Source organism: Manacus candei, unplaced genomic scaffold (genome assembly GCF_025592945.1).
Source record: "Manacus candei isolate 608988 ecotype Guabito, Panama unplaced genomic scaffold, ASM2559294v1 h1tg000104l, whole genome shotgun sequence".
NCBI lineage: Eukaryota > Metazoa > Chordata > Aves > Passeriformes > Pipridae > Manacus > Manacus candei.
In genome coordinates this window covers 347921-420009 of record NW_026138152.1, presented here as the reverse complement: position 1 = coordinate 420009, position 72089 = coordinate 347921, and the positions used below count along the sequence as shown (strand labels likewise).

General features: G+C 35.7%; 2 long non-coding RNA genes across 2 annotated transcripts; both read right to left on the bottom strand.

Moving 5' to 3' along the window:
- Positions 1-29786: 29786 nt before the first annotated feature.
- On the bottom strand, positions 29787-37885 carry LOC127461397 (uncharacterized). The gene is made up of 4 exons (XR_007900057.1): positions 37821-37885; positions 36093-36151; positions 34040-34163; positions 29787-29944 (listed from the first exon to the last, which is right to left on the bottom strand). It is a non-coding gene; the product is annotated as an uncharacterized LOC127461397 (long non-coding RNA).
- Positions 37886-39153: 1268 nt separating this feature from the next.
- LOC127461396 (uncharacterized) lies at positions 39154-53977 on the bottom strand. The gene is made up of 4 exons (XR_007900056.1): positions 53895-53977; positions 52916-53079; positions 44453-44512; positions 39154-39314 (listed from the first exon to the last, which is right to left on the bottom strand). It is a non-coding gene; the product is annotated as an uncharacterized LOC127461396 (long non-coding RNA).
- Positions 53978-72089: the final 18112 nt, after the last annotated feature.

Sequence of the window (72089 nt, the reverse complement as noted above, 5' to 3'; positions counted from 1 at the left end):
AAAGAAAATGAACTGGAAGAAATTTTGGATTGCAAATTCAGAAGCAGATAATTTTACTGCTACATAGAAATTTTTAAATATCTTTTATTTTTGACTGAAAACTTAGGTTGTTAAATACTGAAAATTTATGCCAAAAAATGTACTTTGCTAAGATTTTTTTCTTTAAGTTGAAGTACTTAGTTTAATTTTTCTGATCTTAATCTATAATCGATTGGAAACAATACCTAATCACATGAATGGTAAAAACAATGGCCCAGGAAGGCTTAGATTACTGCTGTACCATTTTGTCCCTCTACTTGTAGTATTTCAGTCAAATAGTCTCAGATGACCAAACAGAAAATCCAGGTTGACTTCGTAGCTACATAACATTTGCATTTCACGTTTCCCCTGTTTGAACTTTCTCCTGCATTTCGAACAGGGCAAGCTCTGTCCTTTTTGAACTGACAGACACATGAACATCTAAAGTAATAGTGACTATAAGCTTCATTTATCGTGGCAATAGTTTATATTAACTGTTATAAAACCCTTTTAAAAATTAAAACAACCTTTTTGTTTTGAATTTCCATACCTTTTTGTCCCTTATCTTTTATTTTCAAATTCATCAGACTTGAAGAAATAAATCTTATGGTCCACCACAGATAAATTGGCTGAAAAAGATCAGAGATACAGATCCATTATTGATATAACCGGTTGAGTAGACACAACTGTATTTTCTGTTTCTAGAGGAACAAACTTTATTTTATATTCTTCTAGTCAAAATATTTTACTTCCTTTGCTCCTGGCTATATAGACTTTTCCTAAGGAAACAACCATGGGTGGAGGTGCTGAAGAAATTTTCGGTTGGGCATATTCCTTTCACTTTCTAAAACACAGACACTTTATTTTGTCCCTGTCTCTGTTCTTCCCAACAACAAAAAAATACTAGTTCTGTCCCTTGCAATCATTGGTATTAATGAATGACCTTCTTTGTATCAGAAACATTTCCCTTCTTATAGAGCACACAGCTGTGAAATCAAAACACTGGCATTTAAAAGATGTTAATGTAGGGTGGAGTGAAGCATGGTTTTATCCTAAACCACTAATGTCCAATTTTAATCTGATTTAGAGTATTGGATGTGATTAAAACTGATTATAAATGAGAAGCTTCTACTTCATTCAATCCAAAATTTTAACCTCTAATGCATGGGATTTGTACTTTTCAACAGTTCCTCATTTTAAATCACCTTGCACATGTTTGGTTGAGCAGAGAAGAAAAAAGAGGACAAAAGAACCTTAGATTCAGAGATGTCATATGCTCATTTTGCATATAGCCACATATATATTTATGTGACTTAATCTTCCTCTTTTATTTTCCCTTTGTCATAGGAGAAAACAAAAGCCAAGGGAAAAAGGGATAAAACAGCCAGCTATTTTTAGCAGTTTGTAAATGGTTTAGAAACAGGTTGTCCTTTCTGTGCTCAGGGCCAGAGAAGAGAGGGCAACACATATGTTTGGGGCTTGTTCTAAGGGCTATCCTATGAAGAATGAGAGCTGACTACGCCTTGGTGGACTACCAGAAAAGCAGAACACAAGTCTGGCTTGACTTTCTCTGTCGTTTATTTTCTTTCATAAAATGCAATGACAATGCACTGAATCCCTCATTTGCAGATAATCAAAGATGACTTAACTGCAAAAAATGAATTCACAAGTCACTCAGATTCTTTATTTTCTATTTAATAAATAGCAGATATAATCAGTTTTGACCCCCATGAAATACATTGTCTTCTAAAAGAAAGTACCTCAAAATTCAGAATCCCAACCTCATTTGTTAAGAGAAAGCATGATATTTCTTTTGGATTTTCTGCCATGTCCGCTTTCAGTCGTTGATCCTCTGACTTTATCCTTTATGTCATGGTTGTTACGGACTCTTAGATCTCTGCTATCTACTCTCAGCATTCCCAAACCAAAACTCAGGCTGTGACTCAGAATAAATTTTATTATAGGCAATAGGGTTTGTACACTGTAATGCAATGTTTGCTCAGGGTTTTTTTTTTCACAGTCTTATCTATTGACCAGAATCCAGATTTTTCTGAAGACTCAGGTGCATCTTTGTTCCAGCCTTGGAGCTGGTAAATATTTCACTAGTATCATCTTACAGTCTTTGAGGGTCAAAGTGTAAAGGATCAACAAAATAAAAGGAATTATATGGGGGCTTGGATATGAAAATTAATGTCTGTATATATATGCACTAGAACTATTTTAATATATATAAAAGTCTAGCAAAAAAAAATTCTGTGTTTAGAAACACAATAGGTTAATCAGAAATGAGTTGTCAGGTGCGTGGTATGCCTGGGGGATATAGTTGTTATAAATGTCTCCAGTAATTGCCTTGACCCCCATAAGGGACATATTCTTTGTATGTGTTGACTCTTAGAGAGATTCACATGTTCATACCTGCTGGAAGCTACAGGCATCATCCATGGCTGACTACTTCTCAGGTATAATAAATATCTGTTCAATTTTCAGCCCGTGCAAAGCAGGTGCATCTCAAACAGATATCGGGTACACGTGTTTGGAGGCAGGTGAATCAATAAGACAGTGTCTCTTGGGCAGGTAATTATTGTGACCTGCTTGAAAAGGAGGTCACTGTCAAGGGTGCCTCCAAGGCATAATCTGTTCAGCCAGCATGCACACCAGCTTCAGAAGCTGATGGCATGGCAGGTTTGTTTTAGAATGAACTACTAGGCATGTAACTGGACTCAGGACTGCAGGGTGGAAACTTGTTCAGGCAACCAGTCAAGTCAGTCTGTCTTAAAGGTCACAGAGGCTCTATAATAACAAAGACCTCATTACCAAACTGTGTATTTCCTTTCCATTTTGTTCTCTTATTTATTTTGTCTGCTTTAGCTTTTCTTCTCACTGTTTTTCCCCACAGTGAATTACAGCCTGAGCTTAGATAACCTCAAATAGATCCCCTGTGAGGAAGTTACAGTTTTCCATGGTCTAAATCTACTCTTTCTTCAGTGCACAGTGCAGAAGGGATCCCAGCCCCAGTGCCACTGGGACAACCTCCAAGCTGATTGCTCAGTGCTGGGGTTCCCTGCACTCGGGTCTCCAGCAGAGGAACACAGGACACTTAAACTCATGGCGTTTCTCTCTCTCCTCTATACAGTTAAGTGGTGTGTCTGGGGACAGCAGGTTGACAGAGGGTTATATAAATTGGTCTTGTGACTTTTATATATATATATATATATATATACACACACACACACACATATATATATATATATACACTTTTATATATATATGTGTAAAATTATTCCTGGGAAAAAAAATACATAAAATTTCATGGCAAAAGTGCTTGACAACTCTGTGTTGGAAAATGTTCCTTATGATGTAAATGTCCTTAAAGTGGAAATTGTCAAAGGAAAAGATCATTTTCACATAATAACAAAGAAAAGCAAATTATAGGGTTACTGAGATTCTGTTTGAATTCATAGAATCAAAGACTGGTTTTCAAACTACTTTTCAGCAAAAATTAAGTGTCTTTACCTTTAAATAGAAAAATGAAAGAAAATATTTTAAAATTATTTCTACTAAAGATTTAAAATGCTTCAATCTGAACTTTTGGGTTGAATGGCCCATTCATGGAATTTGATGAAAAATTAGAATGGCAAACTTTAGATGCTGATCAAGGACAGAAAAACCATCTCTTCTTCAACTCTCATGTTTGGTTTTCCCAGATTTCTTCCATGAGTTGCCATAGTTACCACTCAATGGAGGAAGTTACTTGAGAGGCAAGTGAGCAGCATGTTGCTCTGTCTACCCTTCATGTGTTGCTATGTCTGCTCTGTTGGTACCAGGACACCTTCAAGTTTGGTGCTCTGCTCCCGGTACGACACCAGGTCACCTGATTGATAAGGCAAAACTGGTTGTGTCTTTGGTAGTTTCTACATGACAGCTTTATTTTGACAAACTGGTGCTTCACAAGTAAAACACTATTATAATATGGTGGAGTACAGAGTAGACTTACTCTGTACTCCACATATAACCTACATATAGAAATGTAGGTACCAAAACGTGTCCATCTGCAGTTTGTTGGCTGTTCACTGTTTTTTCTTATGCTTTCAGTTACTCTTTGTCCAAATATTGGCCTGAATACAAACACATTTTTCAATTCCAGTGGGTTGTAAGTGTTCAGAGAGACTAGCAACTCTAAATTCTTATGACACACTGACTTGAAAATGTTAAGATACCATTGCCTGACAGAAAACTATTTGGATTGATTCCTTGCCGTGTATGATTTTATCATGTTTGTTTATTGTATAACCCAGGCATTTGAGTTTAAAAGTTCTTCCAAAAGAAGCAGCTAACCTGGTATTTATTTTCATCTTTTTCAACCCCCAGAAGCTAGAAAATAAAAGGTATGTATTGTACAGTTAATGGTAAGGGTATCCAACCTGCTGAAAATTTCCTTACACAAAAATTCCTGTAAATAAAAATTCCTTCAAATAAAATCCTGATACAATTTAATTCAGCAATCTCATGATTTTATTCATACCTATTGTGGTATACCACATGCCATTTGTAAAAATCAGCTTGAAACTTTCAGAGCAGATGATTACACATGCCACTTTTAGACCTCAGCTGCAAAAACTTTGTATACAATTCTCCCACATGCTTGTATTCCGCATGACAGAATTAATGAATACAAGAATAATAGGCCTCCAAGGTGATTTACATGCATTGATTAAATGTCAGCATTGAAATGCAGTAGGTTCTATTGCTACAGATGCTGTGAACAAAGATGGGAGATTGTAACTGTTGGTTAAACAAGTTGCTTATCAATTCTTTTTAGCAAAGAATTAAATTTTCTTGTTTTTACCGAAAGGATACTCAAGTAATAACACATTTTGAAAGCTATACATAAAGTTATTTAGTTTTGAAAATTCAAGACATATTATTAATTATTTTACTGTATACTAATATGTACAGTACAGTAAAGCTGGGGAAAATACTAACCTTTGCAACATAAGAAGAATTCAAGATGTTCATGCAATAGTGATTGATATTAGAGGAAATTAAATTAAAACCTTGCCTCAGTATAGCTTAATAGACAGACTTTAAAAGTGATTATGGCATGAAGAGAGATTGTTCAATTAAGTCTCAGTGAAAAAAGTTAATTTTCTGTCATTATCAGTATACATTAAATATCCATCCTGACCACAACAACAACACATCGAAGAACAAAATCTCCTAGGAGACTACATAACCCATGAGTGAAAAGAACCCCTTCACAATAAATTAAAAAAAAAATCAATGAAAAAAAATGTCAAAATTACTTCAGTATGGTACTCTCTCCAAGTTTCAGTTCCAGCCTATAAACAGTGTTGTATTGTCCACATGTGATGTGTTAAGTAAAGGTTAAGTAGGTCTACACTATAACAGTCAAACCAACCCTGCTTGATTAGTGGTAGCAGTTAATAATGATGGGACGCTATTATGTTCATCTAAATCATTTATGCAAATTCAAAATGATGATTAATTCAAGTATATCTGAAAGAATGAAGCTTTGGAATCTATATAGATATACATATAAATACACTATTATTGTTTTTCCCTAACTGGTATAATTTAGCATGTACTGACTCAGTAAGGTATTTTTCCAGTCTCTCCATCTTGACTAAATCAGACATTGAGGAACTGTAACAGATTCTTCCTGGTGCTACAATTACCTTATTTTGATCACAGACAAAAAGACAGTATGTCACATCACAAGTAGTAATAACACAGAATAATTAAGACATACAAGGAACTGAGCTAGACAAGTAACAAATATAGAAGGAGTCTGATACCAGAGATCTCTGAACCAGCAGAGAAACAGGTGGTAAAACTCTAAGTTTGCTTGTAGGCAAGAAAAGTAACATATTTGCTCTGAAAAAAAAAATCAGCTAGAATTTAAGATTTAGATAGCAGACATGCACATTTTAAAAAGGGAATGTACACACCGCCATTAAAAAAGTTAAGAATTTGCATATTGGTAAAGATTTGGTCTCTGGCTTCATACACAATTATTAAAGCTCTCTAAGAAGGTATTACGTAGCTGTGTGTACGTACAACTGCAAATTACAGCAGTATAACAACACTTGGGAAGGGGGAGCTGAAATACGTTCTCATGTATTGGTATTACATGACCAACTTCAGGTCCCCTGTTCTGTCCCTTGTTCTCTTCCAGCTCCTGACATTTCTGAATGATTTTTCTGTTGTTAGAACAATAGACTGGGTAGTCACACCTGTGATATTTGGTCATTACTTCCTTCTGGACCAGGAAGAGGCCATGATTCCCAGTTCTGAGAGCATAACTGAATGGAGAAGCAAATATTACCAAATCTGCCATTTATTTTTAGTGTCATAAAAATTTTGGGGGGGAAGGGGGAGGAGTAGAGTTGATGGGAAAAAGACAGATGGCTTATAAAGACATCAAATAGTTAATTTCCAGTTGTTCAGAAAAAAAAGAGGCTCCCCGAGGCTTATACTACAACTTGGTATTTATTGAACTTTAAGCTACAACCAACAGGCTGCTTAATAACAATTCATGCAGCTGTCAATCTTTTTGACCAATGTCATCAATATTTCATGCTGCCAAATAACAACAATTAAGAACCAGGGCTGGAAGAAGCACTCAGGGCAAAAGTGTTTCCAACACTATAATGAAATCGACGGTGTAAGACAGACATTTCCAGCGGGCATTCAAAGAAAGGCTTTTCTATGTTTTTCTTTTCAAAACAGTGTGAATCAGTGTTCTTTATTACATGCTCAAAGTAGTCATGCACTGGATAGATTTCATAATCTCAACTCATAAAAAAACAAAGAAACATATTTTTTTGGAATGCACATTATTAGATAAACTAGAATATTAACCTGAAAGTAATACCTAGAATTTTATAAAGAGTACATTTTTTCAAGTGTTAATTGAGCATTTACATCTTAGTAGATGTTTACATTCAGCATTAGCTGAGGTATCTGTCCTCCAGACCAAGTGAGTAAAAGCAACCAGTTCTTATAAATTATTTTTTAAAAACTTAATTTAAATGTTCGTATTTCGCATTAAACAGACCACAAAAATAGTTCTCCTTCCCATCATAAACATAATCGCAGACAAATGCCATCAGTCCAATTGCTCCTTCTTCCTCCAGCTGTTACTGCTGAGCATGATGCCATATAGTTGTGGGACATCCCTTAGGTCAGTTGGGGTTAGCTGTCCTGGCTGTATCCCCTTCCAGCCTCTTGTGCACCCCCAGCCTCCTCACTGGTGGGGTGGGGTGAGAAGCAGAAAAGGTCTTGGTGTTGTGTCAGCACTGCTCAGCAGTAGCTAAAATATCAGCTTGTTATCAGCACTTTTTTGGTCACGAATCCAAAACACACCATCCTACAAGTAACTACAAAGAAAATGAACTCTATCCCAGTCCAAACCAGAAGAGAACAGAAATTTTTCCTGGTTATGAAAGTATGGGTCGTGACCGTTGAAAGTTTCTCTCCTATCCTTCAAATTTCAACTACAAAAAAGAAGGTTTTCCTATTATTTCCCAGTTCTCTTTGTGTTCCTGTATGTGGATGGCACAACACCACTTCAAATATTGTGTTAAGCTTCCAGTTAATAAATACTTGCTAGATGATTTTATCTCCTAGGAAAGTAAAACAAAAAAAAAGTTATTAGGTGCCCCAGGGTGCTCCCTGATACTGAATCCCTGTGTTCATGCGGAAATGAGTTAAGACAATCCAATCTTCCCAAGGACAGGTATGTTCCAAATTTATATCACTGGATGTCATAGCTTTTATTGAACAAGCAGATGGAGAAAGAACACATATGGTAGGCTAGCGTACAGTTTAGGCTACAAAGCCAAACTTTTTCACTAATAGCACTATGAACATTTTGTCAAGTGTGTTATTTGCACTTCTCTTCTGTCTACAGAATATACCAGCAGTTCAGGACCTCTTTTGGACTATCTTGCATCAAGAAAAGGCACATTGCATGGCACATAAAATCAACCTATTGATACGTTGGGTCAGCAAAGTATATGGATTTGCTCTCTGGAGCTGAAGACTAAAAGCTAAAACTTACTAACTAGCATTGCATAGAACATGTTTCAGACTAAATATTCTTTTATTGGTTGTGGGGCAGAAAAAGGTTTGTCTGTATGTGCAGAATTTGTTAGACGATTAAAGGTGATTTGTCTGCTCACACAGACCTGCAATTCAATGAAAATTGCACCTTATCTTCTCATAGTGGGTGAGCCAGATCTAGAGGAAGGTAACCTCAACAAATCAGTTTTCTGATATAGTATAATAGAATGAACTTAACACCTTCAGAGAGTATATTTGAAATATATATTCATAGTACACTTACAGTTTGAAAAGGTTTGGAAAAAACATTTGGTTTGAAATGCCATTATTTGCATGGTCCAAACAATATATATATTTCTGAACAGAAAATCTGCAAAAATAAAATCATGGATTTATAATAATAAAATGGGACTGAGAGTTTTCATCTCCTTGAGTTTTATAAAAGCAATCTGGTAAGGATAATTTCTTTGTTACATGCGAAATAAAGGTTGGTTATGTTTTCTTGGATTGGCTTAAATTTATAAATTATGCCCAGAGCAAAGTCCCTTATAAAAGCTAAAATGACAATTTCTGGAAGACTAAGAAAAAACAAAAACATTAAGTATTCCCCTAATCTAGGAAATACAGCCTATGATATTTTAGAGGAACATAGGTTTTTAATCCCTTTACCTTTTATCTGATTCTCCCAAACTTTTTTTCTGATCAGTATGCAATACTGTTCTCCTTGAAAAGTTTAGAAGACAGACACTAGTTATTCAGATTTTCAAGGGCTCAACTCTTCTATAATTAAGATCTGACATTACAATTACTGAAATGATACTACCCTTAGTAGAAGCTCAATCATATCAGGAATGATGTAATTTTGTTCAAGTGTCATTGTTTTTATTACTTTTCCTATTTGTTTGTGGAAGAACTGGGAGTTATTTAGCTGACAGATCTTAGTTCTCTACATTTCACATCCATGTCAGGCCCCATCTCTCTAGTGCTGAAAAAGTGAACAAAGAAATTCTTATAATTAAAAACAAACGCAAAGACTGATTCTGGAATGTGCAATTTGCGAAATAACAGCCCCAGGTATTAGTGCTTAGGTTACCACAATTTTCTTGCACCTTCTATCTTCACCTATTTTTGTTATTTTCTCCCACATCTTCCTTTTTCTGGGCTACACCCTGGATCTGGACAATTTCTTAGAGCCAAAGAATGGCCTGAGACCTTGATAACACATGGAAATATATTTCAGGAGTTATTTCTTTTTCAGTTGATGTAAGCAATATCTTCCACTGCCAATGTACCTAACAAATGTAAAGCAAAATGGTTCTTTTCCTAGAAAGGACATTATCATAATAAACCAATTCTTGCTAATTTATATTTTTACAAAGTCATCTCTTCTAGATGACCCTTTGGCTGCTGAATATTACAGTTAAGTTGGTACATGCTGTTAAAAATATTGCTCTATTTTGCCTTTAGCAATCAGGCAGCAAAACATTTCTCAGCATGAAAACGAAATGATAAAGATAAGGCAGTTAATAATTGCAAGATATGCCACTGTATCTCCTGTTATTAAAATGAGTAACATGAGAGGATTCGGCATACATATCCTTAATTATTTTGTCCGTCTGTTGAGGAAATAGAGGACCAATGTAAAAGAAAAAAAAATCACAAAATCACAAAATCAGTTTTTATTTTATGGAATCTTTTCTTTTTATTCAGGGCTTTTTCCCTGCACTAAGGATCTATAATTTCAATTCATTTTTTAGTACTTTTATCAATTATTTAGACAAAGTTAGCATATGCCATTGCAAATATTGGGAAAGTTAATGTAATTACATCTGGATTTTTCATAGGCACCCCCCAAAAACTGGGTTTTTTTAATACATAAAGACTTGTATTGTACCCTGTGTGACATCAGCACCGCTGTCTACCCCTCCCATAGTTTCTGTTCCCATGAAATCTTGAGATACTGGTGAATAAAGTACACAAATCAGAGAAGAAAATAAAATCCTTCAGAAAACAACTGCTTGATTTAAGAATAAGATTATTGTACCCACTCATTTAGTAAAAGTAACCCAGCCCAGATAGAATTAGGTAACGTATCAAATGCTCATGAATAAAATTAAAAGCCCTTGTTCATTTCTCCATCTAATCATAAAACTTGATTGCATAAAAGAACTTGATAATTCATAGCATTAATAAATAATGGAAACATAGAATCATAGAATGGCTTGGGTTGGAAGGAACCTTAAAGACCCTCTAGTAATAATAAAAAAATAAAAGTTCTCTGGAAATCTTTATTTTCTCCTTCTTTAAGCCAAAACCTTTTTGTTAATTTTTACTTTTAAAATACGGTTACGGTTGCTAAATCACTGAAATTGTATAAAATGTCTGAGTTCCTGTCGGTTTGCTTAATGAAATACATCACTGAGGCCTCAGCTGACAGCTCCAGTGATTCTGGGATACCTGTTCTATAGCTTGCCATAAGTAACTTGGGAAGACTTATGTATTGTCCTGCTCTCATTTCATGTTCTGAGGACTTTCAGATTTTAAACATCATAAAGCTTTAAACAAAAGAAACATTGGAGACCTTTTTTTAACATGAAAAACCTTAAATTGATAAGAAAAAAAATCCTTGCCTTACAGAAAAATAGATCCGTTCCTCTGAAGGCTTTAGCAAACAGTAATAGGACATTGTAAATTTATGTACCATAAATACAGTTTCAGTATATATAACTCTTCTTGTCATCTATTATCTTCTAGCAGAGAGGGCCTGTTGTTTAATTATGTTATCAAATTTTAGTAGCTAATTTCTTTAGCTTACAACATAGGTTGTATAGCAATATATTTCTTTTATTATTAGTGAAAGAAAAACCTGCAGTAGTGGGCAAACCTTTTCAGCAAACACCTTTCCACTTATTTTAAGATGGTTTAGCATCTAGGTTTAAAGTGTAAAGGTCTTTCCTCTGCAGTGAACAATAACTGGTTAGTCAGTAAATTCAGAGTAGTAAAAAAGTACTGCTGGAAGGGACTATTTTTCTATCTCTGCCTTTAGGCAGGATCTATATTATTGCCAAGAGATGTTTGCCCAATCTAATCCTAAAATACTTCAGTTCTGAAAATTCCAAAATACCTAATTAGGCAGATTAAAATTTAAAGAAAATTTTATTTAGTATGTAACTCCTTTTTTTTGCAAAGTATGACCATTGCAGCACATATTTTACAGTGTTTGTAATTTCTCTCAGCTCTTTTTCTCAGATTTTTCAACTGTTTCTAACTTTGATAGGAAAAGGAATCAACCGCTCATCAGGTCTACATCGGTAAGGAAGTGGGTAGACTTTTAGAATTACTTGAGATTGTTTCATAGTCCAATGTAAAGTAGGAACAAAAGAAAGTATTGAAGAAATTAATGTCTTCACAAAGGTAGTCAGATGTTCTTTCTTCTGGAATCTTCTATGATAGAATATCCCGAGTTGGAAGGGACCCGCAAGGATTACCAAGTCTACATCGAATAGTTGGCTGAAGATGATAAACCACAAAACTGGTTAGTACTTACCTTCTTTTTTCTGAATTTATCATTGTAGTTTACAGTCCAGCCACAATCCAGACTAAGTTATTACTTTAGTTTCCAGGACTCAGTTTCTTCACGGGTTTTTGGTTTGGTTTTTTTTTTTTTTTTTTTTTTTGTTGCTGTTGTTGTTGTTTTGGTTTTGTTGTTGGTTTTTTTTTCTGAATAATTTTTTTCTCTCACAGTAAAGGTCTATATTACAAGTAACCTAGCAAAATATCACTTTTTTTTTAAAAACAAATTTTAGAAAATTCATCTGGAAAGGAACTGGGAAAGTTAATTAATTCTCCTTGCTGAAGGAGGATCAGGTGTTCCTGTGTAAATTCTGACAGGTTTTCCTACTTTACTTTAGAAAGTACCTATGTTAGAAAGTTCACAGCCTCCTGCTTCAACCTGTCCCAAGTATAGGTTTGGGAGTCTGTTTTCCTGCTTAACTTAAATCCTCTTTTCTATGGTTTAAGTCAATTTAAATATGGTAAGCTTATACTCTTGCCATTAGTGTGGAATGAATGTCTTTTGTGTTGGGAAATCCCTCAGGCTTGTGGTATGAGAGGGTTAAGGAGAGCACAGCCTCTTTTTGGCTGCTCAAATTAAAAATAAAGAGGTTTGTTGTTCATTGATGAAGATGAACACTTCTTTTCATGAAGTCTGATAATTTATAGTGTTCTTTTGCTCTCCTTCACAATAAACCATGCAAAAATATGTGAGAGATTTTGTGGATGAGTAGGTTAATTAGTTTTCTATAGATCAACATTGTATAGCTGTCACTTATGGTCCTTGCAAAGAACAAAAATGGAATCATTATAATAAACTGACTCATGTTTTTAAAACTAATTCTCATAGTAATAACTTTATTTTTGCCAACATAGTTCAGTCTTTATCACTGTCTTTTCTTTTTGGTGTGTGGGAAAACTTCCATTTTCTGCACTAGGTGATTTCTCTTTGGGTCTTTCTGGAATGTACACACCCTTATGTGCAGGGGGAGAGGGAGGGTGTTACAGAAAATTGCAGAAGAGCCTTTGGACAACCTGCCTGGCCATGCAAGTGGTGGATCAAATAGTCCAATCCCAAACCGTCTCTTAGTAACACCTCTCAAATCTGCATCTGCATCTTGGACAGTGTACAGTCCCATGCCAAACGGTTCCTCCTTTTTTTAGGCAAGAGGGGGGAGCAAGGAGGATGGTTGCTGTATTCTTGGATCCAAATCTCCCACTAAGTATATCAATGAGGATCTTACCCCCGTCTTTGGTTCACAAGTAAAGTGACTGGTGTTTGACAGTGAATCTAAACAGTTTCTACTGCTTGTCTTACAGGACAGAACATCTGTCTTGCCATGAGGGGACAACTTAAGGAAGGAGGAATTTAAAAAGGAATTGGTCTCAAATAGGAGGTTTTTGAGCCTAAAGTTTCAGATCCACTCAATTAACAAAACATCACATTTGCCATAGGATGTTGTACAAAAACGCAATTGAATCTTAAGAAAAATAAAATGGAAAATCTAGGTCCTTCTTTGGCACTTCCTTATAACAGGAATAGTCAATAGAAATTCTCAAATCAGAAGTCACTCAAAGGATCATAATGAGTGTCAGCAATGTTCTCTTTCCCAAAGAGTCCAGACCTGAAGATTATGGCTTTCAGACCCATCGTTTAACCACAGCCCAGACTGTGTGAGGACTACACTCAGCAGCACAGAGATGATTAATTAAGCAACTACAATTAAAGCTCATACTTTAAGTTTTCACTTGTTTACCAAGCTTAGGCAGTTCCACTTTGTGTCAAGCCACCAAGGAATCATCAAAACCAGACAAAATCTAGAACGCAAACTCTATTTAGCACTACTTAAGTGGGAAGCAGGGAATTATCTCCTCCCCTCACACCATGCTGTCCTTATTTTTTATTTTTTTTTCTGTCCTTTTATTGCGAGAGCATTTGCTCTCCATTAGGAAAGGATCTGACTACACACTCGTGGGTGTCTTCAGCAACTCCGGCTTTAATCCTTTTGGAATAAGATTTCCTGGCCATTCATGACTCGTAAAATAGGATCCCTGTGGGGTTAATGGAAAAATAATTCAATATATTAAGAAACACATGAGGTAGAAGCAATTAGTGTCAGCTTCTCAAAATTTCTTCTATCTATCTCAGTGCTCCACTTAACACAAAGCGTGTCAGTCTGTTAAGTATCATTGTCTAAGTTATTTACCAGTGAAAAAATAACAATATCATGCAGAACAGACCACAATAAATATAATTTATTTCAGTGATTCTGCAGAGACATCTAAAGGACAAACAAAAAGGTTAGGTGACATAAATAAAAATTTGGCTGTCATTTCCTTGTCCTACATTCCCATGCTTTATTAATTGGGATAAACTCTAGGCTCATCTAAATCATGGCCCTACCAGTGGCCACAGAAGAAAGGATGAGGTGAGTGCTGCAGTGTATTGGCTCAGCCCAGGAAGAAAGCACAAATGCTACTGAGGACAAAACCAAGGGGAGAACATGAGAGACTCCCCTTAAGCCCTACAGTTTGTCAGTAAAAATACAGGAAGGAATTTCTGCTGACAACTTAGGATGGAATTTCTTTATTATCCTATTGTGTACCAGTGATTATCTGTTATTTTGGGTATGGTCAGATCAGAATATATGAGTGCTTCCCAATCCAACTCAGGGCAATGAAGTTATCCTAAATTGCCTCTCTGGGCAGTTCAAGCTGAAACGTATGAATTTTCAGACTGGGAGCATAATGTGCTGTGCAGACCAGCAATGGCATCCAGTTAATCTCTTAAATTATTCCACTTAGACCCACCAGAGGTGATCAAGCTGTACTATCATTGTTAATCTTGCCATGCAAGGCCAGAAATTGATGTCCAGAGTAAGCCAGGCAGCTTGCTATCCATCCTCTTCAACATGCTTCTTTTACAGTAGGATTGACATGTTTCTCTTATTGTTTTAGGTCCTGACAAACCTCCATAAGCTTTCAGAGTTTTCCATGAACATTTCCATGAAAGGTTATCTATCCTCTTCTGAAATATTTTGTGTGATTCTATTAATTCAATTAATTTAAATATCAGTTTCTTTGTAAACTAATTTACTAATTTCTGGTCAAGAATAAAAAAAAATCCATATTTTGAAACATCATGCACTACATTATTACTTGAATGTATTTAAAATTCTTTGTTTGAATTATCTCTGCATGGCTTGTTTTTATTTTTAAATGTTTCATGTAGACTTTCACTATCTGTTGCACATTGCTGATGAATTTTATTTTAGATAAGAAAAGTTTGCTAAGTGTTCTGTCTAATTGTGCTGCTGTGGTATGATTTTGGGTTTTCAAATCAGTATTAATTTTCTGTTATATTTGAGTATGTACCTTTTGTGGCAAATGTTAACTGGAAATGTCAGAGTTCTCTTTAAGTTTAACCAGCAGACAAAAAAAGAGTGGAAATCTCTTTTGATTTAAATAATATTTATTAACACTGCCCAGACTATCATTGTTGTAGAAGTTTTCTAGGTTAAGAATTTTAACAGTCAAATTACAGAATGGTTTGACATCTGAAAATTTCTGCAAAGTTACAACATTGTAGAAGGGGTGCCATTCAGCTCCTCGATTTACTCCACTTTTACCTCTCCTACAAAAAACATTAAAACACCTGCTTTTCAGAATTTTCTTCTTTGATTGCTTCATGTTTCTGTCTTTTTGGCTGTGTGCTTTTTGGGGACAAAAAGTCTCTTTTGGGAAACATGGTCCCTGATCCACTAGGCCCACAGAGAAAGGGAACCAGTTGCCTCTGTGTTGACAGCAGAGATGACGGTAAGTGGGCGTAGCTGCTGGGCAGATTTCTAGTTTTATCAAGTAGATCTGTCAGTGGAGTTTGCTCCCATCAAAAATGTAGGATCCAAGGAAAGCAGTTGGTACCGGTATTTTCTGGCATGTGTATGAGTCAAGAATGGGTAAGTTGGTCTTCAGCAATGACGTGAGGTAGGTTGTGAAACTCAGCTACAGATAGATCTATGAGACAACCCTTTTGCTCTGTGGCATGCATTCTGCAGACTCCCTAAATGTTCCCCTTTTCTATTCTGCCAAATTCCCTCGCTCATGGCATTCAGATAGAAAGTCACAGGAATGTACAAGAGGAAAGTATTATTTGAGTTACCATGGAGAGGCCTCAAAACCTCATTTCCTAGGTAGCATTTACCTATTAGAAATTCAGATCCACAATAAAATATCCAAAACCACACATGAACTGTCAGAAGGCTTCTGCAATATTTCTGAAATTCATACAGGCAGTTAATATGACCACAAGAACCAGAAAATGATCATTCTAAAACTTAAAAAATGTTCTGAAGGGGCATTTTTCATGGATTTTTAAACTATTCCTTGACAAAAGCATAAAAAGAATAAACTCCTTATGTGTGTGAGGGTATTTATGAATGGACACAGTCATGGGGAAGGTTGATGAAAATTATACAAGGATTAAACCACAATAAGAACTCAATACTCATTTTAGAGTAAAAATGTCTTTGGAGAGACTTTAAAAAAACGAACCATATAAAGTTTACAGGTGTTTAATTTGGATTTTTTTAAAACGAATTTCCATACTTAAAGCTTTCATAGAAATTACTAGAACACATTAAAATTTCTATCTAAATGATTTTTTTTTACTATGAGAACAAATGAATCAAACACTGAAATAACTTTTCTATGTAAAATATGAAAAATAGGTTTTTACTTGTTTTAATTGAGGGGAAGCTCTCAGAATTTTTCTTAAAAAAAAAAGGGGTTTTCAGCAAAAAACTCTCCCTTCTTTTAATAAAGAGAAAAATAAAAAAAATAAAAAAGAGAGGTAACATCCAATAGCTTTAACAGCGCATGTCTAAGCATTTGATAAAATTAGGTCTGTTGTTTGGTTTGTTGAGTACTATTAAAGACCACAGTCAGAACTCCTAGAGCAATGTGTTGTAATGGTATTCAGAGATGTCCTTCAGGCTGATACAGGAAGCAAGTCACAGTTCATCTTTCTTTCTCCATTTGCAACATACTAATCTCCTTTAAAAGCGCTTTTAGATAAGCTTATAGAAGCTGATATAATTTCATTCACGCTACCATATGAATTGTAATAAAAATAATACCTCTTTAGAAAGACCTGGAAATGGTACATTCCATTATCTTATTAACATGAGTATTACCACAGAAAATATTACAAGTCATGCTATGAAATTTCTAGAAAACTCACCCTATGCTTTGTGCTAAATAGGGTACTGTGTGGAACAACCGTGTTAGATGGGTTGTGTGACTGTCTTTGTTTTTTTCCTAAAGCTAATGAATTACTATCTTGAGTGGAAGTTAATTATAGAATAATTGAGTTTAATTCCGTTCAGATAACACACTGGAGCCTTATTGCAAAGACAGCCTATTCCTCAGTGTCAGTGCTGAGATGATTGCTGAGCTTTGTGCAAGAAGGAATACTTCCAGGAGCAATCTCTGGGCTACACAGTGCCTGTGGCAAGGGTTCGTTTTCCTCACCATTTGTAATTTAATGGCACAGGTGGAGTACACGTTAAGTGTGATAGAAATGAAACAGTGCTCAAAGAATGTTTGAACTTTAACATCTGTTTTCACAGACATCTTAAATAATTTGTAAAACCCCACTTTTAATAAAAAGGTTCACACTGCATAGTCTTTTCTCATAATGTCGTAATAATAGAGGGAAATCCCCTTCAACAGTAGTGTATCTGAAGGGAAGTTGATTTACAACTCTTTCATTTGCTGCTCTAGTTGAGGAGGGCAGACTGAATGGTTGCTACTGGTGTGACAGAGATGGAAAGAGAAATTAAACCTTAGACTAAAGCTGGGTTAGCAAGCTCTAGGGTCTTATTTCATTTCAGCAAAATCACTTGGGTTTTCTGCACTGTGGCTACATGGCTGCTAGGATAAGCCTTTGGGCTGTAAATGGGGCTTGGACACACTGTATGGTTCAGTCCTCCTTGTGAATCCATAACGACTTTGTGGGCTACACAAATCATTTACACCCTTCTGGTGTGGTGGCTGTCAAGATCAGATAGCCTTTTATGTAGCCAAGTGAAACAGACTTTTGCAGCCTTGGAAAAAAACTAAATAAAATATGTAAGGCAACACAGAAACTCTTTGAACACTCTGTGTCCTGCAGAATAGATTAAATCTTGAAAACTCCTAGACTGATAGGACATGTTTGCAGTGGTTTTTTTGGACCTTTTCCACCTCAGTATCCACATTTCAGACAATATCTGGCTAAGCATGGCACTAACCCTGTTCCCACAATCTGTTTGTTGTCAGTGATGCTGTCTCCCTGCTCATCAGATTCTGAAATTATTCCTGTTTCTGTATTCAAAACTTCATTTTCCCCTGAGCAGAAAAAAATGCTAGTGATAAAATAAAATATTATTGAAAAGCTGTATCTGAACTGAAGGAGTTGGTCTGAAAAGGATCAGGACTCTGTCCCATGTGAAGAAGAGAGAAGTTCGGTAGAATCAGGAAAAGTAGTTTACTGAGCTAGTGGTGATAACTGGGGCAGTGGGAGTGGGACCAGTGAGGATGGATAAACACTTGCTCTGTGTGGGAAGTAGTCAGCTGATCTATTAGCATCCTCAATACAACATATTCAGGAAAAAAATAGTTGCCAACACTTATTTATCATTGAATAATCCTGGTTGGAAGGGACATCAAAATCTTTAGTCCAACCTCCTGCTCAAAGCACAGCCATCTTTGACATTGAAAAAGAAAAGAAACAAAATGCAGGCATTAGAGTAAAGAAAAAGTCTAAACCAACACTTTACTAATTTCTTTCATTAAAATCATAAATTTTGGGAAATTTGCTGCAAATACCAGATTTCTTTTCCTCTAAATTATCTCTCCTTGTGTCATTTTGTCTAGCTTCTTTTCTTTTGAAATTATATGAAATATACTGCAGTGACTCCTCTCATTGAGGGAAAATAAATGCTGTATCTACCTCCACTTATAGCTGTCCCAAAGGTTTTTCACATACACAGCACCTCATATTAAGTTCAGTGTAGTGGTGCAAATCATATTTCCAATTTGCCTCCTGTGCTATACCTGCTACATTGTGCTGCAAGAAGTGATACAAGGGAGAAGTCTTCTGCACTACCTGCTGTATTTTCATACCCAGCCCCTTGATAGTCACCATCTCAAAGTGTGACTAGAAATTGAATAAAAGGACATGAAAGCATAAGTAGGGGTGTGGAACTTCAGTAAGTTCCCTGGTATTTCTGACCATTTAGATCTAAGAACAATGCTGTCATTTTCAAAGGAGTCATGAAGAGCTGGAATCACCAGAAAGCAGAGAAATACTAATCAGCAACTTAGTGCATCCCAGCATAGAGAAAATGCTGTGTAATGGCTGCTTTCATCCAGTTTCCACCACCATTGCCTCGTTTATGAGCACTGCTGCTCCCTCACCCGCTTCCTCTCAGGCTGTTGCTTCTCAACCATAGAGAATGTTTAATTTGTTTCCAGGTCGTTTATCCTCTCAAGTTTCTGTAAGCACTTTCAGCAACCTTCTCACTCCTGGCAGCTGTGGTCAGCTTGTGCTCCCAAGACAGAGCTCAGCCCTGACCCTCATGTGAGACGAAGCTGTTTGCATAAAATTTTCATTTACAGCCTTTGGCACCCACAGTTATGCCAGACCCCGAATATACCATCAGTCTGAAAAGCCTTGGTGGCCTCTCCCTTCTCCTAAGCCATTCAGAAATTCAGTAAGCAGTGGGATGTAGTGGAGAAATGTGCTAGCTAAGCAGAACTTTGTTTCATCTCTGATGACTAGAGAATGATGAACAGGGTATGGTTGGTGTGTCAGGTGATGGTATGGTTTTCTAAATTATGATACTCAAGAGGCTCAAAACCTGTAATCTTCTTGGCAACTGTCATTCACACATGGAACAATAGAGATGGGCAGGAAATTACATATTTTCTTTGGGAACTTATGAAACAGAAGAGGAAAGAATCAAATTCTGTCATTTGATGCACGAGTGCTGATGAACAAGTATCCACAAAGTAGATGAAAAACCATGTAAAAATCTTTCTCTAGATGACCTAAAAGTACTACCAAATTACTTTAGTCAGTGACTTTGGTTTTATACTGTATCAATTTCCATTTTTTGGAAATGAGCATTTAATTTTTGGTTATTTGTCTTGTCTGTTCATCAGGTCTTTATTTGAGGGTGAAAAAAAGGGGTTTAATGGCATAACACATAAAAATTCATTTTATCTTTCTTTTCCATTTTCTTTAACCTATTTCTGGGAAGACTTTCTAACTAGGAGCTCTTGATTTGCTGAGCTCTTCTGTGAAAACTTCTGCCATTGTAGCTTACAGAAGGCAGTTTCATCTACCTTTTGGTATTAAGCTGCTATAGTGGGTCCCTTTAAAGTTCCTTTCTTACTTTAGTTACTACTGAAGGAAAATTACCGATAATAATATTGAGCTCATGCAAGTTTTTCACTTTGAATATTTCTCATTAATGAACCACAACTTTTATAACCCCTTCTGTGCTGGACTGTGGGGTGGAGGGTGGCTGGAGTGAAGCTGTACCTTGGCATCTTTCTAGGAGTCCAGTGACAGATGTATTTCAGGCAGCTGGCTGATTGCTCTGATTCTGGTTCGTGGGTTGCATTTTTTGTTTCTTGTTTGCTTCTAACCATCAGCGTCTTATTCTACATGAAAGAACTGCCGTTTTGTCACTCTCAACTTTAAAACTTTGGTGGCTTTGACTTTACTTTAGAGTCCTACTTTATAATGAGGATTTCCCAGGAGAAAAGAAAAGGATCACAGTCTCTCAGCATTAACCAAAATAGGAAGTAATATCTGTAGCTAGGGTATAAGCATCCTCTGACAATTCAGGTTAATGAAGTTTTCTCTGTGAATTGCCACAGAGGCTTTTATGACAGAAAAGAGACCAGTAGTTCCACCACTAAAGTCCTCAAGTAAAAAAATGAGCTTTCTTTAACAGTCTAAAATCAGACCTTATTTAAATGATAGAATCATCACAAGATCTGAACATGTCTTCATAACTTAATAACTGAGTGAAAATCACTTCCAAAAACTTCAAGATTTAGTGAATAAAACATAAGTCATGTAACTCTCTTCTCTCAGCACACTCTTTGGTATTGAGACATAAACACTGGCTGCAAAGAGGAGTTTGAACAAGACTTTGCATCTTGTACTGCCAAACTTTAAACAACATCAGTACCCAAAAGCTATCACAAGCTAGGCTAGGAGAAACACAATTCTTTCAGTAAAATGCATTCAGATATTTCCTTTTGAGGATTTGGTCTTAGCTTCTCAATTTCATTATGAGGAAAAAACTTCTCATGTAAGTGAGAATTAGAGATTCTTCATTTTCATGAATTTGTTCTTTAACTTAAATAAAAATTTCAGTGTGGGGATGCAGGAAGGAGGGGGACGGGATGGACATGACAGCACAACATGAAAGAGAGGGTGAAGGACGGCAACTCAGCTCTTCTTTGTTTCTAATTCTGAGATCACTTAAATCAGTATAAGTTGGTCATCCTCTACAATTCTGTGCAGATAGGCCACTTTTACAGTAGTCTGGGAAAACTAGGTACTAATTTGCCTAAAGAAGCATATCAACTGCAATAAGACTTTGGGACTTGTTACAGCCGTGAAAAACTGAATATCATTAGCTTCCCCTCATTTATTTTACTGTTAGGCTTGCAGCGTTTGTGTTCAAGTGGCATGCAAGAAAATAAAACCAGTCTGCTTCTCTTATGCTTGTATTTCTCCATGACATTATTAGCAAAAAATTAAGATATAGATTACCATGGTAAGAGGTAAACTGCCATCTGCATTTTTCTACAGAAGAGAAAAATGTCTTTTTGCCCATTTATTTCTGTGAATATATTTATTGTAAGGTGAAAGGTACGGCTGGCTTATGAAAAAAGAGAATGGAAATGGCATTATGAGGCACTTTTACATAGGCTTTTAAATAGCAATTATCCTAACTTTTCATATGGAGCTCACCATCGTCCCTGTTTCTTAGGACCACAGGCTAGGTGTCATCTTTAACCTCTATTTCCTCTCATGTGGGTCTTCTCACTAAGATTTCTACAAAGTTATAACCAGTATTCAGCCAGTATATAGCAAGCCTTTGGAAAATAGTTATTTATATTTTTCCATTATCTACCATTTTTCTTGTGCCCATTATTTTTGCCTATAGCTCACAAGTTTCTTGACATTGCCTATGAATTGCTGCTGAGTGACTGGAATTGAGACTAAAACTTCGCTTATAGCACCAAGTTTGAATGTTGTCCAGGAGCACTGGGTACCTTGCAGACAGATACATTCAACCATTAGATAGCAAATCCTCCTCTCTTAGCAATAACAAAAGCAAACAGTAGTTGTAAAGACTGCTGTAATGAATACAGCAAGAGGAGTTTTGAATCCCAGATCTAACGAGAGTGGATTGCCTCAGTGGTTGTCCTCAGTCTTACAACTTGCTCATTTGTATATACATAGCAATAAAAGATGGCACTTTTCCTTCACAGAATACTATGGTAGGGCAACAAACACAGCACAGTGTTTTCCATCATATTAGTGTCAGGGTCTGGCGCAAAGGAGTGACATGTAACATCACCTAAAAATCCTAGTGAAGCAGCTGCTGTGTCCAGTGTTTCTTGTGGGGAATTCAGGGAGAAAGAGCAAATGTGGTGGGGGAAAATGGGAATTTTAAATGTTGGTAAAGTGAACATGATCTGTGGAAAATATTTCTATTTTTTTCAGACTTTTGTATAATTTCCATGCTAAATTTAGTCTATATTTATGCAACAATATATAATCCACGTTTTAGTAACAAAATTTAAGATCATGTATTTTTAATCCTTATCTCCAACTATTCCTTGTTCTTAAAGTTGCATTTGAGCAGAGTCTACAGGTTTTATGGAATACAATTTCTGTTAAATAGATAAGGATATTCATTTTAATTGTGCAGAAATAAGGTACCAACGTTCTGATTCTCTCCACACAAACACAAGTCTATGATTTGCCCTATAGAGCTCAAACTCTATAGATCTCCCCATCTATACTAAATCTCAAGATGACCTCAAACTAATATTGTTTTTGTAGAAGACCATTTCCTGCAATCAATCACAGCACCTTTCATGAACCTACTTTGCCATTTATTAAGCACTAAACAATAACTGTCTGAAGCAGGTAAATGGCTGTTTCTGAGGCCAGTACAGATAATTCAAAGCAAGATAATAAACTAAGTTTGCATCCTCTTATTATGTACATTATAATTAAGAGAATAACTATGTATTAAGCAGGGTAAGTATAAAAAATGAATGAAAAGGTCAAAGCAGATAAACTTGGCTAACAGTGCTGCAAACGTGATCAGTGACTATCAAGTTATGTCCTTTTACTTGCTTTAAGGAGATTTCTGTAAAGGACTTTGGTCACCTTCTGTCTCATTTTGTCTTTCATACATATGGCCACTGACAGAGCTTTTGCAAAGACTAAAAGGCAGACTGGCATTTCTGAAAAGCTTGTAATTAGCTGTACATTAGTGAGCTTCCAGATATCAGCTGGAGCAGCTTTGTTTTCATAAGCATTTGAGAGAAGTTGGCCACTGTCATGAGTATCAGCTTCCTTTGCTGCAGCCGATCATCAAGTGGTTATGGGTACCACACAGTTATATTTAACTGCAAGTCTGCCATGTATTTGTGGTGACAGGTGGCAAGGGTCAATCTGCAGGCTTTAAATAAACAGCTATGGAGAGAACGTTCAGGCCAGAAGAACGTACCATGCAAAGGTCTTTTTTTTTTTTTTTTTTAATTAAATACAGAGGAGCACTCTAGCTGTGGTAACACCTTCTTGGATCTCCTCTCCCACAGTGCAACATCTGAATGTCAGGGAATCTCTGAGAGTAGAGACACTGAATACATTGGGAGAGTGTTATTCAGAAAAGGTTCTTCACTGAGAGAGTGGTTATTAGCTGAAACAGGCTCCCCAAGGAAGTGGTAACAATACCAAGCCTGCCAGAGTTCGAGGAACGTCTGCACGATGGTCATAGTCATATGGTTTATTTTTAGGTAGTCCTGAGAGGAGCAGGGAGTTGGACATGATGATCCTTATAGGCCCTTTGAAACTCAAGATATTCTATGATTCTATTATTCTATGATAATAAAAGGACATATTTTCAAAGGTTATTGCATACCAGTTGTACATTATCAATGGTAGTTGTATTTATAATCACTTTTTTTACTTTGTTTTTTAATTTGTGACACAGATGAACCATATGATTTTCATTTCACATGAATGGACATAAAATCAGTTGAGCTTTTTTGAGGAATTGTTTGTATGATTTATATAATTCTCTCCAAGAACAGAGTAAAATCAGACCTAGGAATTTTTTGTGATGCTTTCAGGTATTGTCTCAATAGAGATGTGCAAAATGGCCCTGTGTAATTTCTACTTTACATTTTCATGGCAAACTCAAATATCAGGCCAGTTTTTTCAAGGAATTTGATATGGATGATGAATCTTTGAAGTGAACTGACAAATTTATAGGCCAGAATCAAAATAATTTGATAGGCTGGTGACATTTAGCCATTCAACAGTGCTTTAGGTTATTGGAACATGAAGTGAAAATCATGGGGTTTAGGCCTTGAAAAGATCAGGGTGAGAAAGAAATGTTTTATAATTGAGAAAATTATGTCATTTTGATACATTTTGATCTGTCAGCTTTTTTAATAAGTGAAAATCTTCCATATTGTCCATAAAATGAGCAGTGGACAGCATATTTAATAACAGAGCCGTGGGATCCATTGAAGAGGAATATATTTACTTGGTAAAATGAGTGGCATATGCCACCATGAAGCTTACACCCTAATACTACCACTATAGATATTTTCTATAAATGGTTCACAATGACCAACAATATTTTGAATACAGAGTTAGGAAAACATTTGTTTAACATGTCCACAAATAGAACACAAAGAAAAAATTTATTTCCCTTTGTCAGTTTTTGCATGTCACATCCCAAAATCATTTACAGAATAATCCTGGCAGTATCATATAAGCCATCCACCTTCCCTCTAAAGGATCCTCAGCTTCCCATAAAAAATTTCTGGCAGACATTTCTCTAACCTGTTTACAGGTATCCCCAGTGAGAGACCTTGCACAGTTATGCACACAATGAATTCCAACACTCATCTGTCCTTAGAGCTAGAAATTATTTCCCAATGCCTAACCTAAATCCAATCTCTCATCTACTTTATTCATACACTTGAGATGTCTTATTTGCTATTTCTCAGAATACTGCAACCCCAAAGCATTTTGGGTGGCCTGCAATATATGTAATAAATCTTGTCTCTGGGACACTGAGTGAAGGATTACTGTTCTTTATGTGCCAAAATGAAAATGCAAAGCTTGACATTTATGTCTGTTTCGGCTGTTATCTGCTGTTTCTGCATGGCTTCTAGCACTGTTACCCAGTCACAGTTATCAGTCTAAATGTGACTGTGACTACAATAAGGCTCCTTATTCCTTCATGTAGCCACATAACTCGAAAGACCAGAACTTCTGTTATTACTGACATAGAGAATACTGTTTGGAAAAAGGCATAGCAGGTATGTCATACAGAAACCTCCAGTATTTCTTACACTGTTGTGATCCTATTTCAAGGTTCATGTAATTTCTGCTTGTATCTCTTCTATTATGTTTTGTTTGACACTTACCTCTGAAGGTATGTGATGCAGCAAGCGTTCCCTGTCACCTCTTATTAGCAGGAGAAAGCCACCTTTTATGATGGTTCATAGGTACAATCCTAATACACATAATAGTAATTATATCTGGAGAAACTTGCTCCTTAAGTTTTTGTGTTCTTAGTGTAACTAAAATTTGCCATGTTTGTCTTGTTTTGCATACTTCTATACAAGAAACTGTAGTTAGGCAATTTGCCATTTGGAAGTGGTAGAGAATGAACTTAGCACAAAGTTTTATATTGTGAATTATTAGGAATTCCAGTTGTCACAAAACTATTGTGACCGTGTCTCACAGCACCTATTCTGCAAGTTTCAAATACTGCCTTACCCTGAGAGGCACCATGGAGTCATCAGCTTTTTAGGAAATTCACAGAACCTGGGAAGATGCCTCTCTGAATCCCTTGATCTCCAAAACCCACATAAACAACAGAAGTTTGATAAAGTCAAACATTATATTCAGGTTAATTTTTATTTGTTAATTTAAAGCATTATCATTGAAATAATAAAATACGATTCAAAAATATGTAAAACTTTCAAAACCTTTGCTTCTTTGAAGTTCCTAAGTATGAAATGATGAAATGGAAAAAAAATGTGTTTGTTAGTATGTTCCAGCTCATCAATGAAATTTCTAGCATAGCCTAGGCCTTTTGCAGTCCTAAGCATTGTCACAAATAAGAAATTCTGTGCAATGCAAAGCAAAAGAAAAAAGAAAATGTCTTGAGATACTTTTTTTATGCTTCAACAGCATGGTATTCCAGCTGATATACTCATGGTATTAAAGCATTTGTGCCTCGAGAAATGGCCTGACTTTCATCAAGTATCTCATTACCACAATTAAACAGACTTTGCCTTACAGTACTTAGAATAATTCCAGGACTTAGCTTCATTAACCAGTCTATTTTAGCAAATTTGTGTTTTATGTACATGGAAAAAAACTTTCAGTTGGTAAATCTCTACTCATAGCTGCTAAGTAGCCTATAAACAAACACAGATTCTAAGATGAGACTCTGAGTCTAATTTGTCTTAAATTCCTGAAGTCCTGCAGTACATGTCAGATGCCCAGTGGGCGATTCACAGCTTGCTGACTAAAATGAGAGCCCCTGGGTTACTGGAGCTAATAAATAACATTGCATATTTCTGCCGTTAAAGGCTGTTGAAGTGCTATAAGGTAAGAAGGACAGAATCAGCTTTTTTGTTCTTTAATACTGATGCACAGATTTAATGATTTAGCACTGACAACTCTCACATAAGAAGTCATTGTTCATTCCTGAAGACCCTCATCGCTGACTGAACTGATTTGCCATAGATCTGTCACTAACCAGGCCTGGGTTGAGTGACATCACTGTTTTGAGAATAAGATGGTCTTCAGTGCAAAAAGTGAAAACAGGATTATTCTCCCCCAGGTGAATATATGGGGGAAGGGGAGCACATGGGGACAGAACTTGCTAAATAGTACATAGAAATTAGGAGCTAAGGCCTCAATTGTTCCAAAAATTGTTTGATAGGACCGTTGGAAAAGAGGAAATGGATACCTTGCAGAGTGAACTCCAGGTATAGTGAAGCATGAGATGAAATCAGAAAGAGACCAGCAGCAGCATTAGACATACACATTCTTCAGCCATTATACACAATTATTTCTTATTATAGAAAATAAAGGAGTACTTTTTAAAAGGCACACAAGGCATTTGTTATTTTGTACATTCTGAAAGACAAGGAAGACCAATGATTTCTAGAAATCTTTCTAATGCTAACAAATTTGCAAAAAAAATTTGCAAGACTGACTGATCATATGCACTTCGTAATTTTTGCAAATATGTAAAGAAACCTGATGACACTTTATTTCTTTATTGCATAGAAAAATATCACCCCAATTCTTTTAAGAAAGACTTTATCTTCTCATTAATGTTGGTGTTGTTGATTTTTTTTATGAAGATGCAGATGAGAAATGTACTGCTAGGTATATCAAGATATTTATATCATTAGATTGTAGACTGAAGTCTCAGAATTTGTTTCTTTCATCTACTACCATCTTTTTATCATCTTAAGGAAACACTCCCTGTATTAAACATTTTGCTAATCTCTTATTTTGCTGAGACTCAGAATAGTAGCTGCTAATGCATCTCACATCCAGCTATTGGAGTTCTTGTGCATTTTATTGTAATAAGAGGTACATCACAAAGAAATATTCTAGTTGTAGGAAACAAGAGTTATGCAGTAGATGTGCTCCCTCTGAAAGAATCAAAGACACAGCTGTATCAGTCTACAAGTTGTCTTTCCATTGGTTAGAAAAGCAAAAGCCCAGATGTTTTTTACATGACAGTAAAATTTGCCACCAGCACATCCCCAAGGAATGGAGTTTCCATATTCTTAATATCTTAGACCATATATTGTCATTAGGATTCCTTTAGGCTTTAAAATAATACAACAGTGAAATGAGAACTCTTTCATCTTAAGACAACTTTGATGATGATAGCTAATAACAAAGAGCTCACTTCTTCCCATAGAGGGTAGAATTATTCTCCAAAACCTCAACAGCACCTCTTCCCACTTGGCATAGAGATGGAAGCTCTGTTGTTGCTATTGCTATAATCATATTGTTTACAGACTGTTTATAGATGAAGCAGCATTGTGGGTGTGCTTCCTATTTCAGCTGGAAGTAGAAGGCACTAGCTCAATATATCTGGCTGACTTGGATGTGTGATTGAACCACATGAACCCATTGACTCATCTGAATTTGATAAACTGAAAGCTGAAGCACAGAAAATCCAGAAAAGGCCAGGAGGAAAATGTGCAGCTTTCAAATGCCAGTCCTTCCATGTGTGTCCCTCAGAACATGACTGACAGAGAGGGTGCTTTTCCCCCTCCTTCACAGCCTTTTCTCCACCACGCTTCCTACCTCTTCCACGATGTTCATCCACCCATGAGCTTCCTTGACTCTCCTCACTAAAGGCATTGCTAACTACATCCATCAACTTCACTCTTTTCATCACAGGAGGCTGTCTGCCATGATTCCTTACTATTTTGCAGTCCTAAATTTGTCTAAGCAATCCTCTCAGACTACAGATTCAATCCTGCTTTCCAAGCACATTCTTGCTATACTTGACTGCTTTTCAGCTGCTTCTGTTCCTCTTTGAGCTGGTTGAGACCTCCTGAGGTGATTAACACAGACACTACAATTATTCCAAGCTTAGGTACAAACTGACTGGATGGTCCCCACCTGAGGTCAGAGATAAACTGATCATCTGGAAGTGTCTACCACTGAAACAATTTCTTGTCAGCTGGAAAGACGATCTCAGCATCTTGTTTCTCAAAAAGTTGCAAATGTCACCGAGAGCAGGAAATTAGCTTGCTGCATTGCATTTTTCTACTCTTACCTTTTACAAGTTTTTATAGACCTACAGCTTGTATTATGTCAAATCAATATTTTTCTTGTGAACCACAGAACAAATGCACTAAATCATTAGTGATTTTTAAAAAAAGCTTAATTCCATTTATTATATCAGTACTTGTATCTTGCATTACTGACAATTCCACAAGACAATTCACTAGGATAGAATGTCGACTGCAAGAGGAAAGAATTTTATCTTACAGAGCTACTGACAAAGGACTTAGAAAAGCAGCAAATATTTTGACAATATCCTACTTCCTAACAAAGCTTTAAAGAATGCCATTTAACTGAGGGATAGTCTCCTGTGATATAGTGGAGTTATATGCAACTTTTAGGGCTTAATCCATCACTACAGATTCTGGACAATTACTCAGGCGTTGTGGACTAAGTCTTTCTGTAAATAATGTTCAAGTAAATATGAGATAGTTCCTCTGTCGTCACTGTTGGAAATGTAACAGTAGCCACAAGCACAGGGCAGTTTTTCTTTTCCATGGAATAAACAATAGAAAAAGTTATGGTAACTGTGGAATTAGACATTTCTAAATGCTTGGTGGATATATGTGCAAATTACTTTCCACTGTGGTATCATGAAAAGACATTACTAAAGGCATACATAACTGTGAATTTTGTAATTCCCATTAAGCTGTGAGGGAATTACCTAATTTTTGCTTGAAAACACAGACCTTGGTGATATGTCACAGTCTCAGCTCTAGTGTTGACCCTGTATAAAAAGAGAGCAAAGAAGTCTAGGTCTGAAAGAGTTGAGTAACACCAAGGGGAACTGCACCTTATGTGTTCTGAAAGACGGGCATGAGCAGACAGGGAGGACTTTGCTCCTCCCAGCAGAGGTCCATTCACCTCCTGCAGAAAGCAGTCCCTCTACTCCTGCACACAACCCTACTGCAGCCAGACGGACCTGGAAAGCCACAGTTGGATTTTTAATCTGCGTTAATTCCACCTTTCCAAAGGTCTCCTCTAGCTGACTACAGCGCCAAGCAATTTCCTTTGCTGATGCTTCTCCGCAGGGTTGCCTGGATACTCGTCTCCTTGAGGATCTTGCTGATTAGAGTGCGGCTGCAATTTGGTGATTTGAAGACTCTGATCTGTCATCTAGATACAGAAATCCTTAGCAAAAAACAGTAATCTGTCAAAACCCTGCTTTAGCCAAGTTACTTACACACAGTTATCCACAAAGTAAACATGCTACATAAATGCAAAATGAAATTTAGTGACTTTGTGCTATTGTGCAGTGATTTTGTGTTATTGTGCAGTGGTTTCATGTTATTGTGCAAAGCAACACATTTCTGGGCACAATCCAGTCCCATGCTATGTCTCACTCTTCTTTAATATCCAACTTGATGGCTGCTTCCAGAAGCAGGTACAAACCTTTCTCAACGTGAGAACATCACAGTTTAATCAGTATGTTGGGACCCTGTTTTTTCAGGGCTATCACAAGTTCCACTTTTGATATAATGCTTGGAAAGAAGCCACAATAAACACAACAAATCATAGCCAGATAAGAGAGGCACTGGGTTTGAGTCTGTCCACACTCAGAGTTCAGAAATATCACAATTTCCTTCTTGTTGGTCAGTGTTTATTGGTTGCTTTGCTCTTCTCAAGAATTACAACATATTTAGTAGTAAAAATGACCAGAATTGGAATCAATACACTAATAGAGAGTATGCTATGAATTTATCCAAACCCTGCAGGAACTTATCATCACCTAAATAAAGTTTCCAATCAAACTAGACAGAACATGATAAACACTGGATTTAAAATTTTGCAGGAAAGAGTTTACCCCAACATAAGGAAGTTTCGTTCATGTTGAGGAAGGAGGCTGGGGGAGGAGGGTATTTAGAAAAGGAAATCCAAGATGATCTATGAAGATCAGATATTTTGCCAAAGAAATTACTGCAGAGTTTATTTCTCAATTTTATATTTAAATGAAATTTTTATCTCATATCTATTAAGTCTGTCCTGATAAAAAATTAGGCAAAATTATTAAATTATTGAGAAAATATTTGGTCTTCAGAAACTGAAATGAAAATGGACTTGATAGGTATTTCAAGTCAATTTACTTACAGTTTGATGCAAAGCACTTAGATTTTTGTAAACTGGTTGGTTATCTAAAAAAGTTATCTACTTTTGGGTGAGTTTTATTTTCTTTGGAATTAGAAGAATATTAAACCCATTGCCAGCAACAGTTAAAATTCTTTGAAGTCTTTAATGGATTTTTTTTAAATTATCCATGACTTTTCAAAAGCTTTTGAATTTTCTTCCAGCACTCTTTCAGCCATTTCTGAATTACAGCAAGGCAAATAAAAACTCCTTCTCATTTTGATAAATTTTAAGATATCTTCCTTGCTTCTAAGTAATTAAAAAATGCAGAATTGTTGCAAATCAGAGCTTCCAAGGCTATTATTCAGCAACAAAGTATGTGTATTGTTTTAGCATATTACTGAATGAAGAGAGATTTGAGGACACAGAAAGGATTTTGTCCAACTAAGTTTTAATTTCTTTGTTAGGAACAATGCAGTATATCTATTATTTGCATTAAGAAACAGTATCAAATTCAGTTTATCTCTTATTCATTTCCAGTACTGCAACTTTTTCTTTTTTATAACTATGATCTTTCCTCCCAAATGAAATTAATTAGGCAAGGTAAGAAGTTGTGCTGAAGGCCTTACCTTGCTTCCAACATAACAAGTGCATGAATTGGACATAAGAAGCAGTTACACCCCTGTTGCAAAAGGTACAGAGAAAATTCCTGCCTCGTTTGGAAAAAGACATAGATTTTGCAGTTTTCATGTCCTAATCCCCTTTATGCCAAGGTAAGTAGCAGCAATTCTTCTCAGGTAGAGCAACAAATAATGAGAATGAGTAATGCCATAACAAGTCAAGGCAGCAGAATGAGATATTAGTTGCTGATTTCTTTGCCTTCAGATAATGTATAATAATCCCCCTATTTCTTTTTTTTTTAACACTAAATACAATGATATTATTTACTACTCTTACTGATGATGATAAGTGGAAATCTGATGCTGAAAGTCATGCATTGAAATTAATTGATTCCATCCAGTATAAATACACATACATTTTTCCTTTAGATACTGAACAGTCTTAGCAAACTGTACTGACAGACAGCAAAATATTGGGAGAATATGTCCTTTGTAGTTTTCAGGAGAGATGGCACAACTCTTTTTTTTTTTTAATTCCAATTAATTGTACTCCTTAGATTAATCTCAGAACATGTTAAGTAAGAAGATGACAAAGCCCTTAAATGAAATGAAAAAAGGAAACAAATTAATTGCAATATATTGCAGTGTGACCAAACCTCTTATACATATGGAATAACATTTCCCATTTATAGACCTTTAGGAGATTTTGACACAGGTGCTCTAGTTTCACAACCCAGAGTACAAAAAAAAGAGGTGGCATGTGGGGGAAAAGAATAGCATAATGAAGTAAGAGAACAATCTCATTCTTACAGCACTGAGTGATTGGTCTTAGTCAATCTTCAGAAAACTAAATATAGAAAGGTTCAAAAAGGATTAAATCTGCAGTAACTGAGGGTGTCTAAAGAGGTTACGAAATGAACACAAAGTTTAATTAATTCAATAGATGAGAAACTGCTTAATGGCATAATTACTTGAATTTATTGCAGATATTTCATAATATGTGTGAAATGAATACTTTAACCCTGAAATTACTGAACTGCATGATTGCTTGCTACTTGCTACTGAAGAGATGATTCACTTAATTATTAACAATTATTATACTCTATTATTATTATTCTGTGATTTTTAAAATACATGTGCCCTGCTTTACATCTCTCAAACCAAATCTCCTCATTTACAAAAGAAAAGATAAAAACTATTTGCTTTCTAGAAATGCATATAATACTCTGGAGATGCTACATGGGAGGGTATTATTGTAACTCTAAATTATCCCTCTACACTTATAAAGAAGTGAGAATAACTAAATGATGTACTACATCTTTTGCCATGAGGTAAGACAATTCAAGTACCACTGGAAACTAAAAAACAAACAAACAAACAAACTAACTAACAAAAACCCCCAAACAAACAGAAAAACCTACTTTCTTAGTTCAACAAAAAAATGTGTGGCATAACCGTGTTCCCACGATGTATGTTTTATTGTAAATACAGAAACATGGAGCTATATATCTGATGTGCCACCTGGTTTTGGTTGCTTTCAAATACTGAACATCATAAATATCACTGGCTTACAGTCTCTTTTACGTTACTTTTTCTTCCTCCTAAATGTGTCAGATTATCAAAGTTATTATTGCTACTTCATTTCTGTCTGTATCGTTGTTTCAGTATTAGCTGCAAGTCCCTGGTTCACATCAGGTTCTCTCACTGCTGTTGAGGTTGTCAAAATATCAAAAGATATTTTTCTTTTCCCTGAAGATCTATCATAACCAATAAATTAATCATGCCATCAGAAGGAAGTTTGTTTGACTGCATTTTATGAACTTAATGAACTTTATTTTAGAAGTTTTCCCGGAGCTTTTACACATTTAAACTGATACAAGTTTCTTTCTCTCAATTAGATGCATAGACTAACCTGTGAGCTTTGAAGATCTAGAGCTGATCATTGGTTGATTGGATTTATGCAGACAGAAGCAGCTTTCCGAAGGATCAAGGAACTAAAATAAATTAAAGAACACCTGATGTGATGTCGGATTTTAACCTGGCTATTTCATCTGTATTAATCAATAAATCTATTCCCTGCTTTCAAAAAGCTTTGAGGGATGACAAAAAAGATATTTACCTAGTTGAACTTTCAAAAGCACCTAAATACCTAGTACCTTTAAAAATGGATTTAAATACTTTGGTTACATTGAAGAAACATGTACTTTCCATGAATTGAGTGGAAAAGCACACTGACTTGTAAAGGTGCCTGAACCGAGCAGTAACCTACATGTAACATCAAAAAGAACAATTTTTAGACAACAACATGGATGGCTTTACCTTTCTTTATTCAGAGAACTTGTCAGTCTTAAAATGATCTAAATCAAAGATCTAAATCAAAGAGCTTCTGGGATTTGGGGGAATGGGAGTATCTCTACTGATTACAAGCTCAAAAGCTGGATAATGACCCACATTTTTTTGTTGATGATGTCAGTATTAGGCCAAACTATTATTATAATCAAATCAACATGGATTTGTACATCCAAGAGTGTTTTGACCTTACCTTTGTATCATATGGCTGACGTTGAGAAATCTTCAGTATATTTCAAGCAGATAGGCAATGGATTTTTGTCATAGGAAGGGAAAAGACCAGGTCACAATGCCACAAAATAAAACTCCTCAGATGCCTATGGTTTTAATCCATAAATAAGATAATGATGTATTTGTTCTAGTATTATGTCTATGCATTAGGAATATACAAACTTTAAAATAATGACAATTGATGAAGTTTTTGAGAGATATGCATTTTAATGTGTCAAGAATTGCGCTACCAATGTAATAGTGTGGATTTCCTGCTGATAATCATGAGCTTTGAATCAGGCCTTCCAAACAATCCTGTCTGAGAAACTCTAATTTTTAAAAAGACAAGGAAAAGGGACCGAATGATCTCAACTCACAGAGGTGATTTATGTTTTATGGATCAGATTTCTAAGGCACTCAAAGGTACTTTTCTCCCTTCTTACAAAGGAGCCATAATTCAGGTAAAAATGGGGAAAGGATAACTCAGTTTCAGATTCTTCCTGCTCACACAGATCCAGTCTTATAATCTACATATAATGAACAGCAGAAATCCTTTACCCTTTGGTAGTGATAGATTGAGAGAGATACCAAAAAAATACATGCAACAACAGTAATGACAATTCCTTCTGGAAAATTCCTCTGCATCAGGGAAGTGGTGGTGCATCTCTCTCCTGTTTGGCACAGAGCTCTGATGCAGCATGAACTCTGTCCAACTAAATAGTATTGCCTCTTATCCCTACACAAGGAAGATGCGTTTCAGCACAAAAACCTATCACCCTTAAACTTAAAATATTCAATACATTCTGGAGAAAGAAAAATATTTCACTCATCTACTCCACAGTTCTTAGTAGCAAGAGCTGATAAGTACTCACCTTCTATAAATAGTATAATTACCAAATAAGTCAAGGATGTTTAAAAAGATTAGTAATAACCTCTTGAATAAAATACTTCATATACTTAGTTTTTAAAACCAGTTCTCAATCCATTATCATCAAGATTAATCAACTAATATTCGGATATGAGGAAACACTGAGGAGTCATAATTTCACAGTGTTAATCAAAGACAGGAAGAGTGATGAGAAAATAAAATAAAAGGAGGATAGTTTTGTCAGATTTTTGCCAGACATTTGTGCATACCAATTTTCTTTTGCATATGTGACTTGACTAATCATATGATTAATGTTTTCAAATTATAAGTCAACAACAGTAATGTGAATGAATAATCAATTGTTGAAAATAAATCTCCAAAAATTGGTTTTGAATGACTTTTCCTCAAAAAAAAAATGGACAAACATGTTCTCTCAACTTGGGTTACAGTAAGTTTCTGATATTCATTGATTTCAGATCAATGAATATCTTTTTGTTTCTGCAAGAGAAAATCAATTTGTGTATTTAGGAGATGGCAAAGATTTAAATTTAAAAAAAAAAACTCTAAAACTCATTTTTTTTTCCTGTGCATTTTGACATATTTCTGTTATCCCACATGGATTCTGAATTAAAAGAAGATGAATTTTGGAGCCACCTACTAAAGCAGAGCATCTGAAAAAATATGCTGCATGTTGTCCTTGAAGCCTTGACCCAGAAAACCTAGGATCAAGGAACGCAGGCTATATTGCTGAGTAAATATGACAAATATGACAGGAATTATTCAACATTTCTTAAATAAATCCAAATCTTGAAAAAGTACAAGTCTCAAATATATTAATCTTCTGGGGAAAAAAAAAGAATATATATCATAACAAAAGGAATTCCAATACTTCCAACTGTTAATATATTTTGCTCGTCTAATTCCAGAACCATTTTTTGTATTTTTTTAATATGTATTTCACCATGGCTTCTTTGCAGGAGCCATTCTCATGTCATCTGATTTTATGAAGTATTCTGTTTCACTGACCCCTAGTCTTCCACCTCAGATCAATTGAGAGTATACAAATAATTTAAAATATTGACATTGAACAAAGATATTAAGATGTAGTATCAACGTTTTCCTACAGCTGCTTTCAGTAATTTTCTTCAGAAGAATGTAAATAACCTACCTGAATATAAAACAGCACCTGACTGACATTTTCAAGTTCACAGGAAAATAGATGTTCCTCTGTTATACAGAAAATATGAAATCTAAGATGTACTCTCTAGTACATCATTTTCTAGTAAAATAACTAGAACCACATTAGACCAAACCTGAGATTCCCACCTCAGCTGATTGTGAATATACTTTGAGCTTGTAAACATATTCTGTGAGAAGTAGGTTCACTGGGCAGTCTCTAGGTTTTGAATTTTATTAACCGACCTTGGTTACAGCTAAATTCTAGTGCTTTAGCTGACCTAGTCACCTGGATGACCAGATCAGAGACATAGTAGGGATGTACATTAGCTTCCTGTCAGAGTACTAACCCACATTTCCCTCTGAAAGAAATTGTCAGCAATGAAGATGACATGTGATTGAGTCCTAGTCTGTTGGGGAGCTAAGATGAGGCTGCTGCAAAAACTACAGTATTTGGGAAGATTAGGCATATGTATTACCTGTTCTTGGATGGGAGTTCTTGCATTCTAAAAGCCAGGTGTTTTGTTGATCTGGCAACTGCAGATGATCATATTCTATAATTATCTTCCAGGTTTCTTGAATGGCAACCAGTAGAGAATTTTTTTTTCTGTCACTGATTTTTAGAAGTGACCATTTTCTTTTTCTTTGCCACAGCTCTCTGCTCAACATTTTGCAAAAACAATGCCTAGTTTCTAAATATTCATACCTTATTCCATTCATTACAGACATTTCAAAATAAAACTCTGGAACTGAAGAATGATGTTTCATGGTTTCCATTTCCAAGTTTCTGAGCAGTTCTGTAGCATATTCTTTTGTATGTTAAAAACTAGTCTATCAAAATATAATGCCAATTTAAGCCACAACCATTATTTATATTACTAGTAAGGAGGGAAAACGTAGTGGTAAATTAATCTTTGTGCAGCAAAGAACTCCTTAAAAAGGTTTTCAGCATGCATAGTAATGAACTATTGCTATCTCTCCTCAACAGACATCTTTAAATAACTATGTCCAAAGTTGTTTAAAATCCTTTTCCTGGAATTTCAGTTTCAGTAATGCAAGGAAGACTGATTCCTCACTTATAACGCTGATCAACACAAGCCTCCTTTTTTATCTTCTGCTTAATATAGGGAACTCATGAATCAGCTATGACTTTTACATGCCTTCCCTCTGACCTTCCCACAGATAATCATAATAACACTGGGCTGCTGAGAATCAATCAGTTTTCATAAAGGCAGCAGCCTTCAGATTAATCTCATATTATTAATTCTGCAAGTTAAAAAGACAAGCAGAAATACAAGATGACTCTCAGTGCTATTTACTTCCCTAAAAATATTTCCTGTGGATAATAAACAAACAAATTTCCAATCTGGTGAAGCTGTAAATTTGCAGCCTTCATGAAAATTAATTTAAATGGATGTGACTGTGAGGTTGGGATTGTAAAGATTAGGGAGACTCCTGTAGTTATAATTGCCTGTTCAGTTCATCTGCTGCTCTGTCACTCAAGAGTGGCACAGCTGCATTAACAACTCTAATCATAATCTAATTCTCAGATCAAATTCCCATCTTCAATATATCCTTTAATAAAGCTTCCATACCCCATCTTTTAGCCTTAATTATTGCTTCCTGTCTCCCCTGACAACCAAATTAAAAGGTACACACAGCAGTTCTATAATAAAAAAATAGCACAGATACAACAACTGTACTGCAAATTCACACTAACCTTGTGAAGGTTGGATGGTTTGTGATAACCAGATTTTTACTGATAGCATGAGCACTAGAAGATAAGAAATACAATTTTATAATCATGTATTGATTTTTCTTTTTTTCCTGCTAATATGGAAAATTACCTGGGCCAGTTTTTAGATTAGCAAAGTGAAAAAAGACGATTTTATAGGAAAACTGTCTAGATCCCAACATGTGAACTGTTTTACTTCTTAAACCTGGAGTTCTTGATGTGTCAGTTGTTGACAGTAGGCATTGTACTAGTTAAAGCTAAATCCCTTTTGCACAAGAACTGAGATGCCTAGTCAGCAAGATACTTAATTAGGCATCTACCTTATGGCATATTATTAATGCCAAGTCAATAAAACTGTTAGTATATTTAAAGTTAGTAAATATCAACATACTTTTTGAGCAGAACCCAAACATTCAGTGCCTTGTCCATGTAGGATTATGTTTTGTCTGTTGTTCTGTGCAAATGAGGATTTCAATAAGAGAGTTAAACTGTTGTCTATGTAAATATAACAAGATGGCACATCCTCACTTCTAAACTGGAAATGTATTTCTCTGAAACTTTAAAAATAGAGTAATACAATCATAGTTGAATTGGGAAAATGATTAAAAATTTAACATGACTGGACAAGTATGGACAACAAAAGAGAAAACAATAATCAGCGTCAGTAAGGGAGAAAAAGTTTAAGCAATTATCAAAATATTTCAGCTAAGGTAGGCAGGTTTTGAATAAAAGAGCACACTATGGTGTTGAGATGATTTAAAAATGTAGCCCTGGATTTCAAGGGCAGTAAGCAAAGTCTGTCAGGAAATGGTTTCATAGATAAGAGAGGTCTGTAAGAATGCCAAAACTTTAAACATGGCAGATTTTAATTATCCTGATACCAGTATTGATTTGGATAAGAACTGTTTCAGGGCTAAGGAGACAAATGTGTTTGAGAAAGTAGCAAAGGATTTATTTTCCAAGCAATGTGCTGACCAGTTTTAGTGTCTTGGGGCTATCTTGTGAGTGAATGGGTCTTGAATAAACCAGGACATTGGGGACAGTTTAGTGCAGGCAATGAATCTGAAACAGAAAATTCAGCAGAATGAAAAGGGTTTATCATTTAAATGGATACAGACTAAAGAATTCTGGCCCAGAAAAGAGTGTGTTTAGTCATTCTCTTTTAGGATATCTAAAAGTGAGAAATGGAAAATGTTGCATAATATTATAGGTCAGTCCTGAAAATGAAGAGATTTCCCCTACATTTCTGTTGTCACATACCAAACTTAAACAAGTGATCTGAAACACTCTAATATTTAAAATTCCATTTGTACTGCATCAAACATTTCTGCTGGTCTTGGAGACTCACACCAGTTTTGCAACTGGTGAATGTTTTAACTTCTCACTCATCAACAAAATAAATTCCTCTTTTTCCCTTGACTTCATTTTTTGAGACTTGAAGTATAACAAAGGTGAAGAACACGATCCAGTTATGCTTTCCTTAAAGAAGAAAACACATGAGCTGGGTGTAGGTACATAATTTTTAATCATTAAATTGAAATAAGGAGAAATATTTCAGTTACTAATTTCTTTTGTAACTGGTGGTTTTATGATTACCTGGGTCTTCCCAGACCTGAAACTGTAGTGTTGTACCAGGGTCAGCATTTGTCAAATTGTTATATAAATCTGTCTAAAATCATAAGCCCTCTGTTATTTGATGGTAGTAATCACCATACAGCTTCTTCCGTCCTTGTAATGCATTTATCTTTGTAAGAGTCTGTGGATGTAGGAATGTGTTACTCTTCCCACCTTTTGTTTTGAAAACCAAAACAAACAAAAAAAGAAGATATGATTAATCTCCATCTATAAAGTGAAAACATAGTTTAAGAGAGGTGCATAAACTCTCTTAATGGTCAATGGAGAGAGATCAGTTGCCTTTAGAGGGCAATTCCAATTATGACACAATAGCACTTGAGGTGAATCATGGGAAAGAGCTCTAGATTCCCCAGTATGGGAACACTTCCTTATTTTTTGGATCCAAAGTGAAGCTGAACATTGAGAAAGTGATCCAGAGATAAGCAGTAGAAACCTGTGCAACCCACTGTAACCCCATCAGTGGGTGTTACACTAGTTTCATCCCAGGAGTAAGAGCTACACTGCCCCTTCTCACTGCTTAGAAACGTAAATCAGGGTCAGATGGGAAAGGGGGAAAAGGAGCATTTGTGAACTCTGTAGAATTACACTTTATAATTTTTTCTGTAAAAGCAAATTGTAAACTTTTTGTCCCTAATATGATTCATCTGTGACTGTGTATTCATAAAAAAACCCGAGAATTAACTGAAGAAGAACAATGTCAAAACAGTAAGGGGACTTTCTCTGGGCTCAGTATCAGGTTTTACCCTTTGCCAATCAGAGCTTGAATTTAAAAAAAAAATCCCTATCTGACTGATAACCTTATGAAAAAATATTGGCTATTCTGATGTGAAAGGCTAAACCTCATTTTTCTTTTTTTAAATAAATGCTTTGGCTCTGAGAAATACTTAGAGATGAAACTTTCTTTGAAATCAGCTTTACATTTTGCTGAAACAGCATTTTTAAAAGAAAAATGTAAGTGAATAACTCTTAAGATGCTCTGCTCTATAAATTTGATATTAAAGCTACATTTATAACTACAGGAACTATTGGATGCTTCAAAAATTTAGGGCAAAGCAGTATGGTTCAGTATCCAAAATGCAAAAGGCTTATCTGTGCTACCTACACTTCTTGTGTTGGTAAATTCAGAGTACAAATTCTGTGAGAAAAGTCTTTTATCAAGGTTTCTGACACTCATTGTTCTGTTGGCTTTCTTGCTTTCTTTCTTTTTTTTCCGTCTTTTTCCTTGGAGCTGGGAATGGTACTAGAAGAGATTTATTCATAAATGTATCATGGCTTGTCTCCGTTATATGAGAACTAAAAGCTGTGGGGTTTTTATCTTTTCACCTCTCCAACCTCACAATCTTCCCACCCTATGAAAGCATGAAAGTACTTCTATTCTATTCTTGTAACTATTAGGACAGATGAACATCATTCCTGGCTTTCGATCCTTCCTGATCTTTCTCAGTCTTCACTTCATATTGCAAAAGGAATATCCCTGTTATTCATGGCAGGTGATGTCATACTAGGAAGTGTATGTTTTGAACTATACAAATACAGATAGGTAAGCACTATGTAAAATTGCAAATCTAAATAATCAATGAATTTATATTTTATCAGTCATCCCCATGGGTTATTGATCTAAGAAAAGAGGGAAGCAATTTAGTCTCGTGTACTTTATTTTGGCAAACTCTCATTACCTATGTGTCTATCCACAGACATACAAACAAACAAAACAAAAGTTTATTCTTTTTCCACTGTGTATGCTTTAAGAAGGTTTTGGAATTAATAATGAAAAGATACCTGTAGAGGAACTTCTGAGCATTTGAACATCTTTTTAGGCCTAGAGCATCTTACTGGTAGAAACTATTGGTATGCATATGTTCCATTCAGGCAAGGTATGGGGCAATGAAACAACCCTTCAGTCTACATTCAGCAGAATCTACATTCTTTGCCAGATCTAATGCCCTCTTTGTACCTTGAAGACTTCATATTGTAAAAACTACATACACATTCCCGAGCCTATAACTCCTTGTCTTACTTTGAACTTAGCATTTCCTTATTAACAATGATCTCTCTGAGTATCCTATTAACATTATCCTTTACAAAGGAACAAATTTTCAAAGATAAAGAATCTTGTTAAGAGGTTTAAGAAAATAAGTTAGACCACTTCAGCTTTGTCTTCATTGTTTACTCTTTTATCTGCTTCCATTAAGCATCATCTATACATTTTTTTTCTTATTACTCTACTCTTTGCATTTTTATGTTACATATAAAATGAGGCATAGCTCAGAGCCACAGATTAAAGACAAGTTTATTTTTTGCCTGCTGTCTTCTGGATCTATAAAACTGGTATTCTTGGTTGCACATTTGCCCAGTTTCAGGTAGATGGAGGGAGTATTCCTCCACAAACTACCTTAGAGCTTAGCTACCCTCTTGACATGCTACAGATATCAACTCTGTGTTCCTCAGATTTAAAAGATCTGTGTAAAGTTCAAAGCCCTCTAAAGTATTACCCAAATCATTGGAGAACTAACTGGTGTTTCTGACTCAGAGAAAAGACCACCTTTTCTAAGTTTCTGTGCCTCCATGGATGTGGGTGCTTGATGAGCTCCTGCTGGGAATCCTCACCCATCTGGCCAAGCTGGGATGTCTGCTACAGGAATTGTGCTGGAGCCCAGGAAAGGTAACAGGAGGGACATGGCAAGCACTGGCTGAAGTGTTGAACTGGGGACTGTGTCTGAGCCCATATATTTAAGTAAGGCAGGAGACTTCATCCACTCAATGGACAGATTCAAACTTGGAATTTCTCAGTGCATTGAGAAAAGAGTCACATTGTTGAAAAAAAAAAAAAAAAAGAAAAAAAATCATGGTGTGAAACCAAGAATTCAAGATCTGTAAGATTTAAAGCATCAGACAAGGCAGTTTTAAATGACCTAAGTAACAACAATACCACAATTATACGTAGGACAATATTCTTCAACCATTTCTCAGCAGAGTCCCATTGGTAGTTTTGCTTTGACATTCATATACATTTTAAGACTATTTTATTTTTGGCCTTTTATTTCTTGTTCTAGCCAATTACCTTTTACCAATGAAGCTCTCCAGTGTATCCCTTAGATTAATTTTTCTTTATTTTATTTTTAAAATATTTCATGCTTGTTTCAGTGTTGAAGGTGATTGACAATGGGGTTGTTTTTTGGTGGGTTTTTTGTTTGGGGTTTTTTGTTTGTTTTGGGTTTTTTTTGTTTTCTTTTTTTTAGTTTTCAGACTCTTGAATATTCCTGTAGTCTCTTCTTGATCTTTCTTACTTTTCATACCTTCTCTGTAATGAGTCATCCCCATTGGTGCATGAGCAGTTAATTACATATTTTTTTATTTAATTATAGTTATTTTTTGCCTCTGATGAAGTCTTTCTCCTGGCATTCATTGCATCCAAATGAAAATAAACTACTTGTCTTCAGGTACTATTATCATAGAACATGTTTTCCATTGTGAGAGGGTTTGTTTACAGGTCCCTAATACATTGAATCTCCTGATGATAGATCAATAAAATTATGTCCTCCCCCACCTAATTATTTCTGTTTTGATAACAATAACTATATTTTACTTCTCTGAACTTGAAAAAGCAATGTTAGTGTTCATATTCTTATAGATATATTCAATAGCTTCCCGGTAGTTTATAAGCCTATAGTAAAATATGATCCTCTTTCTTTTTTGAACTTAAAACCTTGTCCTCTCTTTTCTGTCATTTTCAATAAACCACCCATAGTCTGCCTTGTTTGCCAGTGAATAAAAGTGTGTGGTTCAATTACAGGAGTGGTGCTCTGAAGGTTAAATCACTTCACTGCGTCTCTTGTACTCTATGTAAGGAAAGACTTTGATTAACTAAGTCTTTCACATTAACAATGATACTTTATGTTGAGTATAGCATTTTGGAATGAAAATGAGCAGTTGGATTGCCCTGTTTAATCTTTGTAGCATTATAATGTTAGGGTTTCATAATTTTTTTCAAACACATTCATAGCCACAATGATTACTTTAAGGAATAATCCCAAGGCTACAGCCTTGATTCTTTGAGTTTACAAATGAGTGTTACGCTTAAAACAGATTTCATGTTGAGGTGTGAAAGGTGACAATTTCTTATAACAGTGTTTACTATTCTGACTACTAGTTTCTGAATGTGAATGAATATTATCCCTTAAAAAATTCTTTCTGGAGCTCTTTTTTTCTACATTTTTCATCAGAAAATTTGAGAAAGGAAGTTAATTCAGTAATGAATAGGTCTACATTCTTCAGCCTTATTGTAACAGCCTAATTCTTTTTAAATCACTCTAAACAGTTTTTGATATTTCTTTTACTTCATAATTCCTCAGTGTAAGACACAAACAAGAGCTATAATTGTAGATGTATATCTACACTTCAGTGGGGCAATATTCTATGACTATTTCATGCCATGTATATAGTTCTAAAGCTTGGCTCAAAGGAGGAGAAGCATTTGAAAGTAATTAGGCTGGTAATTTTAAGCAGTACACAAATGTAATTGTTGTGAATGTCTTTATTCCATTTTTCAACTTCTAGGTCTCCATCTATTCAGTTTTATACTTTTTTACATGTGTGACATCAAGTAGCAATTTCCCAGAACTCTATTGTAGTCATCCTTGGTTTTTTATCTAACCTCTCTTCATCTGTGTCAACTGTTTCCTATATGGATATTAGTAATGTAAATAGACCTCTCTTTCACTGACTGGAACTTTGTCCCTACACATTGGAGATTGTAATGCAAGTTGGTTTTGAAAACTGTGGTCTGCCTCATAGATATGTTCCTTCTTCCTCAGTGTTTCTTTTAAATACCAATTTTTTCATAATTAGTCATGCTATTTCTTTCTTTTGTCTCTTTACTTCATCAAGAGCAAACTATTGTGTTTCTATTTTTTCTACTTTGTTATGTTTCATACAATCGGTATGAAATGAGGGTGTTTGTTTCTAATTAAAATATTACTTACATTTTCTTTGTTCAACTCCTTATATTGTTAGCTGTCATTAATGTGGCTCAAAGTGAGACCCTTTACAAAAAAGAACAGAACAGTACAATTCACAAAGAGATCATGCTGATATTCAGATACCCCTTAACTTCAGGAAAGAAAGACTTAAAAGCAAAAATCCAAAAATGCTTAATTACCTTGGTGTCTTGATTTCTTTGAGCATCAGAGCAGTCTTAATTTCTAAGGGGAATGAAATGTGAACTATGGGATCTGGTATCTCTGACAGCCACTGAACCTTTGGAGTAAAAAAGGCCTTTAGGACATCAGAGCTAAGTGAGAGTTTTTCTTGGAATAATCCATGAGTCTTTGGACCACCCACAGCAAAAGCAGTTCTACTAAGTACACAGAGACCTTCCTGACTTTGCCTTCCTGTGTAGCTCAGAGCTGAGAACAATTCCCACAGTTGTTGTATATATTCCTACCTTTTTTCCCATATATTTGGCCACAAAAATGCATTTACAGGGCTTGACAGCATGAACTGGTGTAAAAAATTTTTCAAACATCAAGAAATGGCCTTGTTGTAGGCTTAACTCCCTTTCTTTCTATTTCAAAGGGACCTTTGATTTTTTTCTGTTGAATATCTGAGAAGGGAGTGCAGGACTCAGACTTGGAATTTCATAATTACATTCCTAGCATAAATCAGCCAAAGAAAACTGTGTTATTGCCTTACAGAAAGTGCAGCGTAGGGCAAGACAAATGAAACTGAGTCTGAACAATAGATTCAATGCAGCAGATTTACTATAAATCATGTGCAAAGGTTACAGAATTTGGTTTGTTTTTCCTCATGGAAAAAAATGAAACTTTGAGATGAACAGAAAACAATTTCGAATCTATCAGAAGGATTGATAAAACTGCTAATATTACTTCTTTATGAATCCTTATGAGATATTCAAATAAAAACTGGCAGACACAATCTACTCATTTCAAAATTTTTCATAAACAGTGTAAATACTTACACAAGATGTGAAATAAAATGACCTGATAGAAAGATCATCAAAGTCTCCTATTTTTTTTTTCCCTGATTTCTGTGTACTTTGTAATCAGGTGCTTAGCTGCCAGGAAGGCCAATATCTTCGAAGAGCAGCAGTAAATTATAAAGACATTTCTCACCTCATTCCAAATATTCAATGCATTTACATTTCTCATTTCAAGGTCATGTTATAATCTTTCCTGTACAACAAGGGTGAGAACATAAAAAATGGATCAGAAATGGACTGGCAATTCCCTGGATTTTGCATTTTTTTAAGACCATTGCAGAATGACCTCAGTTGTGAAGTAGCACATGATCTGGAAGATATCTGAAAGCAAAGGATTGCAGAATACTAAATTCTTAGAGAAGTCATAGAGTGTATTTCAGATTTTCAGACCATTTAGTACTTTATCCCACAATTAGACTGACTGCAGAGGTGTTATCTGAATCAATATAATGCTTTACAACAAGAGGAAGAACACTACAATTCAATACAAGATCATACTGATAGTCAGATACCCCTTAAATTCAGGAAATAAACTTAACAGCAAAAAACCAAATCTATATTTCATTTGCCTAATAAATGTAGGAGCACTGTGAAGGTTGATAACCTCTAAGCACAACCTTTCTTCCTATTATTGCAAGAGTCTAGTTCTAGATTTTCTTCAAAATAAATGTTCCTTACTTTCTGACCCTCTCTAATTTGTTTTTCTATTCAGATGTCAGTGGCCCAGGTTTCATGACAATCTAGCAAATTCACATACAAATAAGACAAAAAGTATAGAAAATTCAGCAACTTCCATTCTCAACTTTCTAAGATATATACTACAAATAAAAACAAGGAAAAATATATTTGGGGTAAGGGAAAATGCTTCAGCAGTATTCTTCTTTTCCTTCTCTCAAAGCAGACTCCTTGAGCAAACAGTGGACATAACTACATCAACCTTTGAAGCACTAGCTGTGTTATTTCATTAGTCAATGGAAATAAGCCATCTGCATTGCCATATGCAAAACTGAACTTACAGAACCTTGTTGTTATTTATTTGCCTTACAATCATATCCACAATTTGCAAACATGGTCCTTTTTTTATGGTTTGATGAGATCTAAAGCTTTTCTTGCCTTGTAAGGAAGTATAGCTTGAAGAGGAATTAAAGGCTCAAAGCTTCAAACACTGCCAGCTATCTGGCACCACAGGTCGTAAGAGTAAAATATTCCTGAGAAGTAAAGAAAGCACTTAGCAGTTGATGTCTTAGAGGAAAATGGGTCTCCTGATGGGCAGCTGAGCTATCTGACCCCATTGGCAAGCTTTTCCTGAGCAAAGCCATGTACCTTGGCTGCAGGACTGATGTCCATGGCTGTATTCAGAGCAGGAGGATGATCTGGAAGGGAATCAAAGCCCCCCAGCCCTGCCCGTCAGCAAGCCAAGACACTGTCCTCAAGGTCACAGTCAAGAGTTCTGTCATCCTAAGAAATGACACCATATCTTCTTATTTTTCTAGTATTTGAAATTTTGGGGAGGGTGTTTTTGAGGTTTTTTTTCGTTTGTTTTCTGTAAGCAGGGCTGCTTTTTTTTTTTTTTTTTTTTTGTAGGCTGGAGAATATTTTTTTCTCCTTCTGGAGAAAATTAGACATAAGTGGCTTTAAGGTACTACTGCCGACATTTATGGATATCCTGCAGCTCCCAGAATATTACCCACCGTGTTTTTAATGTCACTTGTGCAAACTTACTACCCATACGAGTACATTTTCAGTAGTGTAAATCAATTTAGAAACTCACTGTGTATTTATGTAAAGCCTAGTTCGTACAGGAGGAGCTGTAAACACTTTGTCTCAGTTTCATCACAGCACAACAGCTTTGTTCCCCGTGATGCTCATTTTCCTTAGGCTTTCCACATAATACTGACAAAGTTAAAATCCTGTCAGTATGTGGTTGCCTTGCCCTTTCCTGGCAACTGTCAGATTTGTACTTCAGTAACAGTTAACAGGATGGTATTGTTTCCAAGTAAAAGAAAAATTAAATGTCTTTGAGACCACAAGATATGACCCACTGTTTTAATTAGCAATTTTTGAAGACTGCAATCTGAAATGAATCTGATATTCAACAGGTACCTTTTCTCTATTCAGTTGCAAATAGAATTAAAAATCAGTTTTCATGCTATTTGAAAATTAACTAAGCAATTTTGCCTGTGTAATGTTGCAGAAATTTGTAAACTCACTTTAACTTGCTCTCCAATTGGAAGCATCAAATTTAGCTGTATGGAGTGTATAATCTGAATGAAACAAAAAAACATAATTGTATGTTGATCCTGCCAAGATATACCCAGAACTCAAAAATATTAATAATTTAGGGAATTCTAAAGAGCTTGCAAAATCTTCTGATGTTTCTCATTAACAAAGTTAGATTTAACACAGCCATGACATCATGGATGATATCAGTAGGACAATGCCATGTTATCATTTCTCTACCCTCCTGAGGATGCCAATATAACCTGTTTATTATATATTGCATCATAACAGAAATTTAAGAAGTTGCCAACCTGTTTGCTGGTGGCCTTCTGTTAAAATGCTCTGCTGAAATGGTCCACTAGCTACCCTCAAACAGCCACCTGAATCTTTATTCAGCTGCAATTTCTCAGTTTATCATCTCAAATGCCGTGAGAGTCTGTGGAGTGGTGTCACTGCTCTGTCTCAGAAGAGATGGCAGAGAGGTTATTCTGCTTTTTTTGTGTGTGTTCAATTTAAACTAGGGAAATAAAGCTCTTTAGGATCCCTTTATTCAATGTTCCAATTATCCAATTTTCCATTATTGAAAAATACATCTTCAGACAGCAAATTATTTCCCAAAAAAACAAATCATACAGGACCAAATGGAAAAAAAAAGATGTAAGGATTCTGATCTTGAGCTGATGTAGACTTTAGAGGGCAAGTAACTAATTGTACCACCCTGAATGTGCTTTTCTTGAAGGCAGGAAGGGTTTCCCATATCCATCAGTCTCTGTCTTCACTATTATCTTTATTTGTGTTCTGCCATGTAAAATTTGTTTTCTATTCTGAGGAGGGACATGGTGTTGCATGACATGCTGCTAAAATTTCTACAATACAAAGAAAGGGATAAATTCTGGATTGGTAGATATTGTGTCCCACTGAGATCGCATCAATTAAAAGTACAAATTATTTATAATATTTTAATGATATTAACGCTATTAATGGTAATAATGGTATTTTTTTACAGCCTGCATTGCTATTTATAAGACGCCCCTGATGAGATACTTCACACCTTCCTTTTTTTTGGTGACTGTTTCTAAAGTCCTCTTGCCCTTATGCTGGCAAATATTTTCTTAACACTAACTACTATGTTAGTAGTATTAGTGTATCTAATATGCTTTTGATGATTAGAGACACCTAAAAAATTATAGCCTGTAGTTGTATTTGGTTTGATTTTGTAAAATGACATCTGAAATTGAGAAAAAGGAATTTGAGAAAAAGGAATTTCATAACAATCACAATCTTTAATGAGGTGAAAAACCTCTGGAATTCAAGATCAAGACATGCTTTTACACATATGAACAGAGAACTGCACCAAGTCTAATGTCTCCATAATTCTTAATATTTCTTCCAACAAGGATGGGAATCAACTGCTTCTTAGCAGGTTCTTAGCTGTAAAATGATGCAGGCACGTTTTTCCTATGCCATTTATTGACAAATGGATTTTGGCCTAACACATCATAAAAGTACTTTTGAGAAGGAACAAAAAGCTAAGATTAGAAATGTTTGAATTTACTTGAATAATCAAAAGACCTTTTAAAGAAGTTGTTTTGTTACTGGTTGTAGGAGAGTTTGAGTCACTGAGATTTCCCTCGAAAATAACTAGTTATTTGAGATTTCTTATGTATTTAACTTTTACAAGATTGGTTAATTTTTTTCAGTTAGCACTAATTATGGCTGTTGAGTAACGTCACACATGACCCCTATCTTACAGGTCTGGGGAAACCAAAATACATTTTAGAGGTGTTTATTTGCAGACTTCTACTTTCTAGCTTCTTAATACCTCAGACATGTCTTTGCTGTAAACTAACACAACTCTAATGAAGCTGTGTGTGTCTTTCTGTCAACTGGTGACCAACACTGTGTTTATTTTAATCTATTTTAAGCCAGCACTTGGAGCAAGACTATAAATATTGCAAATCGAGCAAACAGTACCACATTCTGCATAAACATGCACACACACATGAAGTTCATGCATTAAACTTTTTTGCCTCCAAAAAAATGATTCTGAAGTCTCTTATCAGGCTTTCTGAATGCTTCCACTAATAAATAAGCACAGAGGCCACGGCTGGCAGCAACTCTCCTGCAGAGTAAAGTGTCACCCTGTGTCACTGCCCATGCAGCACAGCTTACTCAACACTCTGCTGGTAAGCTGGATGATGAACTGGAAATGCCACTTCAGATAAGCATCCAAAAGTTCTAGATGCAGGGTTAGCCTGGGAGCAGGTGACTATTCCAGTATAACCCTGGAGCAGGCATAAGTGACTGCGGGTAAAGGTGAGCGTCAGGGAGCTGCTGGGGGATATGGTCCCTGAGGGAAAGGACCTCACCCCAACTGACCGCAGCCCTGTCCCACAGCATAAGAGGAAAACAGGCATGGAAGCACCCCTAGAGCATTGTTTAGAAATGTACTGTTACTCCTTCACTCACCAACACAGTCATAGCTAAGCATCTTGACAGGGCCCTAATTTTCGCACCCAAGAAACAGTCCATATAGAGAGGCTGCACAGCCCTGTAAAAACCTGTATTGGTCAAACCTGATAAAAGGAGGCAGGGAGTTATCTCACTGCTGGTGTTGCTGCAAGGAAAATGAGACTGATTTGGAGATTCCGGCTAGAGGAGGTCCTTGCAAAGCCAATGATCTGGCTGTCGTAGCTGCAAAAGTGGCTGTTCTGCTGCTGTTCCATGCAGAAATACCCAAGAGGACAGAGACTGGGATATCATTCTTACTGCTCAGATAATGAGTAGTTGATCAAGCAGCATTAAAACAGCAAAGGGTCTGAGTTTCAACTGACAGCAGACTAATTATAAATGAATGGCATAACGAGCTCAAAGAAACAGATAAAACTCACTAGGAAATAGAAGGCATAGGGGATAACTGTTTTTTTTTCGACTTAGCAGCTGGGACATTATGCCTGCTTTTGGAAAGAACACTTATAAAGTGTGGACAAATTTTTCAAAATCCAGAATCAGGGAGAAAAAAAAAAATTAGGAAAATATTCTTTTAAATGAAAGAAATAGAAAATACAGGAAGAGAAGGGAATTTTAAAAATGTTTCTAAGGGAGACTGAAATTATGGTCACTTGCTATGTGTAATATTCATCTTGAAATTTTAGTGAATTCTATTGATTTCCACCTGTAATGAGGATTAAAGAGTAAACATCAAATAAGAGGCATTTTTATATGTTATTTTCATATTAAGTTCCATAAAATCAAGGATTTTCAGCCATAAGGCTTGGTCCTCAATAAAGCTGGATTTTAGACTTAAATAATTTACACAGATTGCAAATTAAAATTATAAACACCTTATTTTAAATTTTTGACTTTATTTTAAATCTGATTAGTCTATCTCTCCTCCTTCTCCCTCTTCTTCTTCTCCCTGTTTTTTTGGGGTTTGTTTTTGGTTTTTTTTGTTTAGAGTTTGTTGTTGTTGTTGTTTGTGGTTTTTTGGGAGGAGGGGGGCTGTGGACTTGTTTTTGGCAAAATAAACTCTGTTTAGTATTTAGCAATCTGCCTGGAAGAGCAAGCTTACTGTGTTGACTGTGTGGAGAAAAATACCAGAATAAACAGCTTTATAAAGTACTAGAAATAATTTTAAACTGATTGTCTAGTCTTTTAAATCAAAATTAAGGAAATCTTTGGTTAAACTACAGAGAATCAATCACTTCTGTAAAACCCCAACCATTTATAACATCTGTTTGCTATAATGCCTGAGATTGTTTACTCCACTGGTTTACTGATAAAACCTGCCAAATACATCAGGGCATTTTAATTAGTTCCTAACATAGAGCTTGCTAAACCTGATCTATATATTTAAGTTGCTTTTAGTTTTGAAGATGTATTTGTGCTGCTAAATACATAATTTCTAAATATCTCATTTGAATACTTTTACATAAAACAAAGCTATCTGATCTCAAAGTAAAATGTAGTTACCTGAATGTAGCATTTAGTACCATTTGAGAGGACCTCAGGTTCTGAGACATGCATTGAGCTCTACTCTAAGTGTAACAGTACTTAATTGCCGAAGACTTGCAGCTGAAATCATTCCTCTCTGAGGAGGTGGAACAGCAGGAAAATCCTCAATGCAAATACAATCTTGGCTTATAGCAGACCCAGTACACACAGAGTCAGCAGGGAGCTTAGTCCTCCAAGTGCTACTTGAAATTTTGTGGACTGACCACTTTATAGGACACAGCTTCAGAGAAGGTATCACTAATATAGAAATATTACAGGTTTTTAGTAGTTTCTAGGTCTTTATTTTAACAAACAATTTAAGGAAATGTAAACAAAACAAGCTTTCAGCAATTCATTCTTAAGAATTTCTAAATCATTCACAACATCTCCTAACAAGGCTCTCCAAGCATCTTCACCCTGAAGCAGGCAGGGTGCAGCCCAAATTTTCAGTTTGGGAAACAATTGGAAGGTAGTAGTGATCAATTACACAGTTTTAACTTCAGACACTTCCCCTAATTAACAAGAGGTATCACTTCTGACCTGCTGTCATATTAAAATTCAGAATACAATAAAATGTTTATTCCATTCAGTGGTATAAACAGAGAGGGGGGAGCAGAGACGAGTTGGGGCTAGACACGGAGGGGGGGTGAAGGGAAAGGGGGAATTGCTAATTCTATGGTGAGAGTGAAAGATCTTTTTACTTACTGCAAGATGTCCAGTACATTTGCACTCCTGTTGATTGTTGTTTTAACCACAAAAATTGCCTTCCCTCTACCATGCTGCGAGGCTCCGGAATGCTCTGACACATGAGAATCTCTTGTTTGCCATTTCACTTTCTGGTAGTTGTTAAAAGAAATTTATAGATCACCCATCTTCAGCCAAAATAGATTTTAATTGTAGGTGATGTGTTTCTTTCCTGTTACACGTGTTATGGTGCTGAAAGTCATTGTTTGTTACTGAAAACAGAAAAAAACATAGAGAGTTGAGTTCTGACCTGTAATCTCACAACCTACATTTTTTTTACAGACTGGATCAATTAAAATTATATAAATAATTTACAGTGTGATCATATGGGATCTACACTTAGTCCTCTAAGAGAATTTAGGTAATGAAAAGGAAGTACCGATAAATCATCTTACCAGAGCACCTGGATGTCCTGAGTACAACCTGGACCCATTAGAGTCAGAACAACACACACATGTATTAAAGGTGATTTTTGAAAAACAAGACTTACATTGTGCATGAACAGGACAAGCAAGGTTCAAAAAGGATGTCTCTCCACTAAGGTCGTACTGAAATACTTATGCAACAGATTTTACGGATTGAGAAATCTAACCAGGATTACATGATGTTTGGCCACATGTCTTATATTCCCTGTTGTCTTCCTTAAAAAGCCAACTAAAAAGACAACAATGATAGGAAAACAATTAAAACTTGCATGAATTATGTTGACAACAAACGTTCTCTCTTCTCAGCTGTATATTCTTCAAAACACTCTTTGCATTGGAGAAAATTGCATTAAAATGAAAGAACTACCTGTTTCAGTAACAGTCCCTTGACATATTACTGAAAAAAATACTATTACTTTTCTAGTAAGCAAGAGAGGCATCAGAACATTATAGGTGAACTTCTTTTTGGCCAAGTATAATCTTAACATTATATGTTTAGTCACTTGCAGAGGGAAGAAACATGTGCAACTCACTGATCTGTCAGTAATTGCTTTCCATGTTCCTATATCCTGTTCCCCAGAGCACATCTATCTCCAGAGTTCTTTGAATGTGAGTAAGCTACATTTTTTCCTTCCTGTCCCAAAATACCAGTTGTCACAGAATTAAGACAACACAAACTCTCCCTCAAGGTGGTTAAGGTGATATTAAGCCTTTGAGCATCAAGAAAAAACAATTGCAACATGAAACAGAATATTTCCACCTTGAAACACTTCTGTTATATTATTTTGCCCTATTATGCAGTCTTTGACTCCGATGGGAGGATCTCTGGTTGTGGTAAGTAGGGCACCCAAAGATTCTGCATCTTTGTGCACAGCTCAGTTCAATCAAAGCATGATTTTATAAGAAATATCTTTTTTCAAGAGCCAGGTCATCTTTAGAAACAAAAAGCCCTCCCACAATATTGCACAGAATGGGGTACAGGAAAAGTGACAGAGTTAGTTTGTTTAGGAAAACCTAGTGTTTAGCAGGCAAGTAAAATAGTACCTCTAGTCAGGTAGTGCATGGGATTCAGAACACCTGGAATGTTGTTGGATTTCCAGGCAAAAAGATTTGAACTACTATAAAATCAAAAGAACAAATAAATCTATTGTCAGATTAGGGATTGCAGGCCTGAATTGGATTGCAATTTTAAAACACAGTGAATGTAAAGTTACAATCAAATCAACGAGCAGAAAAGTTGGGGTAAACTGATCTACCTGTAAGTGATTGGCCACTGTGGTTACTGCAAATCATAGAATCATGGAAACTTTTTATGTTGGAAAAGACCTCTGACATCATTAACTCCAAATGTTAACCCTGCACTGCCAAGCCCACAACTAAACCGCGTTCCTGAGTGCCACAACTACACATCTTTTTACCTCCAGGGGTGGTGACTCAATCCCTTTCCTGGGCAGCCCATTCCAGTGAATGAAAACTGTGTTGGAGAAAATACCTTTTGTAATACACAATCAAAACCTCCCTGGCCATTTCCTCGAGGCTTGTTACTTGTGAAAAGGGAATGATGCAGATACTTTTTGTCCCAAGATAGTGTTTTAACCCTTGGCCTTTATCCTATGATTAGATACAGATACCCTGGGCAAAAGAATACTCTGTGGCTCCATGTAAAGGGCCCACGCTCACTGTGGCATCCCTAAGGTGAAAAACATTTATTATACATAGAAATAAATAGAAAATGTAATATTTTCTCTGTTGAGTATTTGTAAATCATTATTTTCTGAAGCTCATAACTCATCCAAATAGAGAATTCTCATGAAAAATCTCAATATAGATTTCCTGTGCTTTTTTGTAACTCTTTATTCTTTACTCTTCTGTCACCTATTCTCTGTAATGACTGTACCATTTTTGCTAAAACTAATATGAATTTTTTTAGACAAAACCTGAAGATATCTTGCACTGAAATATTCTGGAAAAAAAGAAAAAAGCATTAAAGTTTAATAATTATAAGCATCTAACTCAGGGCCTAATAATGGCAATTTTGGGCCTCCTTATTTGACATCTTTAATATATAATAACTCCAGATAGTATGAAAAAAAATAAAAAGGAGCTCTTAAGTGATCTTAAGAAGAAAGGAGATAGAGCAAAAAAAAAAGCAGAACATTTTGAAATTTCAATTAAACCACATTTTAATAACAGTTCCCCATCCTTTTTCAATTGACTCCTCTGATCTCGAAATAAGTGCTGTTATTCACTGCTAAATTTAAAATATAAAATATTAAAAAAAACAAACTACAAGGTTATTATTTATCTTCAATATAACAAACAATGTAGAATTCCATAAATAAATAAAAATATCTAAATTCTGGACACAAGAAAAGTCAGCAGAAAATGCCATGAAAGCTGCATTTTAATTTGTCCCTTCTTTGTCTAGGGAGAACATTTCAAGGTTGTTTGCAATTAGAAGAGCTTTGAACTCTTTTGTTGAGGGAGAGGTAAAAAAAAGAAAAGGATTACCTCAGCAGCAGTTTGAAAAGACTGAGTATTGCATTTGAGTTGAAGAAGGACTTATCTTGAACCACCAGTCCAGATCCACATCTGTGGATCTAGTTACCATTTAACAAAGAATGAATCGACTTGCCATCATAGCATGAGAAAAGGCTTGTTCTGTTCTTCAGATGTTTTTAATCTGATCCTGAGGAAGTTATTTAGGGGGAGAATCTAAATGTGGTTTAGGTGTCTCAACACCTTTGAGGGCAAAAGGACGAAATATTGAAAGGTGTGTGGTTTACTAGTGAAGCAGACAGTTGCTTTTTAGGAGTTAAGGATGAAAAGCAGTCCTGAAAAGCAGAAACATCATCATTTTTATAACAACACATTGTTATAAAATTCCATGCTAATAGCAAAAGAGAATAAAACACCCAAATTGCACAATGATTTGGGAAACAAATATATTGCTACTTATTTTTAATTGTATTTCTTATGGTATTTAAAATAAAGAATGCATACAAGTGGAACAAGTTTTAAATCCAATTGAAAATATCGGCCCAGACTACAACTACAATTTAAGTCCATGATGACACTCTGCCCCCAGCCTTGCTGAGTGTTTCACAGAGCAGCAGACTACTCAGGAGCCTGCAAACATATAGAGCCACAGCTACATCCACAGAGCCATCAGGAGCCTGGTGGCAGCTCTGCTCAGCCTGTGCCCGGTGGTTTTGGGCCAACCCCTGGGACAGAGCAGCCTCCTGGCTGTCCACCCATCTCAGAGAAGGCAAACTTCAAGGGTGCCAAAAAAGGAGTGGATTAGGAGGAACCTTCTGCATTAAGAATAAGGTTGTACACATGGCTATCACAGTCTGAAAACCACTGGAGAGGTGCAATACAATCCCTTAAGATTTGATTTTTCTCTCCTTTCAGAGGTGCTTTTTATAGGACTTGGTGTATTTTATAGGCGTGAAATAGGACAAGTCTGATTTGCATAATGATATTTATCACTACATACAGATCCTTTGCAGGAAGTTAGAGAAACCCTGAGCAACCCTAAGGATGTATGTTCTCAGCCACAGCAAGCCCCTAAGTGCTGTGCAGAAGTCCATTAAGTGCAGAAATGTCAAATGTATTTTTATCAAAGGTTCCAGTTTTTGTTGCTGTCACCATATGTAGTGGGTTAACCAAGCTGGACACCAGGTGCCCATCAAAGCCACCTGTATGGTCTTCAGCAGGACAGGGGAGAGAGAATGTCATTATAGGGTCATGGCTTGAGATAAGGACAAGAAGAGATCTCTTAAAAATCATCATCATGGTCAAAACAGACTTTACTTGGGGAAAATTAAGTTAATTTATTAACAATTAGATCAGAGTAGGGTAATGAGAAACCAACCCCAAACTTTAAAGACTCTTCCCCCCACCCTTCCTTATTCCCAGGCTTAACTTCACTCCCAAATTCTCTCCCTCCTCCTCACCATCAACACAGGGGAGCAGGAGATGGGATCTGTGGTCAGTTCATCACACATTATCTCTGCTGCTCATTCCTCTTCACGCTTTTCCCCTGCTGCAGCGTGGGGTCCCTCCTATGGCAGACAGTTCTCCATGAACTTCCCCAATGTGAGTCCTTCTGACAGGCTGCTGTTCTTCATAACTATTCCAGAGTGGGTCCCTTCCCAATGGGGTGCATTCCTTCAGGATCAGCCTGGGTCTCTTCCATAGGGTCACCAGTTCTGCCATCAAACCCACCCCAGCATGGGCTCCAAAAAGCCCCAGGTTCTGCCGGGAGCCTGCTCCAGTACAGGCTTCCCATGGGATCACAGCTTCCTTTGGGCATCCCTCTGGTCCCACATGGGGTCTTTCAAAGGCTGCAGGTGGATATCTGCTCCACCATGGACCTCCATGGGCTGCAGGGGAACAGCTTAGGGGGACAGTTGGCTTAGCTATATTACAAAAAAAAAAAAAAAAAAAATTAGATTTGAAAAAAAGTAAAGAAATCTTTTGATGAAAAAAATTCATTCCAGATTGTAATAAAAGAGAAGTTTAATATTTTCAATAAAGTTCACTTTCAAGCACTTTATAGAGCTGTTCCGTTTTTGTTGTATGTCTCAATTGCAGACAAAGAAAAGTATTTTGAAAAGAAATAGCTTCTTGGTAGATACAACCTGACATATAGCCAGCCTCTAAAATTTATGCAAATATTTAGCCAATGCAACAGAAAAGCTTATGTTCTGTCAAATGTTCCCTCCAGCAACCATGTAACCCTGTAAAACAAAACCCAGCAGCCATGGAGCAAGCATCCCCATTTTCCCAGTCATTTCTATCCATCAATTATGTTGCACCAAAGAGAAATAGTCACTTTACTCTCTTTCTTCATCAATTTGCAATTAAGAAATGAAAAATAAAGGTAAAGGGGTAAGGTAAGATCATATAGTATATGTAGAGCACAAGGGAAAACACTGAGTTTAAAATACGTTTTATAAGACTACAGAATTTCACTAATGAAATCACTTTGAAAAATAATAGTTGATCAATGATCCAAGAATGATCAATCCATAGCAATTACTTGTTTTGCTTAATGAAGTTTTATAGAAATATTTTTTAAAAACAACATGTATATGTCATTTTTTGTGTTAAGAGAAATCACTGCACAATAGACTTGAACCTTCTTAAAATAATTTTAGACAAAACACAAAATTTCAGAGTTTCCAAAGTTGCTGTGCCAGTGTTTGACATTTCAGTACGAAATTAGAACTATCTTTTTGATAAACCTTTTCAACTGAAAAATAAAATAATACTGATGTATTTTAACATAAACATTAACTGGAGGTTCTGTACAAGGACAGACTTTGTGATATATTAGGCTCAGAGCTAAGAAAGTGGTTAAAATCAGAACCACAGAAGAGCCAGCAGGACTACATTCTCTTGTGTACAGTCTTTCCAAGACTGTTCTGCTCTTTCTTTCCAGTATGTGCATTCAGAAAAAGCATTCACCTATAACAAAGAATATAGGAGATTTTCAGTCTATTATGCAGAGTGTGGTGACTCCTGTTAGAGTAACACGGGAAAAATCCCAACATTTAAACAATCAGTGGCACTGTGATACTTATGTCATGTCATCAAATTAAAGAAATTACTTTTCTCTGAGAGAGGTAATACAAATAAATAGTTATACAAAGTGAATGCTTTGAATCAACTCACAAGAATTTAGATGTGCATCATTTAAATCCCTACTTTCAGGTTCTATATCCTTCTAAGGCTTCTAAAAGACCTTTTATTGAATCAAATAGCTGTGGAAAAACAAGTATCCTCTAAATAATGTAAAATACCAAATGCATGGTGAATAATTCTCTTCATAAGAAGCAAGATTGATTTTGCCTTTGATTATCTGTGCTACACAGAAATACTTTTTCCAATTAAGGTTAAAAAGTTAATGTTACAGAGTCAACAACTTGACAAAATATCACATTAATCAGGAAGTATATACTTATTGGAATTCCACATGCAGTGCTGAAGGAGCTATTTCTGGAATACCAGACAAGCACTGAGGTACAGAGACATGTTCTGGAGCACTGATTAGCCTGACATCTTAAAATATAACATGTGGATTGAACCAATAATATATTGTTAAACAAGGTACTAAAGTATTCAGTATCTCAGTTCTTATTTTCTTCAGGAAAAATTAGGAGCCTAAACAGTTCAAATGATTCCTAGAAAAATGTTACATTCCATACAATATTTTTTTTAAAAGTAGCTAAATATCTCTATTATAACAATACTGCCACAATCAATTTTCATCTATAAAGATGCACTTCCTCTTCTGGCACCCAGTGCTTCAGGGACCTTGCTGGGACTATTATCTCCACTTTGTCCATAACAAGGAGGCAAAATTAATAAACCTGCTTGGACCCTACTGTGACTGGACCTGGATTATTTTGGGCTCTTAGCTTGACTAAAAGTAGTACAGGAGCTTATGGCAGTTCCCTTTCCTGGAAGGGCTCAGAAACAGGAAGCAAGTGGGTAAATAAGGAGATTGGAGGAAGTGATGACATCTGTCCTTGTCAGTTTTGTTCATGCACATTTGGTTGAGTGATGATGAGCCCCCAGATGGAACTGCTGGTACTTTACACCTCTGAAAATCAGAGCACGGACAGATTAAAATATTGCTTATAATCAGAATGGTCCCATAGTTGTGGTTCTTATGTTCCAGACTGGAGGCAAGATACAGTTTTCTACCCAGTAGAACTGTAAAACAGATGAGCTATTGCAGAAGCAAGCTGCCAAAGAAATTAATTTCACCTGAGATTCAATTGTTGGCTCCCATCAAACTGAGGACATTTTCAAAGGACTGTGATAACTTCAGGGTGTTATGTCTTTGCATTCCCTCACATCAAACTCAAGATACTGGAGTAACGTTTGAATAACATGTTGTCAAGTCTATAGAACTATGATCTCCTAATGATGAGTGAGATATAAAAATATATACAGACAGATAATGTTGGCTGAAATGAAGAAGGGCATAAAAATGAATATAAAGGAAGAACAGTTTCATAAAAATGAAACAATTTCTTGATAATTTTGTTAATGGACAAGGAATACCAATCTACTCTTGGTTTTATACTAATCACAGTGAAGCAAATAAAAGAGGTTACAGAGATAATAAAATAATGACAATAATTGTTTTTCAGATAAAGTAATAACTCAGAACACTATCAAGAACATGGTTGTTGTTACTTTTCTAATTTTTTTACCTTGTGCAAGGGATATATATTCTCTCACTGTGTAACCAGAAAAAAGAAGATATAATGAAAAGAATAATTATGGTCATTAATTTGATTTTGAAAAGCTTTTTTTCTTTATCCCAGAGTTTAGCTACACAAGGACAATTTACAATTTGGCCTCTGGCAGTGAGATACTCAAAAGGAATAAATAGAACAAAGACAAAGATGAGATCAAAACTTAATTTCGAGACTGAGTGCTGTCTACACCCCATCACTCATATTTCAGCTCCTTTAAATACTGAACCAAACTCTGCTCACTGCTACATAGGCAGTTCTTTTAAAATCAGTGGAATTTTATGGTTTTAACTAAAATAATTCAGTTAGTACACCAAAAATGAAAACAACTCTTTTGCATTGTGTTCATCAGGACCCTACCCAATATGAATTTTGACTTGAAAAAAACCTCACAACATAGCACGGAAAGAATTGAAATTTTGAGGAAATTTGTTTGTGAGAAATTCAGAACAGCAAAAATATCAGTAGGATCATGAACAATCTCTATGTTCCAAAGAGAAGTCTCTATGTTCCAAAGAGAAATACTGTTATCATCCATGGTCCACATCAAGTGCTGGAGTGAACTTGTGAAGGTCCATCCTTTCCCCACAGGCTCACCACATGTCAGACCTAAGACATCTGGAGGACTTCTTTTAGCTATGGAAGACAAACTTAATACTATCGTAGTTTCTTGTGCTCACTGCTAAAGTTACAATGCTAATTTTTGTGTTGAATCTAACAGTTTATGGAATGGAAATAAAGATAGACAAAAGAGTTCCTTTCCTAAACAGTCATATGATGAATTACCAAGTATTAAAAAACAAACAAACAAACAAACAAACAAACCCTAGGTAAGTTTATATGATCATTAATATTAATATCAAGTTTTTAAAAATTAGTTTTCTCTCTATTTACACAAGAAGAAGAAAAGAGGGTCTCAGGAAAGACACTTCCTAATATCAAGATTTTATTCCTAAACTATGTAAATGGCATGATTCTATATGGTCCTTGAATTAACTCCACATGCAGTTGTGGTATCTCTTTCTCAGAATGTGGTAAAACTGAAAAGGCAGAGAGAAGGAAGGCAAGGACAGACAGAGGTATGACATGGCATCTGGTGAGACAGACTAGGATTCATTCATCTGGAGAAGCTTTATAAAACAAGAAGTGTCATGACCAGAGCAAATAAGGAAGAACAATTTTGTCTCTCATAATGCAGTATACAGGATACATCAAGCAGAAGCAGAAGGTGATAAGTTGAGACTAAACTAAAAAGGGTTTAGCTGAGCTATGAAGTTACTTGTGGAGGATGAGTATTAAAAAGTGAATGGAAAAATACGCAACAGTACACAACCCACTGGGGGTTATTAAACAGAAAAGCTGCACCATGAATTTCCTGAGTCACAATTGTTGGATATGAGAAGAACATCTGGAAAAGAACATGTTTTTGTCATCCCCTTCAGAACTTGTTCCCAAGCAAAATACTGAACTAAAATATCTTTGGCTGAATATTGTTCAGCAGCATCTTACAAGGAAGATATGTAAGAGTTTTTCTGAAATATGTTGGTTAAATGACTCAATAGACTTGATGTAAACAATACACGTACAATGAAATGAGAAATAACTTCAAAAACACTTAGACACTCATTAATATTTATAGTCTTATTGCATGTTATGGTATCCTGATATTTACCTTGGGATTTCAAACTGACCTGTACATTCACTATTTAATCTAATTGCTCCCTTTTAATTCATTAGCAGGAAGTGTTTTATTTTTTTTCTAATGCAGTTAATATTTATTTGTTCTTATGAGGTCCCAACCCACTGCTACAGAAAATAAGAAAACATTTAGCTAGCTGTCCCAAATGACTAACTGTTTCTGTTTCCATGCCTGTTATTGTAGAAAGCTTTGGTATGATTTTCTCTTCTCAGAAGCTTTCTTAACATTTTTCATTGTAAAGCAAGTTCTAATTTATGCATTAATAACCAAACCCAGATTAACAAAATCATTGCTAGTCCTTACGAAAGTTTGAGATGTCAAAACAAATAAAATCAAACAAATCTATATTTATACTGTACCCTGTTGTACACACTGACATTAACAATCATATTGTCATTAGTCTGTCCTCATCAGGAGGCGACACATGACTGTTTTTGCCAGACAGTGTTTAAAAATGAGTTGGTGCAGAATACACATGATGTTCTCTGCAGAGTAAATTAGCACTCCATACCACTGTGACTTCTAGTACTCAGCTATGTCAGGGGACCTCTGCTTTGTGCCACAGTGTGCAGTGTAGACAGAACCTGTACAACTTGCCTGTGTCTTTCATACTAAGTAAATGTTAACCTAGTCTAGTGACAGGTGTCCCTGTCCATGGCAGGGAGGTTGGAAATAGCTGATCTTTAAGGTCCCTTCAACCCAAACCATTCTGTAATTCTGTAATTCTCTTCTTAGAGCCAGAAGCAAGACACGGGTAGCCCTGCCTTCCAGATACCATTAGAGCACAGTTCTGAAGGGATTAAACAGTGTGTGTTAACACATTTCAGCTCAGCTGCTATACTTCGAATGCTCAGATTTTTCATTTAAAAAAAATCTAATCCTGGAGTTCCTCCATGTATTCATTTAGATTTGTAAATAGTGAAGAAAATGTAAAAGCTGTAGGTTCCCTGCTTAGCTGCAATTGAAAGCTGCAAGAAAGGCAAATTGTGCGGGAAGGAGGAAAAAAAAAAAGCTTACAACAATAGTTAAGCAATTTTGTCTTCCAACAGCCCTCGCAACCATTACCACACCTGCTTTCCATCTATCGTTATTAAAAAGTCTAATGCAAAAGATTAAAGACTAGAGACTTGCAGAATCCAAACACTCATTACCAGCTGTTTCTGCAGATGTCAAAAATTAGGACTTTCAGGTGGGTTATCTGAACCAAAAACAACCTGCAAAAGCCTGGGTCAAGTTTTTAATCTCCTCATATAAAACCCATTAAGAAGAAGGCCTGTTTGTTTGGAGCAAAAATATAATTTTAAAAAAGTGCAGTATGACAACTGTGAACAAAGGGAGAGAAGAGACTAAAAAAAAAAGAGATGGTCTCAGCAGGCAAGTATATATCTTCATGATAGATAAGAACTTCTTGTTTCAAAGGTTTGCACTTCTATGCTATCCTAAGTAAAGCCATTATCTTGTGGTCCATGCTGTGCATTTTCAAAATTAGCAAACAGGTGTTAAATCTGGTATTTGACAGCTATAGCAATGACAAGTATTGTCTTCACAGCTGTGGTATCTGGCAGCCATTGTTACCATAAGAAGTGCTGGCAATTGAAAGAATAATTTGCATTATTTTGCAATTGCATAGAAATTACTATTGCTCAGTCACTGCAGCCATCAGTCAGCTCTCTGGGCAGAGGATTCAATATCTTTTGTATCAGTGGAGATAGTAGTCCATTTCTCTTGCAAACTGGCACTTAGCATCAATTGTTACTTAGTGGATTAGGTAAATGTGTGAACATAATCTCTGCAGTCTCATGAGTTATGAGATCTTCAGGCTATTGTAGTTAAGGATGGAATGAGACTGGGACATCCACTGTGACCTTTCTTTCCAATCTTGAAAGAGCAGGATATCCTGATTATGGTTTTTCGGTATAAGGCTCAAAGCTGAATTTTCACTTGAAAATGAGAATTTCTGTATGTCCACCCTGAGACTTGAAAGATCCTGAAACTCACATCCACTTGCAAGAGTAAAGGGGTTGTAATGCCAATGTCAAGGCAAACTTTTCCTATTTAGAGACTTATAGTTAACTCAGGGACAGAATTACCAACGGGGGAAAGGATTAGGAACTCCCTTGAATGCTTTCTGCTTTTTGTCATTCATTTTTTTCATTTATGTCTTGCTGTGCATTCCAAAAGGCTACTTTCGGACTCCAGAATCACCTTCCTTTTTTCAAAGAGTTCTCATAACATTTTCATGCACATTTTCTGCCCTAGACTTCAATTCTATGCCAAAATCAAAATATTTTACTTCCGAAAATGAAAGTATTTGTTACTAATAGAACCGAAAGTACTGCTCCATTGTTCCTGGAAATACAAATATTGTTTTTTAATATGACTTTGTCAAATCCAGAGGGCCACAGAAGACGTTTTCCAGCCTTTGTTTTTACTAAAATGGCAGACTAAAGAACACATTTCTAATGATTTGTTCATCAGAAAGTGTTCCAATAGAGCTATAATTAAAAACTAAGTGTTTTAAAAAGAAAATTTGTAAATCAAACTGTTTGCTTAACTTAATGGATAGATATATCCTAATAAGCAATGTATTTCCAGGGTGAATCTGCAATAAATCACTTTCTGGAATTATTTATATTTTCGGAATACACAGCCCCAGTACATAAATATTATGTTTAGATTGATTTATTTTAGTATTTATACTCAGTCTGTTCTTCAAGCTTCTGGGCTTTTAATTAATCTGGATTTGGGGCATAAATTCTTTATGCTTTGATTAATACCAAGCAGGTTTTATTTAATTAAAGAGACAGACTGATGAGAGACATTTTAATCAAAAATTTCATATGCATACAGTACATCTGTATTTTTTAATACAAGCTCAGGCACATTAAAACAAGATTTATCCTTTCTCAGCTGTTTTCCTTTTTGAATTATGGCATATTTCTGGTTCATGTGAGAAGTTACCTTCATGCACTCATTCCATACCCTGCCTCTTCTCTTCTCTGAATGGCAAAGCAAAAAAATACGATGAAGCGACAGGAACAAACAGAAAAACAGGGACAAAAGTAAACTAGTCACATGCTTAGAAGAAACTTACTAGATATCTCTGAATTTTCTAAAAGTGAAAAAGAATGTTATAAAAGCCATTTCTTGAGGAACAAAGTAATTCCATGAAAATACACTGAATTCTTTTGGTTCTTATGAAAGAAGTGAGCAACCAGAAGATTTCACAAATTAATATAATATGGTCACATCTTCATTATCTTTTCCACCATGCAGCTAAGTTTTTGTATGGAAAATAACTGTCCCAGAGTAATAAACATTTGGCTCAAGTTTTACATCTGTCTACATTGTGTGCATATATGGTCATTAGCACAATGTTGTCTTAGTAACTTTTGATTTTTCAGCACATTTATTTACCACTCGACTCTCTCTATCCATGTTTAGGGTTTTAGAATTTGTAATATGACAAAACAGAATTTTTAAAAATAGAAAGCATGGTCTTCCCAGCTCACAGCACAGTTGTAGTCCTTTCATTTTTCACAGAGCTGGAATCACAATTAAGAATCATCAGCACTGTAGCTAGAGAAGACTACAGTATTTTTGGAAGGATAAGGTCAGTTCAAATCAATAGTAAGATTTGCAAAAAATGAGAGTCTTTGAAACAAAGTAGTATACACAAACTAAATAATTCACAGGGAATTTCACTAAAATCAAAGGCTGCACTCATAATACTTTATTTTGTTTATGCCTTTTTTTTAAGCTTTTTTAAAAGAAATTCTGAGTATGCATATATGCAGGTTCTATATATATCCTGTAAATAGATTTAGCTGGCTATTAAAGAGGAAGGTTGAATGGCCCCCTATTGCAGAGAGAAGATGATGGTCAGGTGCAGGCCCTCTAAGCAAGGAGGAGCTTGTGCTTGTAGTCAGGAATGCTCAAGGATCTTTGAGAGTGAACTGCTTGATAAAGCAAACTGTGAAGGAGAATCACTGCACTTGGCTTCAGTTATTTTCAGTGCAGTCATGGAAAGCTGAGGGCACCCTAGATTTGCAGTGTTTGTGGTTACCTAAGTAATTTACTTTTCCAACCTATTTTAGTTTGAAGAAAAATCTATCCTTCCCTTGGAAGTGTTCACAAACACATCTGGATATGGCACCTGAAGACGTGGCTTAATGGTGAACTTGGTGGTGCTACGAGGCTGATGGTTGGATTTGGTGATCTTAGAGGTCTTTTTCAATCTTAACGATTCTGTGGTTCAATGATTAAATCTTCAATGCCACTGGTTAGAACTGCACTGACAAGAAAGAGAGCAGACAGTGGTGGCTGCTCAAATGTTTATGTCTTTGTAGAGGTGCCAACACTTTATCAGAGGCAACAGGGAAGTGACCCTGTATGAAGCCTTCTCCAGAGGTGACAGGAAACCTTGAGGATAGGTGAGGACATTGCTCAATGCAGGAAGACACTGAGACATAAGCATGTTATGTTCTAGTTTAACGATTCACATTTTAATAAAACCTAGGTTTAGTAGTTTATCATCTTTAAAAATGTATGTTTTAAAGAATGGAAAAGCAACTTTTTTCAAAGAACTGGCTATTAAATCTTCTACTGAAAGATGCTGTTTTAATTACTGGAATCTTTGAATATACAGTTTTCTCAGAGAAAGTTTAACTTTTCCAACCACAGTCAAGCACAAAAGCTGAGAGTTTATGATTGTTTGCAAACCTATTTGTATCTTAGCTAATGCCCAGCTTCATTTTGAGCTCTTCAGAAACTTTTTTTCCCTGAACTCAATGGTTTTGGAACAGGAAATACCTCAGATGAGGATCCTTTAAATCTAGACATGATATCTACACCTAAATTACTCATTCTATACTTCCTTTATAAACAAGCAAACAAAAGAAACAAATTAAAATTGTGAAAGCACTATCTTGGTACTCATCTGTAAAGACTATAAAAACTAGCTAAGGCTTCTATCCAATTTTTTGAGTCTAATGCAAAAGTTGATAAAATCCATCACATGAATATAAGAGGAAGAACAGAAAGTCATGTTCAAAGAGCAAGCTGATCTGAGACTAATTTGTATTGCTGCCTTGCCAGGGGACATTTATAAATAATTTGGTTGTAGAAGCAGATAACTATTGGCATATAACTGTGGTAACAGAGAGCATTATGGGCAGCAGATTACTGCTGTCATGTTCCAATTGTCACATTGAAACAATATTGAACAGAATTGCATTTATCTAAATAAAGTCTAATACTTCAAAAATCAATACCTACCAAGACATCTAGATTCTGAAATCTAAAACTTTCCCCAGCAGGTAACTGTCTCCAAAATAAATGTTCTGGAAACACGGGGAAAATTTCTGTCAGTGTAAGTACATTAATTTTCTCTAAAAGCCTTGGAGTTGAATTTTTAAAAAAATAACAAAGACCACGAGGGGGTTTTTTTGCTTGGTTTTATTTGTTTGTTCTGAAAAGGAAATACCTCCACAATACATGATTACAAGTAAAATATCACCAGAGGTATCCAACCTGCCAGTGCACCTCTAAGAGGCCTACAGAAGTTGACTGAGAAAAGCAGTTCATAATACATAATATTGCAAACAGAAAAGAAGAGGAAGCTCACAAATAGGAAAAAAAAAGAAATAAAAAATTGAAAACCACTGACCTGGATACAAAAGGTAACAAATAATACCATCAACAAACTAAAATTCCTCTTTTTAATAACAATCAGCCATCATTAGTTAAATTAAAAATAAATACAGGATTAAAATATCACACATCATAACATCATTCAAACACAGTTCACGTGGGGTCTTCAGATAAAATAGATTAGACCAGTGGTTAAAAGATGAGAAGTAGCAATTATTTTAATCTTTTGTTGAATTTGAATGGCTGAAAGGAGATGTAGGAAGTTTTGTCTGCCTTCACAAATCACTTCAGTGGTCAATACACTTTTCAGTGTTATGTCCTTAAGACATATTTGTGCCAAGACATTTGTGTGTTCAAGTTGTGCAGAGACTTGTTTTAGAGAAAACACCCACAGAGCTGCTCTCAATTCTTCTTTCTGACATACTCTCAAACACTGATTTATTGTGCTTCATCAGCTGCTCCAAGGCTTTTTTTTTTCATGTTTTACATCAGTTTATACAGGAACAGCTCTCTTAAATATTATTGTGATATAAAATAGCCATGTATTCACATCCAGGAGATGAACCACCAGAGCCTCTCAGAACTACAAACTCAAAGAGGAGACTGCTTGTCACTGCTATTATGTGCTGGTTGTCACTGCTGTTGTGTCTGCTCTTTCCTCTCCGTGTGTAAGTCTTGGTTTATCTCTACAGTGACCTCCTGCAACATCTGTACCTATAATTTGATAGTAGAGAAGACAGGATATGAATGATATATATGTTTTATATGCCACATAATACATTATGTTCCTGTTATCATCATTCAGAAGAACTCTGGGCTAGACATACACCCCCTCTTTTCAGTGGGGGCTAAGGGTAGAGTGGTTGATCACCTCTCAGCAAGAAAATGGTCTTTGAAGATGTGAATGATTCACAAGATTGTTGTGTGTTTGTTGCCCCCCCAATTTGCTGCACATCTAGTGTGTGTTTAATCTAGAATTAACAATAATTCATTGTTTGTTTGTTTAGGGGTGTTTCTTATCATATCTTGTCAGAAATGATATGATGTTCTTTTTGACTTCTCAGAAAATATGACTCCTGATTTTGAAAAAATTCTTAAGCAAGATGGATGGTAAAGGAATCAGCATTTATACTTTTTGACATCACTTAAGCTTTTGTAAGTTATATTTTACACAAATATCTATATATAGAAAAAACAACTGCTATAAATAATTGAAGGAGAAATTATTCTTTACTGTGAGGGTGGTGAGTCATTGGAATAGGTTGCCCAGAGAAGCTATGGATAACCCATCCCTGGCAGTGTTGAGGGTCAGGTTGGATGGGGCCTTGAGCAATCTGGACTAGTGGGAGGTGTCCCTGTCCATGGCAGGGGGTTGGAACTACATGATTTTTAAGGTCCCTTCCAACACAAACAATTCTATGGCTCTATGATTTTATTCTGATGGTTCATGATAAGCCTAAAAACACAACCAAAGAGATAATTTAGAGAAGTTTGTGTATCCCAAATGCACTGAGAATCTATTTTGCCAAAAGGAAAAATTGTTACAAGTGTCATGTGGATGTGTTTCTCGTTCTTTCTCTGAATTTTCCATGCTGAAAAATGTCCTCTGTGACTGATTAAAAACTGATTTATTTTAATACAAATTTCAGTGGAGATTGATTTGTTTTATAAGTACCACTCATATCATATATTGTGATTTGTTTGAGGAGGAATAGTTGCCAAATATCTAATAAATACTTGCAGTTCTGTTCTGGTGTTTTGTTGAATGAGAATTTATTTGGCTTTTAAAATAATGTGTTAAACATTCTGCGAAGTGCAAATAAAACAAAGCTCAGAAGGAGCTTTCTAGAAAGTTCAGTACCTATATTCACTGAACTTAATGGAATTCTCTGTAAAATTGGATTAAATTTTCTGGAAACTTCATGGACTCTCAACAGGTTTTGAGAATTTGTTACAACACTCACTTTAAACCACACTCCTCTTCATTCAGACTGTCATCACTAGAAAAGCAAGTGGTGCTATTGAGACAGTTGAGGTTCAGGTCAGATTGAGCAATAAAGATACTGTTACTTGTACATTTAGATTCATTCCACCACCAGGACCCACAGTTTTCCCAGAGTGTCCTGAGAAGCAGCAAGGTGTCCTGCTATCAGTCATTGCACTTCCCTCACAACTTATGTCTCTGTGATTTCAAAGACCTTGAAGATTATGATACACCAGTACAAGAACTAAGAAAATAGAAGGGTTTTGGTAGAATGAGAAAAAGAATGGACTTTCTTTTTCAATCAGAAGGGAATAGCATCCTATTCTCATGCTAATGTTCATTGCTGGGAACATCTTTTCAATAGGTATTTTGATATAAACCAACACAGTAATATAACTGTTCTGAGAAGAACAACACCACACAACAATTCTACAGGGCTGTCTTTATGTATATATTGTTTTTCCACCCATTCTAGCATATTTACATTGGAATTTATTGATCGTATTCACAGAGAAAATGGTTGCAATGTTCCAAATAGTAGTCAGACTTCCTGTCTAGAATGAAATTTTGAATTTCATTAATTACTTTATTACCACAAATTGTTGGAAGAAACATGTGTTCTTGGATGTTAATTAATAGCTCATTATTATTATACAAATTAACTTGGCAGCACTACGTACCGTATATTTGTGGAATAATGAATTACATTAAAGAGAAGCCAAGATGGCAAACACTGAAGTGCATGCATCTATTATCTGCTTCTTAGAAATGCATAAACCTTTCCTAGGGCGTTAAACAGAAATCCTAATGAGAGGCACACTAGAGTTTAAAGAAAAAAGGAAAAGAGTAGAGAAAAGGATAAAGAGCAATGCACGTACAGCTTGAAGTACTGACCAGTGCACTGAGAAGCAATAGCTCCTGTTTTGGTCCCACAGGCATTTGCTCTAAATGGGTTGTCATAAAAGCTGGGAAAGCTGACAGTGTACTGCACAGTGGTGTACATTTTGAGTCTGATCTCTTAAATTAGCAATAGCAATAGGCTCATCTCAGCTGCTCTGAGCAGCTGGCCTGGATTGTAACACAGGCATGCAGGGGTTCAAAAGGGAGGAAAAAAGCAAAGTCTTACCTACCCTGGTGGAATGCAAAGAAACCTTGCCTAGATATTTTATTTCTTTTCTCTTTTCCCTTCCCTTCCCAAACCTTTCCTTCCCTTCCCAAACCTTCCCTTCCCAAACCTTCCCTTCCCAAACCTTCCCTTCCCTTCCCAAACCTTCCCTTCCCAAACCTTCCCTTCCCAAACCTTCTCTTCTCTTCCTTTCCCTTCCTTCTCTTCTTTGTCTGTGTTAGTCTAAAGTAAATCAAGCTGACTTCATGTATATCAAAAGAAATAAGAGGTATTCACTTGGAGAAGAATAAACAAGATGTTTATGAAGTAAATAACTCTCTAACAGGTCCTGATTTTTCTTTCTAGTTGAATTTGAAGTCAAACAGATCTAGTAATTCAGAGACTTTTCATATCCATCTTTCCAGTACTCATGTAAATTCTTTTGTACTGAAGTTGCAGTACCAAAATCTAGACCATACAGTGTTCAGGCTCCCTGATTAAAGTGTACAAAATTCCATATATTTGATCTCCAATTCAAACATAGTCAAATTCTTTTCTATGTACTCATTCCTAGTGGTTTGTCTTGTCTCTGTTTTTATTATTTACTTAAAACTAAATAAAAGATTTGTTTGGGGGACCTACTTAGTGTATCTTCAAATTCTATTTCATCTCTCTATTGATCTCTCTATTTATATACTGTTCTAATTTTTAATGTCTTTTCTTTGTAATTTGGCATTATTCATGTCATTTCTCTAAACTTTTATATATCCAGAGTATTGTAATCTGTTCTCTGTCATATATACTGTTCTGTTCTTTGTCTTATCTACTTTACAGATTCTCCATTTACTTCTATGAGCAAGAGATTCTCTAGTACCATGTAGAGACGACTATCAAATTAATCTGGCCTGAAAGGTATTCCTTATAAGTCTTTCCTCCTGTGCAAGGACAACTCCAATTAGTTTCATTTAAAGTTTCTTCAAAATTTAATTTGAGAAGGTACTCTGATCTGTTGGTTTCCCTAATACTTTCCCTGAGCTTCTCGTATTCTACCTTTTTGAAACCAATAGTTGCTAATTTTGTTTTTCTTTTGTTTAGCTTTTTATTTTATTTTTGTGAAATCTCCGTTATCTTCTGCTCCAGGATTATTTTTCATTGAGGCTTTTCTCTTATCTCTACAATACTTATGAGAACAGAGTTTAAATTAATTTTTTATTTGATTGGAAGAGAAATCTAGAAGCTTTTACATCAGTATCAGTAATTATATTGCATATTTCATCTGTAAGACATTCAAGTCTTTCATAATAATACAATTTTAAGTACTTTTTTTTTCTCTGATCATGCCATATTTATAAGCAAACCCAACACTCACTGTCTACTGCAAACTCCTAACATTGTCTCGAGAAATCTTCATTTACAATATTTTAAAAATCCTGTAAGGAGCCAAGTAATTTCTGTTTTGTCTGTACTGTAATGTCTTATTTCTTAAAAAAAAAAATTATACCATCACATTATTTAAAATATT